The sequence below is a fragment of the Bidens hawaiensis genome, unplaced genomic scaffold, assembly GCF_021521415.1.
Source record: "Bidens hawaiensis isolate Kalapana, Puna unplaced genomic scaffold, B.hawaiensis_p1.1 tig00007455_1, whole genome shotgun sequence".
In the NCBI taxonomy this organism is placed as follows: Eukaryota; Viridiplantae; Streptophyta; class Magnoliopsida; order Asterales; family Asteraceae; genus Bidens; species Bidens hawaiensis.
The window spans coordinates 259,315-331,403 of NW_027491522.1; the positions used below are offsets into that span (position 1 = coordinate 259,315).

The 72,089-nt window shown below is 36.2% G+C and overlaps 3 protein-coding genes and 1 pseudogene across 4 annotated transcripts; 1 reads left to right on the forward strand and 3 right to left on the reverse strand.

Annotated features, from left to right (window-relative positions):
* Positions 1-6,169: 6,169 nt before the first annotated feature.
* Positions 6,170-7,163, reverse strand: LOC143635356 (uncharacterized). The gene is made up of 4 exons (XM_077103211.1): positions 7,008-7,163; positions 6,826-6,935; positions 6,586-6,700; positions 6,170-6,305 (listed from the first exon to the last, which is right to left on the reverse strand). The coding sequence occupies exons 1-4, from the start codon at positions 7,142-7,144 to the stop codon at positions 6,221-6,223; spliced, it is 447 nt and encodes a 148-aa protein (XP_076959326.1). The 5' UTR covers positions 7,145-7,163; the 3' UTR covers positions 6,170-6,220.
* A 38,804-nt stretch (positions 7,164-45,967) lies between these two features.
* On the reverse strand, positions 45,968-55,637 carry LOC143635357 (alkylated DNA repair protein ALKBH8 homolog). The gene is made up of 7 exons (XM_077103212.1): positions 55,326-55,637; positions 54,753-54,854; positions 47,535-47,621; positions 46,842-46,967; positions 46,514-46,765; positions 46,342-46,407; positions 45,968-46,045 (listed from the first exon to the last, which is right to left on the reverse strand). Exons 1-7 carry the CDS (start codon positions 55,635-55,637, stop codon positions 45,974-45,976), a joined length of 1,017 nt encoding a protein of 338 aa, XP_076959327.1. The 3' UTR covers positions 45,968-45,973.
* A 3,603-nt stretch (positions 55,638-59,240) lies between these two features.
* Positions 59,241-59,991, reverse strand: LOC143635373 (uncharacterized). Its single transcript, XM_077103225.1, has 2 exons — positions 59,871-59,991; positions 59,241-59,791 (listed from the first exon to the last, which is right to left on the reverse strand). Exons 1-2 carry the CDS (start codon positions 59,989-59,991, stop codon positions 59,241-59,243), a joined length of 672 nt encoding a protein of 223 aa, XP_076959340.1.
* A 132-nt stretch (positions 59,992-60,123) lies between these two features.
* LOC143635374 (putative zinc finger CCHC domain-containing protein At4g19190) lies at positions 60,124-63,891 on the forward strand (annotated as a pseudogene). Its single transcript, XR_013154046.1, has 6 exons — positions 60,124-60,185; positions 60,258-60,436; positions 60,502-60,755; positions 60,828-61,029; positions 63,097-63,211; positions 63,340-63,891. The product of XR_013154046.1 is annotated as a putative zinc finger CCHC domain-containing protein At4g19190 (transcript).
* Positions 63,892-72,089: the final 8,198 nt, after the last annotated feature.

Below are 72,089 nucleotides of genomic sequence, written 5' to 3' on the forward strand. Positions count from 1 at the left end.
TGCTTCGGTTCGGTTTTTTCGATGCGGTTTTTTCGATTAATTCGGTTTCGATTCGATTAATTCGGTTTTATGTTCACCCCTACCGACAAATCGTGGAGTCAATCAGAAAGTGAGGGAAAACTGTGGAGTACAACGACGAAGGAGAAAGTGGAAAAGGGAAGAAATAGGTGTTTAGTGGTAGTTGTCTTTTCTCTTTATATGTATCTCGACAACATTGATGTAAGGGGATGAGTTTATGTCGAAACGTTTTTCTTAATTAATTTTTCTCAAATGGATTTTGATTAGAGTTGATTTGTCTTGGCATCTCCAGTGGTGTTCTCAGACACGATTTCTTAGTCAGGTTGGTGAATCTATATCTCCGGTTGGTTATCACAGCCCTACGGTTTATTTTCGGTGGTGTATCTGTATCAGAAAACGAACCATTGATCTATCTGTTTATTATCATTTCAATTTTCTATCTGTTATCGGTGATTGTTAGGGATTTAGGTATTGCAAAATACACATAAACACAAAATAATCTGCAAGAGAAATAATAATTGAAGATGAACACGTGAGAATTACATGGTTCGGTCGGCTGACCTACGTCCACGGGCTGCAACCAGGATATCTTGATTATTGCTTTCTGCCTCACTCATGATGAGGAATTACAAGTACAAGGCTATATATATATATAGACACACACACACAAACACAAGATTAGGGTTTTCTAATTGTTCACCAAGAAAACTTATATGGGCTTTAACTAAATAAAAACGGGTTAGGCCTGCCACTAATCTTCAATTTAATTAATCTGCCACTAAAGATGTCTTCTAACCCGGGCCTAATTAAGCCTCCATAAACCCAACAATCTCCCACTTGGAGGCTTGATAATCTTCAAACTGCCTTCCGTTATGATCACTTGTACCTCTTGCAATCTTTCTTGTCTTCCTGGTTGCATTTGCCTTCTCATCAGTTAACTTGAAGGCCCGCTGAAGCGCCCCCGAGCTCCAACACATCAGTCATGGCTACAACTGCCATTGACTCGTTCTCAGTCCCTACCGGATACAACTTACACGAACTGCCGAAACCTGGAATACCTTAAGACAAACAACAGTCTTCATATTTAGCAGGTAATATTTTGGAGAAACTTTAACAACTGAAATACCAGTTCTCTTAACCCACTGTCTGGTAACTCTTGCTAAAGCTTTGGCTGGTCAACTGCAAGTGCTCCCACTGCCACGAAAGCTCCTGACTGGTTTCTCTGAACCTCTTCTAGCACGTTCAACTTGAATCTGAACTGTGGCTCTGGGTTTATCTCCTGCAAAGCATACCTTCTCCGGCCCACTAGACTCTGTGAACCGGATTTTGGTCTTCTTCTGAACTGGGTCGGTCACTCACTCATACGATAAACTGACCATATACAATGAACCCCTCTTTATTCCTCGAGCTATCACAAGATTTCCCTTAACAACTTTCCACTGTCCGTTCCCAAATTTAACCTCATGTCCTGTTCATCTAACTACCTGACAAGAATCAACTTTTTCTATAAGCTTGGAATCACTCTGACATCCTTCAAGGTCCATGAACCGGCTGAAGTAACTAAGTTCATGTCACTCATGCCCGCTACATCAAGAACATCATTGTTTGCCAGTCTAACCTTACCAAAATCACATTCCTTCAAATTTTGCAATGCTTCACTATTGTAGGTAGCATGAAATGAAGCACCAAAATCCATAACACATGAATCAACATTATCTGCAGCACTAAGAACTAGAGCCTCATCCTTTGAGTATTCTCTTACAGTGTTGACTTCTTTGTTTTCATTCTTTCATTCGGACACTGATCCTAAAGTGTCCCGCCTCATTACAGTTCCGATATACCACATCCTTCCGAGTCCTAGAGTGACTCCTTTTCCTATTCCCACTCCCACTACCACTGCTATTTTTCCTTCCTCTGCCAACATACATTAAATCACTCGATGATTCACCTGAATTACTTAGTCTGACGTCTTCGCTTAAAATAAAATCCCGAATCCCATCAAAAGTGAACTCGCTGGTAGAACTGGTAATCACTGTAACAGTCCCGGGCCAACTATCTGGCAATGATGATAACATCAGTAGAGCCTGAACCTCATCCTCGAATTTGATATTAACTAACCCAGGTCTTGACAAAATCGAGTTTAATTTGTTGATGTGTGTAACATTCATTAATTTTACAAACCCGCAAACTCGACCCGTTTAAATTTTCAGATTTTCTTTTAATTTCTTAACTTGATCGTCAACCTTACTTTATGTATTTCATACTTTAATCAAAGTCTAAGGGTTAAAATTTGTCAATTTTCTAAGCATTCTACGAAAACTTGTTTTTTGCGTGATCACATGATCAAATTTAATAAAGTTCTTATTCATCATCTATATTATTATTGTTATTATATTAGTATTACTAAATCATAAATTATTCATTTCAAGTTATTAACATTATTTTCATATGTGCAAATACTTGAATCTATATTCATTTTATTGTTTACATGTGCAATCGTTAATTTGACATGTTGAACCGAGTATGTCTAGATAAATATTTTAACATGTAACATAAATAATTATGGTCATCTTAAATTAATTTTTATCCTGAGTATTTTACTTGGCATCTTTTATTAATAGAAAACATCTTTCTAGCATTCCAAACACAACTTTTTCTTCAAGACTTACCTACTTAAGCTCCTTCTAATCACAACTATAATACCCTTTATTTTCATCTTATTTCCTTAGCTCATTTATCTCTTTTTTTCTCTCTAAAACATTTCTCTAAGTAATGTTTTAATTTATGTTCTTCGATTTCATCATATGTTCTTTGTTCTCTCTTATTTTTCTTTTTGTTTATAATGGTTCTAAAACCATCATATAATCATATCAAGGATCCCACATAATTCGTACGCCATGGTGTGTGGTGTGGAGGAGACAAAGAACTAAAGGTTGGGAGAGGATCTTTAGTGGTCACACCTTCACAAGTTCTTATATTCTTGAAATTTTTGTTTTGTTTAATTTATTTTAATTCATGAACCATAAGGATTTTGATGATACATGAACAAACATATTGTATTTATCATACCACAAGTGATTCATAATTTTTCTTTATCAAAATCCATTACAAAGCGTAAGTTATTTACAATGTTCCAGATTTGATAGGAGAATTGTTCGACAAAGGTTAAGCAATAACTTGGTCATAACAAATTGGAAGATGCAAGGCTAAAGCCTATAATTAACTTTATTGAGTTACGATTCTAAAGACTATTTATTTGTATTTTTGTTCTTTCGTATGACTTCACAATCATTATTTTAAAATCAGCGCGTAGATCTTACCTTTTAGAAGAATGGCTGTATTAGCAAATCTCGGGTCCGAATTTGACCAAACTTTCTAAATTAAAGTTGTTCCTAACACATTGATTTAGTTGACTGGAGTTTTTTTTAATAATTTTTGGGAATTTTTTCATATTTTTTATAATTTATCTATTTCGGGTCAGCAAGCTGCCCAATTCTGTTATCATTTTTCTTTTTCTTTTCAAGTACAAGTTATCATATCATTATAAAATTATAATCCTCAGTTAATTATTCGTCAAACATAAACTAAAACTAGCATTATTACTTTTATTTAGGGTTTACACGTTAGGACATTTACACGCTTAACCAAGATCTTAATCTTTCATCTCACCAAATTCAAGGTGAGTTTACATACCACTTTTTTCATCTTTTATAATTTTTGAGGGGTAGCATGTATATGTTGTTTACATTACTTGTGTTTTTTTGAACCCATTTATTCAAACACAATTCAATTTTTGTCTATGAGTGATGATTGCATGATCTATGACTATGCTCTATGTGCTTAAGTGTTTATTTTATGTTTGGTGGTTGGTATCTCATCTACATCTAGTATGATCATACGTTTAACCAAGTACATTGATTTTGTATCAATAGGAGCAGGTCCACATCTGTTTAATTGTTTACATTTTTATAAGAATTGTAATGCTTATAATCGACATATGAATTGTGAGTTATATATATATATATATAAACTTAAACTTAAACTTATGTATTCTCATCAATATTCATGTTGACAAACTCTATTTTTATACATGCTACAAGTTCAAATATTTGATGTTATCAAGATTGAAGATAGTTAGTTTGCCTTAAGATATTTATTCAATGGCCATTTACATATTTCCCCTTCCTAAACTTTGAAATTACATATTTTCCCAAACATACTTAAAGAACATTGTACATTTTGCATTAAAAACTTGTATTTTGGAGAAATATGTAATTTCCCTTGTTTAGGAAGGGGAAATATACGAAAGTATGATGTATTTGATTCGATTATTGTAATTGTGTATTGTCGCTTTAATTAGTGTCTTTTGAGCTACTATCAGATCAATACGTTACGCCCCTCCATGTTCCGTCGCCTTTGATCAAGTTGTGACATTTGTACTGTAACTGAACTTCCTTCTTTCATCATCGTGTTTACCAGTTCTCAAATCAGGAAAACCTTATTAGTTGTCGAATGCTTCTCGTACATATTAAACAATGCATTCATTATCCCACGCGCCGTGGTTTCCTTCAAGATGTTAAACGCAAGATAATCTAATAACTGCCTTGGCTTTCTTATCCAAAGTTTCCCACTCGTTTGGTTGTATTTTCTCCGGTCTTTCACCCAACACCATGTCCAAATCCTTCTGAACTAGCAAATCCTCAATTTGCTTTTTTCACCAACCAGGATACTTTGATTATTGTTTTTTACCCCACTCGTGATGAGGAATTACAAATACAAGACTAAATACATATACATACAATTCGGCTTTAAGGAATGCGTGGAAAGAGTATAAAAAATGAGCTAGCTGAAGTTAACGAGAGATGAGAAAGCAAGTTGTGAGAGTGGGGCTGTGGAAGAAAAGTCCATAAAGGGGTTCACTGTTATGACTTATGACTTATGAGGCATCTACTGAGATAACACTTTACAACATTTAATGGCACTTATTATTTGGGGTTAATGAACTTGGTTCAGTTGATAACACTTTATTTTAAGTCATTTCTTTTATTAAATTTTCAAACTAGTTCTTCCACTATCCTAAGTTGTAGCATTTAACCGTCTTTTTTTCTTTTGCTTGTAATATCGATGTCTTGTTCTTAGACACAGTTTCTTATCCAGAGTGGTGAATCTGTATCTTCAGTTAAAGATAGTAGCCCAACGGTTTATTTCGGTGGTGTACCTGTATCCCAAATCGATCGTTGAACTATCTGTTTATTCATCATTTCAATTTGCTATCAAGACATGTTACCAGCACCCGACACTTTACCCGCACTAAACACATTAGCAAGCGCTGGACAAGTAACCGCTACCCAGACAGACGCATAACTGACAACGGATGCGTAGTGGCACCAGCTCTTGTATCGACCGTATATCGTAGCGGTATAGAAGAGCATCTATGTCAGCCCAAGAGTAACTTACTGAACGATTCTTTGTTGGTTTCAAATGTCATAAATTGCAACCACATAGATAATCTTCTAGAATGGGACAGAGGTTCACAGAGTCTATTGTGGACCAAGCTGGATTGGTTTTTAAAATTGGTTCAGATCGAGCCAACAAAAGTTAAAACCAGATCGACCTAAGTTGGATCGATTTGAATACCTGTTTAAAGGAGAACAAACCCTGTCGGATCAAATCGATTTGAAAACTGGTTTCAACTTATTATTTAAGTGGATATTCTCCCAAACCGGATTCAGAGTATATATGCTCAAAACTGGTTTCAAATCAGCAGATCAAATCACATCACGCCAGAAGCGGTTTCAAGGTCGGATTAGGATTGGTTTCAAAAGATTATTCGTTAATATGATATTTGGACCAGGGCTTTCTGGGCTGGGACTGGGCTTTTAGTAAGGATTTCTACTAAAATAAGGCCTTTGTAAGCCCGTCTCGTCAGGCTTTTCAGGCCTGGCCCGAGCGAGGACTGGTTTCAGTAATAGTTCCCTTTCTTATTCATCGCGGGTATATTCTAAAATGTTGTTATATGGTCATGGTAAGAGTCCAATCTAGAATAAAATTTCGGGTTCAAATTAGCAAGAATGCATGTGTTTCAAACTATTAATAATAAACCATCCTCTCAAAACACGCACACACACACACACAAGAAAGAAAAAAAGAAAAAAAAAACAGAGAGAAAGATAAGAAAGAAGAACCATGTGGTTGTAGATAATCAAAGATTTCTTCGTTCCAACTGCCACGCAAACCGATCAACAGCAGCCATAGCACGAGACGCTGCACCAATGGACCCCTCATATCTGTAGCAGCTCATTGCACAACAAAAAGAAAAAAAAATCAGCTTAAGAAGATAAAAGTTGTTAGGATCATGTTAGTGGTGAAATTCTTGAACAGTTTACTTATAAATGGGCCAATTTTGGGTGTATTTAATCCCAATCGGGTCACAAATGGTGGCTAAATCAATCGAAAGCATAATTTTGATGCGCACAACGACCGACCTCTTAAATAGTTGTTACGCAAGATATAAATGATTATATGACAGTATAGTTTTTGTAAACATAACTGAAGATGCCATCTTACAAGGCAAGGAAGAGGAAAGGTGGTGTCTTGTAGACTATAGCGCCTTCACCAGCAGGCTTTGATGTGTTGATGCACCTTCCACAAAACCAGCTTTCGTGTATTGATGTAATAACATCTGCTTGGGAATGCCATTTATATTTATTTAGCAGTAAAATAAAGCAATTTGTGGGGGATAAAAAGGATTCATTTTGAAATGATATAGTGAGTGAATGAAATACAAAGGGAATCGATGAAGCTTACATTGATTTGAGTGAATAAAGAAGGTTTCGGTCTGGTAATTGCCTCGTTTAATGAAATAGACAAACTCCCGGACTTCAATGGGGTCGGCTTCCATGCCTTCCTCTTCTGCACTAGAAACATGAAAAGGGATATCTCATAAATAAAAATAAACACTGTGAATGTATACATACATACATACATACATAGTAGACAAGAGACGAGAAGGTCCGGTAGGATCATAGTTGATTAGGAGAGCAGCCTTCAATGGGTGACCAGCAGCCGAACCGACAGTGTTAGATGCCCACTTTTCCCAGTTTCTATTCACAAAACCCCAATCCATTGACGAAACCTGTAAACATAACACATTGACAAGAAATGAATATATATATATATATATGTAAATAAATAAATAAATAAGAAAGAAATAACGATGGACCGTCGGATTCAATAATAATAATTGAATTCCTCTGCTTGCCTTTACGTTTCCGATTTACCGGACTCCTTGTTTACAAGCCCTAAACCCTGCCCTGAATTAATTTTCAGTTTTACCTGATTATTATTTTATTATGGGTGCCAACAAAACTAATCCAAGGTTTATTTTTATTTAAAAGGAAGAATATAAATAAATTACAAATTTTAACAAAACCTATTTTCTTTTCTTGTTATTTCTCTTTAAAATTGATGAAGCCCATTATCATCTATTAGTTTTGACGAGGTCATTTTATCTGTAACATCACGAAATCAGTCAGTTAACGATTGGGCTTAATCAGATATTACGTCAATATAGAAGATGGAGTAGCTTACGATTTAACTTGGAAAAAGTATTTATTTGACAAAGTGTCTGCACATAGATCGATGTTGTCAGAAACGGAATTTGCAGATAACGGGTTTTATCGTCGTACAGTGATCACAAGGGGCTCAAGGGTAAATATTGTTATTATATCACAACTAGGGAAAAACCCTAGGCAATTATTGACCTTTGGGAAATCACGGGCAGTCCGTTGGCGCGCACAATTTGTCAAATCATTGGACACATGTCAAAATGTGTTAGATGAGTCATTGACACGTGTCACATCAGGGTGATGACTTGTCAACATGTGTCACGCGCTGATCCATCCTTATCTGTAACGTGTCAGCTCGTCATTGATTACTTAATCGAGTTAATAAACTCGCAAAGGACCATCCGGAGAATGCCAACGGTTCTCCGCCCAATTCGATTGTAACACCCCGGCCTAAGCGGAAACGCCCGAGTGTGACGTACAGATTGTTCAAATACACGTGACACTATTATTTGACAATATTATCATTAATTTATTTAAAATCTCAAATACACAAGTTCAAAGCAAGGAAATACATTTAATAACAAAAACTCAATCAACTTGTCCATTTATTTTTGTAACCTAAGTCTAATGTCTTCGATGCTTACCAGCCTCTTATAATTATACCTGTAGCTTATGCATAAAAGAATGTCAACTATCTACATAGTTGGTGAGTTCACACAGTTTGATATAAATACATAAAAACCATACAATTCATAAAACTTGTGACAATGCAAACAAGGATTCTTTACACTCGAATCAAGGTCCTAAGTGTAAAGAATAAACGAAGATCCTTTCCAGTTGGGGACAACCAACGTACTCGAATAATAAGGTCCCTTTCTACTCGAAACAAATGGTACTGAGTGCAAAGGGGGGCGTATGATCATACTTATTGAGGTAACCATGAGCAAGTAGTTCTGAGCAAGTAATCAAGTAAACACACAAGTCCATGTAGCGAATTCTAGTTTGTAAACGAAAATGTAAACACTTGATGTTTGTAGGATACATATGATACCCCCCCCCCCCCCCAAAGTAATAAAAGCGTTAAAAGGAGGTGTAAGAAACTCACCTCGAAATCGAAGATAAACTTGTAATAAAATCCGAAAGCATAATAACAAACCGAAGCAATCGAACTTCATGAACTATCATTAAAACAAAACAAAATCTAACTAACAGGATTGTAAAAGTTATATGATTTGGTTAAAGGGATATTTATGTTATTTTAATGTTATTTTATTATGCTAATGCACTTTATAATATAATATAATTATTTTTAAGTCTTAACGGGAATTTAACGTTTTAAATATTATTTTACTAATATTTGATTAATAATTTAAAATTATTACAAGAAATATAGTATTTGCAAATTACGGATTTTAATGATAGTTTAACTCGAAAATTATTATGGTAACGGATTATAAAGGTTAACGAAATCAAATTATAAAGTTAAGGAAAAGGGATTACAATATAATATTATTTAAGTGTTATTCCAACTAATAATTTATTAAAGATACGAGAAATTAATTATAATTACGAAGTACGAACTTTGACGGGAATTTATCTTGAAAACGATTTATTTTAGCGTAAACAAAAATAATATGTTAACGAAAAGATAAATAATAGAATATTATATTAGCGGTTTTCACGAAAACTTGACGGGTATGAAAAGGAGGGTTTTTAGGCGGATGTTGGCAAAATTCAGTTTATAATTAATTTTTTTAACCTAATATAGTTTTATTTAATTTAAAATAATTTTTAATAATTAAGTTTGATTTATATAATAAAGAAAAAGGTTTTAACAAAAAAAAATAACTGAAAACAATGCCATGACCCAGGTTTGAACCCGGGTATCTTGGCTTAAACTCAAGGGACATAACCAAATGGCTAAATAGCTTCATGGTTTAAAGATAGAAACAAAAAAATTAAATATCAATTTCCAGTTTCATCTTCTTCACATAAAACCCTAGATTCTTAATTTTCTTAATCCAATCCATACTTAATGAAATTAGCTTAGGGGTTTTGGATTACGGCTATAAATTATCAAAAACCATGTATCAGTTACCTGGAAATGTTGATGTTTGGTGGTTAACCACGAGTTGGCCAGAGACAGGTTTTAACGAGAAATTTTGATATCAATGTGTGTATATTAGCTTGATTTGACGATGTGAACGACTTTATTTGATGGTTTATAGGCTATATATAGGTTTAATTGGAATATTTAGGCTTAATTGCTCATTATGGTATTAATATTCCGGTTGGCCGTTTAACAGCTTAATATGCATTAAAAGGGTGTTAATACATAATATTAACGACGTTTATGATCTCCATTACGGTCTACAGGTTATTACAAGTCATTAATTGGATTATAACGCGGATTAACACATGTTTTAAGGGCTGTCAGAACCGTTTTCCGTTCGCCGGAGGTAACGCCGGAAAAACGGTTGGAAAGCCGTGGGTGGGATGGGGCTGGTGGGTTGGGTATATTTTATTATTATAATTTAAATAAATTTACACATTCAGTCCCTCATCTTTATAGCTTCTTCTAAGATTAGAATTTAATATATATTTGCAATTTGAATCTCATACTTTGAAATGTTTTAAGACTAGAAAATTAAGTGAAATTTACGAATTAGATCCCAAACTTTGAAGCGTGATAAAAGATGGAATAAATGTTTAATTGATTGGATACTTTTCGTATTATACCCGAATAGTTATCAATTTTGTTTAAATCTTTTAACTTTAAATCCCGGAGTTTCGTTTATTGAATAAAATGAAAAGAAAACGAATGAACGATAAACGTAAATCATCGTGAATATAATAGTAACGATGAATAATGAGCAAGAATACGCGCAAACAATAAATCGGGTTGATTTAACGAATTTAATAAAAATCGACGAATATAAAATACCTTAAACGAAACTTGATATATACATACATATATATATATATTAGGTTCATTTCAGAAATGATTCTTATAGCGAGAAGTGCAAGAAGTGATCTCAACTATTAGATTATTAATCAATTGTTGAAACATTAATGCATTTATTATAATTAATAAAATTTGAAAGACATTAAAATAAATATGAAAAGGTTAGTTTAGGTAGAATAAAATAATTAATTATTTAATTTATCTCATATATCCCTAAATAAAAGCTCAAAGCATTAATATCCAAAAGTTATGATTTGTAATTTACAATTTATTTATTTCATTATATGTTAGTGTAAGATCTAACTTTGTTCTTTTTTCACCAATAAACAACTTTTATTTTATAAGATGTAAGTAAAATAGTATCTTCATCATTGATTACTCTTTTAAAAAAAATAATAAATTGAATATTTGTAAGATGGAAAAAAATGTGTACGAAGAAATTGAAAATGTGTAGGAAAAAAATATAAGATGTGTATGAGAAATTAAATATGTGTAAGAAAAATTTGAAGATGTGTAGGAAGAAATTAAATATGCGTAGGAAAAAAATTGAAGATGTGTAGGACGAAAAAAAAAATGTACGACGAATGTAGATGTGTAGCAAAAAATATGTTGTGTATGAGAAAATTAAATATGTTTAGAAAAAAAATTAAGATGTGTATGAGAAAATTAATGTTGTATAGGAAGAAATTGAATATGCGTTGGAAACAATTGAAGATAATGTAGTTGTGTAGGAAAAAAATATGTTGTATATGAGAAAATGAAATGTGTGTAGGAAAAAAATTAAGATGTGTATGAGAAAATTAATGATGTGTAGGAAGAAATTGAATATGCGTAGGAAACAATTGAAGATGTGTAGGACGAAAAGCATATGTACGAAGAAATTGAAAATGTGTAGGAAAAAAAATTAAGACGCGTATGAAAAAATTAAAGATATGTATGAAAATTTTGATGAGGTGTAGGAAAAAATTATAGTTGTGTAGGGTGAACTCAAGAGATAGGGTAAAAAAAGATAATTTTTTTGTATTATAGATTTATTGATTTTTTAAATCTTTTAGTTATTGTGATTAGATTAATATATTAGTTAGAAATGTAACTCATATGGTTTAATTATATACTAGTAGGTGTGCCTGCGCGTTGCGGCGGGGACACAACACGTATATAGTCGGTATGAACTGGTTTGGGGTGGAGATGCTATAGAAGTTCGTTGACACCGGTACGGTTCATGACTGTATCATAGTTCGCTATAAGTCAATGCAAGAGATCTTAATAGATGTTTAGTAAAAACAAGACAAATGAGACAAAGAGAGTGAGAAGTGTTTAAGGTCAACACAAGACAATTTGCAAGACATTATTCGTTTATATCAATCATATTGCGATATACTATAGAGTAATCTATTAGTTTCCTTATTTATTTATTTATTTTATATTTTTATATAGATTAAAGTTTTCGAGTTAATAAGCATCAGTGTGTCATAAGCGTGACATAGTTAATCAAATAACAATAGTAATAATATTTAAAATAGTTATATTAATAATACTAATAATATTGATTACAATGAAAACAATAATAGAAATATCATATGTTGTAAATAATCAAAATACTATTAATAATAATTTTAACCAATAACAACAACATACACTTAACTAAGTTTTAATTACTAACAAATATTATAAATAAATTCTAATGAAAACAATAACAGAAATCTAAATATTTATAAATACGAACTATTTTAATTAATATTCAAATAATGCATATCTTGATATTTATGTTATTCCGAAACTTTTTACCACTATTGATTATTTAACTTGTTTTAAGCATCAAAAGGTTAGCAATTGCAGCTAATTCCACTATACTAAAGAAGTGAAAGTTGAAAAAAAAAAGTAAACTATGATAGGTTGTTTCTAAGATAAATATATCAATCAATGCTTAGAATTATAAGAAAATATGACGGTCTATTATGGTGCTTTAAAAAACCAACCCATTTCAACCAACTATACTGGTTATAACATGTTTTGACCCTGAGTTAAATTGATACCTTTTTAAGACGGTCGTGTGTTGCAGCGGGGATACAATGGGAATTTGGTTTGTGGCACATCGATCTGAGTTTTATTTAAAATGGCAAGAGATTAGATGACTAAAAAATCCTGGTATAGAGTCTAACTAGCGGCGGGTAAACTTGGTTTTGAATAAAATTCATATAAGAACATAAATATTTAGGGTGCAACGGGGGTCGTTAGGGGCTTGGTTCATTATGGTACGTTATTATTGTATATAAAATTGTGGTAATAAGTAAAAATAATATATTGTGTTATATATTAATTATCGAGCTGAGGTCGCGAGTTAAACGTAGAGTTGTGCAAAAATAAACCAGAAAAATACAAAAATCGAACTTGAAAAAACCGAACCAAATGGTAAATTTGGTTATCTGATCAATTTCTAATCGTATCCATATTGTGAATTCAGTTATGTTTGGTGACTGGTTCCACAAACCTTTGTGCCCAGTTTAATTAAGTAACCAAATTATAATTGATTTAAGTGGAAAATGAACCGAATAAATCTAATCAAATGAAACAAAAAGTGCCGAATAAACCGATATCTTGTTTATAGAAGTCTTTAACTTGCTAACACTTTGTTCCTCATAAAGACATAGTCACCTAGTCTCGGGCATGTGGTGATGACCCTGACAAAAAAATGAAAACTTAAAAAGAATGAACTTACATATACATTCAAAGTGAAAGCAAATAGTATTTATATTACATTTGTTTCTCCATCCATGGCCTCATTACCGCAATTTGCCAACCTTTATTCGCCTATGATGTTTAGGCTAAAGCCCTGCATCATAATCATAACAAATGAATGCATTCAGCTATCAAGTTAGCAATTTACCACCGCTATCCAAATTAAGTTGCTAAAAAAATTAAAACAAAACATTGCAATTAATTGCTGAAATTACGAACCATGAAATCATGTATACAATTGATACAATTTGATAATTTGGAACGTGAATTTGATGAGAAATTGAATACCTGATAATAGCGGTTGTAGAAGAAAGTGATTAGAGGTCAAATGAATGACAATTGGGAGGTGAAATAGGGGTTGCGACCTTAAAGGTGTAGGGATTGAAATGGAAGGTAGCCTTATAAAGTGACACTAGTGGTTCGCATTCATCTTGACACGTCAAAAGAACGGAATTGATTGCTTGGACTGTCTTATTACATTACGTAACCGAAGTGAAATTAATGGTCGTGGAAGTAAAATCGGTAACATGCATTAGGTCTTTGCCGTAGTGTTAATGCACAGTTAATTTCACGGTGTCTTAAAGAGAGAGAATGAGGGAGTTGAAAAGGTGTATATGCATTATAATGTAATATAGATATTAATTAGAGAGAGAATACATTTATATTACTTTAATACCTTTTTCATATACTTTTAATGATGGAAGATTGAAAATTAGATGAGTGACCCAGATTGACTCCTTGCACTTCTCACTATAACTTGATTTCTCACGAGATCCATCCTCTATATATATGGATCAGGATCATGTGAGAACTTTTGGGCATTGAGAACTATGAGAACCATTTTGGATCACAAAAAAAAACTAAAAAATAAAAAAATCATAAAACAAAAAAAAACACAAAACTAAAAAAAGTAAAAAACCAAATTCTTATTTATAATCCCGGTTTCTAAAAAAAAGAAAAAAATAGAAAAAAAATGTAAAAAAATCTCGGTTTAGCTAAATTATACATATATGTATAATATGTGCATATATGTACACATATGTTTTTTTCCTATACATATATGTATAATTTAAGGTAAATGATAATGTACATATGTGTACATTACGTAACTAGAGAATAAATGAAAGTATACATACGTATATAGGTATAATACAAATTAAAAAGAAAAAAAATGGTTTTTTTCAGTGTTTTAAAAACCGGTTTAAACCGGTCGGTTGAACCGGTTAAACCGGATTTCGCACAGCAGACCGGTATTTTGAGCCTGGTATTTTTGGCCGGTTTGCTAGAATATCGCACCGGCGGTTTTTTCTAAAATACCGGTTTTTACCGGCAAACCGGTTTTATGTCCAAGAAATTTTTGATATTTACGGCCCATATTTTATCAAAATTACTTTTAACCTAACAATTAATATTTAAACGTGTAAACTTTAGGACTGTTTTTTTTAAAATTAAGTCCTTTGGTATTATTTTTTTAATATGGATTACTTTTGGATTATCTTTTGTTATAAAATCGTTTACTTTTGGGTTATTTATGTAGTTAAAGTTGTATTTATAGGAAATTATAAGGTAAATGTTCAACCGGTTGAACCTTCCGGTATAACCCGGTTCAACCGGTTGTACCATTTTTTAGCCTAATCCGGTACGAGTAAAAAACCGGTTTTTAAAACATTGGTTTTTTTAATGAAACCGGAATGAAATATAAGAATTTTAGTTTTTTTACTTTTTAAAAATTTTTGTTTTTTTGTTTTATAATTTTTTAAATATTTTTATAGGTTTTTTAAGTGGTCCAAAATGGTTCTCAAAGTTCTGAATTTGCCAATGATTCTCTTAGGATCCTTACCCTATATATATAGTTATAAACAGACCAAAAAATTAAAATGGGTCATGTTTTCAGGTTTGAAAAGTAACGAATGTTACATCGACCCCCAATTGACCGTTGTGAAAATGCCAACGGCCCTTCAAGACAACTTTTCCAAAATTACATTTTAAACCTTGAAAATTAAGTTTGACTTAATTGTTGTTTGGTCCCTAGCATCTAAATTGGGCATTTTTATTACAAAATTTTCGGAATGTTACATTGGTTGTTGCTCTGGTGATGCAAAGCCTAACAAAGAAGGTATGCATGCTTTAATTCTAGATGAATGATTATCTTTCATTACTTTAATTTTAGTGCAGTGTCGCTTGTCCTGTATACTTGGCATTCGAAGCAAACACGAGTAGGGTGTTAACTTGATAAAACCACTATGTTTATTCTATTATCTTTTTTGGTTGAGTGTTTCTGTGTTTTAAGGATGAGAAAGGAATCCAAAATACTAATGATAAATACTAATGATGTATTTGCTTATTATCGTGATTTTATTATTTGTTTGTCTGCGGTAAGATTTAAAAAATAAGATGGCAATTTGGGCCTATTTGGATATAAATGGGTTTATTCGAATTATGTTTGTTTTATAATGGGTTAAATGGGTTACAATTAAGAGATCTAAAAGTTCAAATGGATTGTGAAGAGGTAGGGTCTTAAAACTACCTATTAAGCAACATAGGATTCCACGGGTGGAACAGTCTGGCGCTGAGTACAAAGTACAATAGCCGACATGCATACTACCAAACGGAAAACATTCTCTGACGCCTTGAGAAGAGTGACGCCGAGTATCTTCCTAGGTATGCTATAAAAAGGAAGTATCTTGTTGAAACGACGCTAAACCAATGAGGAATTGACAACACATTGTCAATAGTACTACATAGTACAAATGTCACCATCAGTCAACCACTTTATCCACCAATTTCCTTGGAGCACGTGTAGGGCCTCCGATTGGTGGAATTCCTAACATGGCAGGTGACTCACATCTTCTCTCCTCCCTTCCGGTTATCAACACCAATCAACTTCCAACGGTAAAAGGATCGAAACTTTTACGCGAGAACACTCACTAGTGCTCCACGATAACTTGTATTCATTATTTATTCATTCTCCTGTACCGATTCACACGCTGGAGGGTGGTTACGAGAAGACCCCCTTCTCCTTCTCGTAACGAGCTCACGATGTTCTGTTTTGTTGGTGAAACTTCTCAGATATGCCGGGTTATATTCCACCCTCGTGGGGAAGACTAAGTGTTAACTTAAAGGCTAAGTGATTAGGCCAAGGGTTAAACTAGTGTTTCTTTATTGGCGCCATCCATGCATTTTTGCTATAACTAGCTTTCGTAAAATCATCATTTTCTCGGTTGAAATGAGTTGTAAAACACCTACCTTTGTGGCGGGAAAGATGTCAGTCACCTAGCAAAGGGTGAATCGAGTGCAAGATACCATGATAACTAACGCGAAGGACATCGTTAACACGTCCAACTCTCAGCCCCATTTTACAGTAACTGCTAGCACCGGATTCCGCCCACATTAACAACCAAAAACCCTGTTGCCACCAAGCATCATGGCATAGTGGCAAGCGGAGCAGGAAACACTCATGGCAAGGATGCAAGAGAAGTTTTCATCTGGAGTTCAGCCCAGAACTCTGTTTGGCGGGGCCTTGAGCAGCAACGAGGCGGATGACCAGGATGAGGAGGAAGACGAACATGAGTCTGCCCCTCAAAGGCATCGAGTGATGGAATCCAATTGCCTGAGCTTAATGTGGCGGACGAGCTAGAACCCAACTGGGGAACCAAAGTCGGGTCCAACGCTCGCGCCACACAGCCTCCTCGATAAGAGATGACCAAGACTACGAGGAAAGTCAAGAGAGAGCAAGCACTCATAATACGCCTTAGAAAGTCATTGAGTATTGTCCTAACGCCAACATTGACTTATCCAAACCCTATAGATCAACAGCTTCGGTGGACAAGTCCAATTTCATCAGGAAGATTGTAGAAGTAGGATTGTGACATTCGTGACAAAACCAAGTGTGCCTTAGTATTTATTTATCGAACGAACGATTAACTGGTTATTGTGTAACAAACAAACGAATAATCAAACTGGTCTGGTGATGACCCGGATATCCGGGGGGCATCTATAAGTGATATACGTTTAATATAAGCCAACATATTGATATTATGGCCTTAATACAATAGCAAACCGGTTAAACGAAAACATACTAGTTTAACTACCCGTTATGATGTCAAACGCTTAAGATAGTTACAAAACAGACATTGTATCATCCGTTAAGCTGAAAAAGACTTACAAAACATTTATATGAAATGCTTTAAGTGATCCGTGAAAATATTTTCGATTTTTACAAACAGATAGCATGTTTTCCTAAATTTACAAGAAATTGGCCGAAAACACTCGTTTTCGCGTTGTTTGTCGCACCCGATGTAATTTATCGCCAAAAACTGAACCTGAAATAAACTTAAACTCGGTATTTCATGTTTGGGCATGCAAAACGAGACTAATAGGCCAAAATTAGGCCCAAAGGGGGCCTAAAAAATCCAGCCCGCCAAAGTGGACTAACCCCCCCCCTTTATATATTTTAACATATTAAAGATTCTAAATCATTCTAAAAAGTTCAAATTACTTTTCCTTGAAGCTGATCTTGTTGTTCTACCAAAAACCCAGCCATAAACCCTAGGTAAATTATCATTTTGATCAATTTTAAACTTGATTAAACATGTTTAATTACATATAAACATAATTTGATTACTAAAAATCACTTCTAACCATGCAAGAACCCTAAAAACTGTCCAAAAACATATTTTAATCTTACACATGGTTAGTAACCTATTTGATAAGTTTAGGCCATAAACACGGATTAAGGGGTTTAAATCGCGTTTTTACGGTTCAAAAGTTCGGTTTAAAACCCTAACCGAAACCCTATGTTTTAAGGATGGATTTTTGATAATACATGCTTGGTTTTGTGATATAGGAGCTGTTGTTACTCTAGAAAGAAGGCCAAGAACCCGTAAAGCGAGTAAAGGGTTGAAACAGTCGAAAACCGCTAAAGTATTGCCGAAATACTCGTTTAGGGGCTGTTTAGGATTAGATTATGACGTACTTGTTTTTATCTTGTAAACTTTTCAGGGAAATCAGGGACCATATGAATGATTCCCTGTCCAAATTTGGTAATTTTCGACCATCCGAGAATATTTGGCGAATTTATTACAGTTTAGGGATGTTTATTTGGGAAAAATAATTAAATTGCTTTAAAAATTATGAAATTTTGTGAGAAACTCAGGTATGGCATAATATGATCACAAATAAAATTTTGGCTCATTTGGAGAAATCTAGCTATGTTTTCTGGATTCGCGTTTATTTGAGTTTTTATAGTCGTTTTTGGCTCGAAAAGGTAACTTGGAAATGTTGTTATGTTTTAAGAATTTTACAAGATCTTTTAGGAAGTATTTGGATCACTCAGAATTTTTTTGGATTTTTTGGAAATTTTTTGGTATAAACTGACGATTTACGGGTTAAATATAGCCTACAAAATGAATTTTTATAAATTCATAAATCAGTAAATAATTCTATAAATATTTTTATAAAAATCTACATATTTTACTTGATAAGTGTATAAATTTTCATAAATTAATGATAAACATATAATTAATTGTGCTAATTTGAAAGTTAAACAAATTCATTTCATAACATCAAGAGTGATCAAAAAACATAATTTTGGGTTAATTGAGTAAAACCGAACTTTCTGTGAGAAATCAGGGCAATTTGGATGAATTGTGTGCGTTTTTTTCCAAACCAGACTGAATAAACGGAAATGAGTCCCGTAGCAAATCCAGACATCTAATATGTGATTTTTCTTTATAAATTTAATCATTTTATCAGCCCAACACATTTACCCAAGTTTATATGGTCATACCTGTTTTCCATACGTGTAATCGATCAACTTGGCCCAGCAGGTGAAACGGGTAAGCTGAGCCAAGTTCAGTTTTAAACATAAGGCATTGAAGAACGTCACAATCTAAGCCTATTCGCATGTTCTAGGCGTGACTACTATACCCAGACTAGATACACAGCCCAGTTTAGTATGGAGATTATAATAATATTAAAATATTAATATTATTATAATATTGGCTATTGGGACTAAGTGATAGCAAAGGAGACGAACCCTGAGCTTACATCGCACTAAGTAACTACTAAACAGCGAGTTTCATGACCCCTATTTTCAAATTGATTACAAACTTTTGGGGTGAAAAGCATGTTTATATACGTTTATCTATCTGAAAATGGTTCAAGATATGAATTATCTAAATGTTCATGTATGAAAAGTCCCCACAAATATAATGATTAAATACGAGCTGATGAAAGGTGAATAGTATTGTTGATAGATAAATTATATTGAGATAGTAAGAATGCTAAAACATTATGAAATTACACGTGACTACATATTTACACAAAAACTCTATGTAATGTTAAACATAACAAATTGGGGAATAACGTGGTCTGTAATGGCCATGGGTATAACGTGGTCCGTGATGGCCATGAGAATAACGTGGGCAGTGGAGGCCACGAGGCTATTGTGGGAGGAAGGGGGCCACAATAGTAACAAACTAAAGTTGAGTATGGCCTATGTGCCAAGTTCTGCTGCAACTAAACATATTAAATTGAGTATGGCCGGAATGCCAAGTTCTGCTGCAATTTAATAAACTAAGTTGAGCATGACCTATGAGCCAATTTCTGCTGCAACTAATCAAACTAATGTTAAGTATAGCCTATGAGCCAAGTTCTGCTGCAACTAAACAAACTAAAGTTGATTATGGCCTATGAGTCAAGTTCTGCTGCAACTAAACAAACTAACTTGATTATGGCATGAATGCCAAGAAAATACTGTGATTATACATATTGTTGGTGGAAAGGGGGCCATAGTGATTGATTGTATGTGGAAAATACTACACACACACACACACACATACACATACTACGTAGGTGAGCATAGGAAATACTATATATGTATATATATCTATACATATATCTATATACATACTATGTAGGTGAGCGTAGGAAATACTATATATATATACATATATATACATACATACATACATACATACTATGTAGTGCTTGATTTAGTTACTTGAAACCGTTGTAGGCGGAAGGGAGGCCACAGTGGTTGATTTTACGTGGAAAATGGAGGCACGTAGCACGATCGAACAGTTATGATCTCATCATAATTTTTCATAATTATATCATAAACATACAAACATATAGATGTACAAACATATAAACTTAAATACATATTTACATACGCGCATACATACAAACTTTGATTGTGTGGTATGTGGAAATGATTTCGTTAAAACTTATGAAACTCACCAACTATTCGTAGTTGACCTGTTTTCAACATGCTTTTCAGGTGTCAGATACGTAAAGTAGATTGATTATATGCTACGCGTTTGGATTGCGATCGAGACCGCGTATAGCGATGCGAGTATGAAGTAAAGTAGTTAGCGGGCTAGCTTTGATTGTATCGCCTAGTTGTAAAAGAAGTTAGAACAATGTAATATATTTTAAATTAGTTAGTAATGTTTCTTTATGAACAATGTGTTTGATACCAGTTATGTCTGTTACATTACCGTTTTACGCTTCCGCAAATTACTTAACAGGGTGTGACACGGATTGCCCGTGAATCCAAACATCCCGCCAATGGTAGGAAAGTATGACGGTCTGACTGATCCAGATGATCACTTACAGACCTTCATCGTTGTTGGAATGGTTTGAGGTGGATCATGCCCCCTCTGGTTCCACGTGTTCACATTAACACTAGTGGGAGCTGCTTGTAAATGGTTCGAACGCCTACCGGAGGGGCGAATCACAAGCCGGGATGACTTAGCACACAAGTTCACCTAACACTTCGGTAAATAAAGGCGCCATCTTAGCGACCGAGCGAATATCCTCAATGTAACCCGCCGAGACAATGAAAGTATCGAAGATTTCATTACCCGATTCAATAAAGAGGAGCTCAACATCGAGGGAATTGGCGAAGAACTCGTGCACGCGGCCTTCTGGCAGAACGTGCAGTGTGATGACCTCATCCGCATCCTAACAGGTTGCGATGGCATGCCGAAGAGCTGGGACGCCATCATGATGGCGGCAAAGCGCGCACTGAAAAAGCTTGGGAAGAGGTCTTTTGTGGGACGACGTGCGAAATGATCTCAATTAAGCCAGGAAAGATAAAAGGAAGACTGGGTTAGTTTGGTCAAGAATAAACCCAGGCGCGCTATCCTCTGACTCCCTCCCACTTGTCGGCCAGAGAGGTAATCAGACGACGCAACAACGAAAGCAGAGATGGACGTCGCTTACCAAAAGTCCTTCAGAGATCATGCTCTCTGAGGGTATTGAGTTCAGGAAACCGATAAACATAGATTGACCAGTACTGCGACTATCATGAGGCGCATGGCCATCCTACCGATCAGTGCTCCAACCTCAAGGACGTTATCGAGGAGTATGTGAAGAATGGAAAATTGGATCACCTAGTCAAGACCATTCGCAGTGGCAGAAAAAGGAACACCGGATATGATGGCGGGAGATCAGGAAAGAAAATCAAGGATCTCAATGCCAACATGATCTAGGGCGGTGCCAGGGGGAGGAAGTGGCCAAAAGGAGAGTACGCGGGGTGGAAAGAAGAACAAGTCATCTTCCCATGGGTCAAGTGCAGATCCAACAAAAACGTCCCACTAATCATTACCGCGGCCTTCGACCATTACTAAACCTCCCGCTTCTTCATTGGCGTCGGAGCAATGCCAGACATCATGTATAGGCAATGTTTTGACCTGCTAGACGATGTAGACATGCGCCAGATCAAACTGGTGAACACGCCTATTACGAGGTTCAACCATAGTGTTGAGCATCAGTTGGGTCAACTTACTTTCCCAGTCGCATTCAGTGATGGGAACATACAAAAACTAAGGATGTGGATCTTCTCATAATGGAAGGTTCGCATCCCAGTTTTGATGATATATTAGGGTGAGAGGGGGTCAGAGACTTTAATGCCAATCCGTCCACGGTGCATGGTCTCTTGGGGGTTCCCACCACCACCACCTATGTGGTAATGATACATGCCAACTTCGAGTGTCATGTCACAGACACAAGAGCACCTCTCGCCAAGATGGCAAAAACAAACCCCCAGGCGGAGCCAGAGAAATGGGTGCTCAATAGAAAATATCCCGAGCAGACTATCACTATTGGGCACACTTTTTAGTCCCACCGGTTTGGCATTGAAACGACTCCTCCTTAATAGCATGGATGTGTTTAACTGGACACCCGCCGAAATGACGAGAGTTCCGAGGTCCAAGGCGGAACATAGGCTTGAAGTCAACTCGGCGTTCGCGCTAGTTGTAAAGAAAAATAGGAAAATGGGACCAGATCAGACGAAAGTGTGTGATGTGCTAAAAGTAGTCTAACAATTATTAACTAAATTACGCTAATCTAGACACTAAGTAATACTCTAGACTCTCTAAAACTCGACTAAACTACTAACCGACAAATGAACCGATCGACTCTAGTAAAGCTAAGTAAGTCCGGATATCAAACCCACAAGACTCTTTAAAACTACAGACACGACTATTTGTTTATATTTGTTAAAAGGGAGTTTTTGTTTAAAATACTAAATTAAAACTAATTAAGGAAAACAAGTAAAATAAGCAAAAACACAAGTTTGAGTAAATAAGATGATGATGAGAAAACTACCTAAGCTAGAATCCCATAAATTTCAGTTATAAATTAACCGAGAAAATATTAAGTTATGGACTAGGATCGTAAAATAGACACTTAAGAGAAAACCCGAAGAGGACCCATGGCCCTTCTCAAGAGACACCTATTTGTTTCTAATAAGTTTTAACGCATACCAGTATTAAAAATCAAGTTTCCTTACGGTCACCTAATTATTTATGACTTAGTTCCTTTATACGAAATCCTACCTTACAGCGCGGAATCAAAGGCAGTTTAATATATTTAATTGATTCAATAGACAATAATAAATAATCAAACCTAGACGGACTTCTTACGAAGAACTAAATCTAGCAAGATTAAATAATAAAGATCTATCAATAACCTAGCACTTTACAGATTTTAGGTTAGCAGCACACTTAGGTTTATTTAATTAATAATTATTATTTCTATGATCTTATCGCGAAATCAATCATAAAGTAAACAAGAACACAAAATAATTGACCTAATAACAACCTATCATAATGACAACAATAATCAAGGCAACTATGGAATTATAACAATCAATCAAACAATCCTAAGCATCCATATGCATAAATTTAATATGATTAACCTTTTATTAAATCATAAAAACCATAACGATAAATAAATCCCAAATCAAATCACAACGTCAAAATAGGTTCATCATAAGTCTAGGCAGTCTATAATGTTTAGCCTAGCATAGTAAAATCAAACAAGACAATGATAACGAAATTCATGGTGAAAAACAAAAGAAACGAAAGATTAAAGGCGATAAAACCCGTGGTCATCATTTTTGATCGATTGACACGTCACTGTATGATTCCAAGCCTTCAAACCCTCCGAAATATCATCTCTTATGCTCCCAAATTCGTCCCAGCCGTCTAGGGTATTCTGGTTATGTTTAAGGTTAAGTTTAGAGGCGTTTAAATAGGTTTCCAAGGCCCAAAATAAATAAAAAACGAAAATTCTAGAAAAATAGCCCACAGTGCCGCGCGGCTGGCTTTGCCCTTCCCCGTCGCGCGACGCTCCAGCCAAATGGGAGAGGGGACCGGTCTGGTCCTGTCCGATTCGTTTCCTGATGCGGTCCGGTTCTATTCCGATGCTCTGGTTCTCTGTTTTAGCTAATTATAGCTCAATTTTCGCTCTTTTTAACCACGATAAACCTCCGAACCTACATTATTCAAATATGTTAGTAATATACAAATTCTAATAAAAACCGAACAAAAACTAATAAAATATTATATAAAATATACAAGGGAATTATATATATTTATCATTATATCAAATATCCCCACACATATCTTTTTTCGTCCCTGAAAAAATCTAATTGCAATGGAATCAGAATCAGAGAAATGCGGTCTTAAAAACATAAGGTTATCTTAAAATTTAGAACAACGCAAAAACTGCGATCACCTATATTATTGTCCTCTTAAACCCATGCCTTTGTCTTTACCGGGACAAGTAAGATCCAACTATTATTATTATAATCTAGTGGAACCCACAGTCAGGACCCGTTTTATTTTAGATTTTACCGAGTCAAACCACTCCAACTTGACTTAAAGCTCATAAAAAGCAGATTAAAACATTGTTGAACATTTTTCATGAATAGCTAAGAAGATCAAAGATATTGTTTATCCACCTAAGTTTAAGCATCAAAGTCTAGCAAACAGCCATTAGATACGATTAAGGTTCAATTACTCAACTAACTAGCTAGTGTTCCTGATATGGGTTAAATTATACATATTTTATATTAGTATTTCCTACACTTTAAATTGTGTTTGAGTTGGTTTTTAATAAATATGACTCTCAAATGGTTCATATTATGATTTAATAGGTTCGAGAGACAACGAGCTGTAATGTTGAATTTTTATTAAAGTTATAATCGATGGTGAAACATTAAATTAATTTTGCATAAATCTTATTTATAACATATTTATATAAAGGAAGGGAAAATTATTAATAAATAAAGTAATAAAGAAAAGAAAATAAAAGCATGAAAGTATGAAATTCATTTAATACTAATGTGAATGCCAAACTTTTGTCAGGTTACGAGAAAACCATATTCCATAAGATGTGGACTTTTGCATCTATCATATATTTTAATAAAGTATTATTAACTATTTAAATGGGCTTGTAACACTTATGTTGTTGGGCTGCACAAGGAATGGATGTCGGTTAACATATAAGGAATTAATGGAATTTTTAAGAGGGGTGCCGGTAGGGAATAAAAGGAAGAGAAGCTAGAGGACGCAAGAAAACGAGAGAAAAAAAAATAAAAAGAAAACTACTGTTGTCCTAGGGGATTTTCGACATCAAGAAGGGAGCAGCTGACCGCAAGAGTGAATTAAAGAGAAGGATCAAGCCTTGGTTCGAGCAAAAAGCGTTTGGGTTCAACACCTACTCATCCAAACATCATTATTATTGGTTTGAATATATTATTTTCATTATGAATTTATTATTTGAACCTTATTTATTTGTTTTGTTCTTGAGTATGGTTGTTGGCTAAACCCCTAAACCACCTAGATTTATGATGAACTTTTGTTGACGCTAGATTTTAGTTAGGATTTTGTTTTTGTTATGGTTTATGATTAAGTAAGAGGTTTATTGTTATTTATTCGACGCATATGTATGCTTAGGATTGTTTGGTGAAGTTTTATTGGTTCACAGTTTCCTTGGTGATTTTCTGTCGCATATTAGGATTCTGTTAGGTCATATACTGTGTGTTTTTTACTAGTTTATGGTTAATTTGCAATAAAACCATAGGAACAGTATTAATAAATCAAATAGACCTAAGTGTGTCGCTAATCTAAATAGCTGAGACGTGATAAATTATATGATAAGTCTTGGTTGTTTAAGATTGCTAGATTTAGTTCTTCGTAAGGAGTCCGTCTAGGTTTGATTTTTCAGCTTTGTTTATCTAGTCGAGTGAATACTTTAAACTACCTTTGATTTCCGTGCTGTAAGATAGGATTGCTTATAGAGGTACTTGTCATAAAATAAATTAGCGACCGTAAGCGAGTTTAATTAAGCTGGTGTTTTTAAGAACTTAATAGATATCCATAGGTGTCTTCTTGAGAAGGGTCAGGGGTCCTGTTTGGATTTTCTTTAAGTGACTATTTTAAGATCACGGTTCCATAACTTAGCATTTTACTACTATTTGATAATTGATGCATTAGGGATTCTAGCCTAGGTGGTTTCTTGTCATCATTTTAATTAAGTCTAAGTTAAGTCGTCTTTAGTTTTATTAATTAGTTTTAATATTAGTTTAATCTTAGTTTTTAGTAACCCCCCCCCCCCCTCCCAATAATAATAAATAAATAGCTGTGTCAGTTAGTCGAGTCTAATTAGCTAGTTTATGTAATTAAAAGAGTCTCGTGGGTTCGATATCCGGACTTACTTAGATGTACTAGAGTCGACCGGTTCACTTGCCGGTTAGTAGTTTTAGTCAAGTTAAGAGTCTAGAATTATTACTTAGTGTCTAGATTAGCGTAATTTTAGTTAATAAATTTATAACTACTTTTAGCACATCAGTTCCCCACTACATGGCATACCCCCGCTATCAAACAACACCCCAAAGTCCATCTCCATAGGTGAGTATGCACGAATTCATCTGTAGGGCTTACATATGACGTGTCCCATGTGGTCTGTTTTTTAATGGTAATGAGACGCCAGCACGGGGACCCCATATGACTAACAGCGTGTATGATCAAGTCAGTAGTGAACTTGTATTTTTAAAGTACTTTGTGATCATGTTTAATGACTTATAATTTGGCAGATAAACTGCGGTTTTGCTCTTTTTAGGCTTTTTGAAATATCCATAAATTCACTTAGGAAATATGGATACCCGATGAATAACTGCATAAAGACCCATGGTCTTCGAACCCTGGAGCGTCCCATCAATACAGGATTTAAAGCTATAAAACTATACGCCTGTGAAGTGTTAACCACTAAAACTAGAAGTGCAAATTTTAAGTTCATATCACCAGCTACACAGTATACTCTAATGTTAAACATACCCAAACATCGTATGATAACGTATTCAGATTACTTTAAAATTTTTAATTTTCTACAATCAAACTAAAAATGAGGCTTGAGTATGGCCGACCTTTCATCTTGTATTTTATACAGACTTAACATGTATCCCACTAAAAATCATACTTTATCGTTTAAATCAACTATCAAACTGTCCTTTCATTCTCAAGGCTGAGCCTACCGGCACATCCCAAGTTAAGTGCATTTTTTTTAATTATATCTTATTATTAGTAGTTTGAAAAATTGATTCCCGATAAGTATTCTCATCTCCCATTTATGTGTAAAAAGAAATAAAATCAAAGGACATTTTTTAAAACTTTTTTTCAATTTTTTTTTAAAATATATTTAACTACGACTCAAGTATCCTATCCCCACACTTAAATCTTGCATTGTCCTCAATGCAAGGACAAGAACTAAAACAAATAACTTCGAAATACAAAAAGCTAAAAACCTAAAAATAAAAATAAAAATAAACAAGCTAGATAATGGAAAAGACTTAGCTGGTAATATGCGCATGAAAATATGATGCCAAAGTCTTCTTCCATAAATGCCTTCCATCTCCGAACGTGCTCAGCAAACGGCATCTCCTTCTCTCACACACGAACGGAAGCGGCAAAAAAAACAAACAATATCTAAAAATATCTTATCAATTTGATAGATGTTAAGCACTTAAGTATTTTACCAGACCAACCAACCTACCCAATATATAAAACATGAATAAATAGCAGCAAATAATAAAAAGTATACAGTTCGGCTGCTCCATCCCCACACTTGAATTTTTCTAGCTCAAAACCTGCAAAACTTAAAAACAAAAACAAAGGAGAACTACAAAAAACTACGTTAGTGACTCGACACGACTCAAAAATAAAGATAGGACAAATATACAAACTCTACACTTGAGTTTTCACTCAAGACACTCTCCTATGTGAAGTACTCTACTGTCCGAGTGGAGCTTTCTCCACCTCGGTATAACTCCATGGTCCTCCAAGAAACTGCATCACGATACGACCACTCACCAATCTTATTTCGGTTATCTCCAACTTCTCCAAACTCTTGCTTTCCACCGCCGCTCTCCCTATAAAACTCCATCAACTCTCAAGAACTCGCGACCTCTCTCTCATCTTCCATACAAACACTGACAGGACGGGGGTGATCAAGACGTGAATCCAAGCCTAGAACAAAAGACTCAATCGAATAAACGGGATGACATTGATCAATGAGACTGATGTGCTAAAAGTTGTTATTAATTTATTAACTAAATAAACGTTAATCTAGACACTAAGTAATAAATTCTAGACTCTTAAACTTAACAAAACTACTAACCGGCAAGTGAACCGATCGAATCTAGTACAGCTAATTAAGTCCGGATATCGAACCCACGAGACTCTTTAAATTACGTAAACCAACTAAATTATACTCAACTACAGACACGACTATTTATTTATTATTTTCCTAAGGGGGGTTTTACTAATAAACTAATTTTAAAATAATTTTAACTAATTAAGAAAACTAAAGACGACTAAACTTATAACTTAGACTTAATTCAGAAGATGATGAACCACCTAGGCTAGAATCCCCCTAAGTTTCAGTTATCAATTAACCGGGAGACTATTTAGTTATGGAACTAGGATCATAAAATAGATGCTTAAGAGAAAACCCGAACAGGACCCCTGACCCTTCTCAAGAGACACCTATGGATTTCTAATAAGTTTTAACGCACACCAGTATTAAAAAGCAAGTTTCCTTACGGTCACCTAATTAATTACAAACTAGTTCCTTTATACGAAATCCTACCTTACAGCGCGGAAATCAAAGGTAGTCTAATATATTTAATTGACTCGATAGACAAAGTTAATCAATCAAACCTAGACGGACTCCTTATGAAGAACTAAATCTAGCAATCCTGATCAACAAAGACCTATCAATAACCTAGCTATTTAGGTTAGCAACACACTTAGGTTTATTTGATTAACTAATATTATTCCTATGATCTTATCGCGAAATCAATCATAAAATAGTCAAAAACACAAAGTAAATGACCTAATAGAAACATATCATAACGACAAACAATAATCAAGGCAACTATGGAATAATAAAACTTAATTAAACAACCCTAAGCACACATATGCATCAATTTAATATAATTAATCCTTTTAACTAGTTCATAAAAACCATAGCGATAAATAAATCCCAAGTCAAAATCAAACGTCAACAAAGGTTCATCATAAGCCTAGGCAGTCTATAAATTTTAGCCTAACATCATAAAAGCAAACAAAACGATAATAAAGGAAATCATGGCGAGAATAAAAAAGAACAGAAGATTAAAGGCGATAAAACCCGTGGTCTTCGTTCTTGGATGATAAGCATTTCGCCGGCTGATTCCTAGCCTTCAAACCCACCAAATATTGCAATCCTAAGCTCCAAGAAAACCCAAATTCGACTCTGGTTCGCAGGGTATGCTCAGGATTAAGTTTAGGGGTGTTTAAATAGGTTTCCTGGGCCTAAAACTGATAAAAAACGAAGAAAATACGCGAAACGGGATGTCCGGCGCGCCGCACGACGGGATTTGGCCTCCTGGTCGCGCGGCGCTCTGGATGAGGGGGGCTGACCGGTCCAGTTCGTTTCCTGATGCGGTCCGGTTTAATTCTGATGCGGTCTGGTTCAATTCTGATGCTCCGGTTCATCGGTTTGGCTTGTTTTAGCTCTTTTTTTGCCCTTTTTATCCATGAACAAGTCCCGGAAACTAAAATATTCAAATAAGTTAGTAATATACAAATTCTAATAAAAACCGAACGGAAACTAATAAAATATTATATTAAATATACAAGGGATTTATACAGACACGACTGTTTATATATATTTGTTAAAAGGGGGTTTTTGTTTACAAATACTAACTTAAAACTAATTAAGTAAAACAATTAAAATCAGCGAAAACACAAGTTTGAGTAAATAAGATGATGATGAGAAAACTACCTAGGCTAGGATCCCCTAAATTTCAGTTATGAATTAACTGGGAAAATATTAAGTTATGGAATGGGATCGTAACATAGACACTTAAGAGAAAACCCGAACAGGACCCCTGACCCTTCTCAAGAGACACCTATGAGTTTCTAATAAGTTTTAACACACACCAGTATTAAAAATCAAGTTTCATTACGATCACCTAATTATTTATGACTTAGTTCCTTTATACGAAATCCTAACTTATAGCGCGGAAATCAAAGGCAGTTTAATATATTTAATTGATTCAATAGACAATAATCAAGCCTAGAAGGACTCCTTACTAAGAACTAAATGTAGCAAGATTAAATAATAAAGATCTATCAATAACCTAGTACTTTACAGATTTTAGGTTAGCAGCACACTTAGGTTTATTTAATTAATAATTATTGTTCTTATGATCTTATCGCGAAATCAATCATAAAGTAATCAAGAACACAAAGTAATTGACCTAATAGCAACCTATCATAATGACAAACAATAATCAAGGCAACTATGGAATAATAACAATCAATCAAACAGTCCTAAGCATCCATATGCATCAATTTAATATGATTTAAACCTTTTACTAAACCATAAAAACCATAACGATAAATAAATCCCAAATCAAATCGCAACGTCAAAATAGGTTCATCATAAGTCTAAGCAGTCTATAATGTTTAGCTTAGCATAGTAAAATCAAACAAAACAATGCTAACAGAATTCATGGTGAAAAACAAAAGAAACGAAAGATTAAAGGCGATAAAACCCGTGGTCTTCCTTCTTAATCGATTGGCACGTCACTGTATGATTCGAAGCCTTCAAACCCTCCGAAATATCACCTATTGAGATCCTAAATTTGTCCCAGGCGTCTAGGGTATTCAAGTTATGTTTAAGGTTGAGTTTAGAGGTGTTTAAATAGGTTTCCAAGGCCCAAAATAAATAAAAATCGAAAATTCTGGAAAAAATAGCTCACCACGCCGCGTGGTGGGCCTGGTCCCTCCCCGTCGCGCGGTGCTCCTTTAAAATGGGAGAGGGGACCGGTCTGGTCCGGTCCGGTTCATTTTCTGATGCGGTCCGGTTCAATTCGGATGCGGTCCGTTTCAATTCTGATGCTCCGATTCTCTATTTTAGCTCATTTTTCGCTCTTTTTAACCATGATAAACCTCCGAAACCTACATTATTCAAATATGTTAGTAATATACAAATTGTAATAAAAACTGAACAAAAACTAATAAAATATTATATAAAATATATAAGGGAATTATATATATATTTAGCATTATATCAGCGTGCAATGAGAAAGTCCGAGAACTACTGGATGTGGGAATTGCTCGCACCATCCAGTACCAAACATGGCTCCACCTTAAAAGAATTTAAGAATCTATTATTGTTGATTCTTTATTGTTTATAATAATCGATTATCAATGTTCACGTTTAATTATTCATTACTGATTTATTATTGACATTAATCTTGATTCTTTCATATATCGAGTAGGGTTTCTATTTCTTAATTTGTTAAAGGTAATTCGTTTTAAGCTTATCCTATTGATTATTTATTTTAATTATGATTCGTGTTATATATTGCATCGTTATCACAAACTGTCATACAAAATGGAGAGATTTTCGACTCGTGACGCCATGTCAGCAGATGACTATTTTCATTTTAGGGGTGTAGAGTTTGTAGCTCAAAAATCGTCCCCCCTACTTATTTTATTATTATTATTATTATTGTTGTTGTTGTTGTTGTTGTTGTTATTATTTCCAACACACAAGCAGGCGACAAATTTATATCGTCCCCCCTACAATCTCCCGAATATCGCCTGGGGGCAATGTTGTCGTCCGAAATCCCTCAAAGTTGTCGCCCACTACACATAGACTAGGGGATTATACATTAAGTCCCGGATCGATAATCAAACACGAAGTAAACGAATAACTTTCATTTATATTAATCAGAAAATCTCACTCAAAAAACTGATTGCAAACTCTTAAACCCTAACTCGGTTTGACTCTTGATGAACCCTAACTCGGTTGCATCTAGATGAACCCTAACTCGGTTACATCTCGTGTGTGTCTCTAGATGAACCCTAACTCGGTTACATCTTAAACATCACTACCTACAATGTCTAACCTATCTTTGTTTATATAAACTAACCTAACTTGCTAGCCAAGACGTTACCAATTATAATTACAACACAATTAGGAAACATAACCAACTATTACCGACTTATCAATATTGGCCCCTTAAGTTCACCGACTTGTGACTTGGAGTCCGAAATTACTTCCAACAATCACCCCCTAATTTCTGACTCGAAATAGGTGGTTCTTTGTCTCCAAACTTCTCTTCTTTTATCTGTTTGATTTGACCAAAGATCTTAACCTTCTCGGCTTTCACAACCATCTTGGTCTTCATCATCTTGGTCTTCATCATACTGGTCTTGTCCTCCCGGGAACTTCTCTTAATCCATGACTGTGTTCTTTCGGCTCTTCCGAACTCGACTGCCTTGATGCTCTCTTCCATAACTTGTTTCACACAAGTTTTGATCGATTTCTCACCGGTCAGCTTCTCACCTTAAATTCCTTCACACGGATGACCCGTTTTCTCACTTTAATCTGCCACATATCAGTTCTTCTCGAACCCGCTTTCACAACAAAGTTGCTTGCTTCACCCAACCGACTTCTCACTTCGTTCTTGACTGCTTCACATGATCGATTTCAGTTTCTTATCAATCTATCACATATTGACAATTTTCTTCTTCACCAGTATCTCACAGTAACACTCCGAATCGCTCGGGTAACTCCACACCTATCGTAGGTAATCGAACTTTCAATCGACAGACTCGCTCCAATCGATTCCTTTCCATGGTTAAATCACACAACCCAAATGATTTGAGCCTTCGCAACCCAACTCGAACAAACCAATCAATTCCGAATAACTTTTCAGAACCGAACCCACTTGCTCACCAAATAAATCCATCAAACCTTGGTTAAAACCTAACTCGTTCAATCCATGTAAAAAACAAACTTTGAATCGAATTCGTTGTCTAACCTATATATGAACCCAATAACAAATAACTATGGTCAAACCGTCTTGTTTGATAAATTAAAAAAACCTTAGCACTCTGTGTTCATGCCAAACTGTCTTATTGACCTCTGTGACCAAACAACCAATAGAATAAGTCCTTTTCCTTTTGCCAAACTTCTTCCTATCAAAATAGAACTCCTTTAAGGAACACAAACAATTTACGTTGATCACGAGTCACGACTCTTCGCAAAACAGGATAACAAGCACGAACACCTTGTTTAATCGCAAAACAAGAAACAAGAACCCCGGTGGCATGGTGACAACGGCCCTTATTCTTGGTTGGTTATGATCAGCGGCTTCTGATTATAGTTTGAGTTCCAACCCTCGACTCGATTATTCTATCATGAATTGACCGGACCCTCCGTATCAGTAACGACTTTGATTGATGTCTTGCCTTGAGTCTTAAGTCTCCTTATAGATTTCTTGAACTTGGCTCTGATACCAATTCAAGTCCTATTTCGATAACCAAACACGAATTAACGAATAACTCTCGTTTATATTAATTAGAAAATCTCACTCAAAAAACTGATTACCAACTCTCAAACCCCAACTCAGTTTGACTCTTGATGAACCCTAACTCGGAAACAGTTAAGTACAAGGATAATGGTTCACCATCAACTGGCTTCATCAGGTGTGGTGCTGAGGATAAGTATTCCTTCAAGGATACCAATGCCCTTTCTTGCTTTTCTCCTCATTCGAATTTTTGATTCTTCCTCAGGATATCATAGAATTCTTTACACTTCTGTGAAGATCTTGAGATGAATCTGTTGAGAGCTGCTATTCTTCCGGTCAATCTTTGGACATCTTTAACATTTCTTGGTGATTTGATGTCCAGGATGGCCTAGATCTGTTCAAGGCTTGCCTCTATTCCTCTCTTGGTGACCATGTATCCAAGAAACTTTCCTGCTTTGACACCAAAATGACACTTGGCTGGATTCAGCTTCATGTTATACTCATCCATGATGTCAAATGCTGTGGCCAAGTCTTTGAGATGATCCTCAGTCCTTCTTGACTTTACCACCATGTCATTTAGGTAGACTTCCATCGTGTCCCCCAGTTGGTCTTTGAACATCATGTTGACCAGCCTCTGGTATGTTGCACATGCATTTTTTATTCCAAAAGGCATTGTAATATAACAGCATATACTTGTGGGAGTCATGAAGGCTGTGTCTTCTTGATCTGAAGGCTCCATTTGAATTTGTTGAAATCCTGAGGATGCATCCATGAAGGTTAGTAGTTCATGGCCAGAAGTTGCATCCACCATTGAGTCAATATGTGGGAGTGGAAATGGGTCTTTTGGACAGGCCTTGTTTAGGTCTGTGAAGTCCACACACACTCTCCACTTTCCATTCTTCTTCTGGACCACAACTAGATTGGCTAACCATCTAGGATAGTGGACCTCCCTTATCATCTTGGTTTTGAGTAGCTACTACACTTCTTCTTGTATGATAATGTTTCTCTCAGGAGCAAATTTCCTTCGCTTTTGATGTACCGGCCTGAAAGATTTATCTATGCCAAGTTTATGAGTAATTATTGATTTAGAGATACCTGTCATATCTTCATGTTTCCAGGCGAAGGTAGAAGCTCTTTTCTTTAGGAAAGATATTAATTTCGTCTCAATATCTTCAGGAATACTTGATCCTAACAATACTTTGATCTCGGTATCCTGAGGATCCAAAGATACTTCTTTCACATCCTGCTCTCTGGCTTTCAGGACCTCCCCTGGTTGTTTCTGTAATTGATGCTTGATTAGGCTTTGCAGCCGGCTTCATTGATGATGCATAGCAATCTTTGGCGTCTTGTTGGTCACTTTCTATCTTGATAACTCCCCAAGGACTTGGAAGTTTTACACACTGATGGTATGTTAGGGTACTGCCTTCATGTCACGAATCCATGGCCTGCCTAAGATCACATTACAACAAGACAATGAGTCAATAACACAAAATTTTTGTAGAGAGTTTACTCCCTCAATGTATACTGGAATTTTGATATCTCCTAGGGTATTCTTGGTCTCCCCACTAAATCCCACGAGAACCGAGGATCGCGGGATAATCTTAGTATCAGGAATATCCATCTTCTTCAAGGAATCAAGTTGGATGATGTTCACGGAGCTGCCTCCATCAACTAGTTTCTTGCATAAAAAACAGTTAGCTATACATAAAGTAATTACCAAACCGTCATGATTGGGATCCACAAGATCACATCTATCCCCTTCATCGAAGGATATGATTCTTTGAGTTGTTAACGTGGAGGTGCGGAGAGGTCTTTCTCCGTTGTCCATCTTCATTACTTTCGAACGCTTCTTAACTACAGAATATGAGGTTCCACAGATGTCAGATCCTCCCGAGATAAAGGATACAACCTTAGCTCCGGGTGGTGGAGAAGGTGCCCTTTCAGGTATCTTGACAGGATCCTGATTCTTGTTCTTGTTTCTTCCCAACAGTTCCTTCAGGTATCCTTTGCTGAGAAGGTATCCTATTTCCTTTCGAAGTGCTATTCAATCTTCAATGCGATGGCCAAAGTCTTCATGGAATGCACACCATTTGGACTTGTCTTTGCTGGATCCAGGTTTTTCGCTTTTCTTAGACCATCTGGCCTTGTCACCTAAATCCTGCATGGCACAAATCACACCACCAATATCAATGTTAAAACAATATTCAGAGATTTTAGGATACTCTTCATCATCTTCGTCTTCTACCACGGCGTTTATCGTAGAATTATCCTGCTTGGAATAAGGATTTAGCCTTGAGAACTTCTTAGGGGAGTCTGATTTCCTGTTGGTAGACTCATACTTCGGGATAACCAAGCTTTCATGAGCCTTCTTGTCATCCTCTAGCCGAATGTATCTTAATGCCCTGTTTCTGACTTCATCAAGATTCCTGCATGGAGTCATGACAAGGTCGTCATAGAAAGGAGAATCCTTCCTTAGTCCCATCTTGAAGGCTTCGACAGCAGCTGCCATGTCAAGGTTGGGGATTTCCAAAGCTTCCCTGCTAAACTGGTTATGTTATCCCTTAAGGATTCATTGTTATGCTGAACAATTCTATATAAATCACCTGTCATTTTCTCAAAATATCTACTACAAGAAAATTGATTATTGAACAAGTTAATCAGATGAGCAAATGAAGTAATAGTGTTGGAAGAATACTCAATAACCATTTGAGGGTCGGTCCCGTTAATATTGAACCGAATCCCTTGCATAGGCAAGCTTCTTTGATGTCAATGGGGATGGGGTTGATCTCCATCATTTCTCTATACTGAGCTACGTGTTCCTCAGGATCCGTAGTGCCGTCGTACAGCTTCATGCTGGGAGTTTGGAACTTCTTGGGGATTTCCACGTCACATAAAGGCCAAGTGAATCTGGATAACCTGTGGCTACCTGCTGGGACTTCAGCTATGGGACGTATTATCCCTGGAATATTGGAAATCATATCCTTCCTTTTCTACAATTCCCTGGCTATCTCGGGAGATATTCCCTTATCATGCACAAATCCATGGTAAGTGTATAAATTCGAATTAAATAAATTGTTACCAAGATCGTGGCTAGGTCTCTGGTATCCTAAGCCTTGACGACTACCATTTCCATTGAGGGTATCCTCCGGATAAGGTGATTCTTGCATAGGGATATCGTCCTTGATATGCACTTCAGAGAACAACATGGGAGATCCTGATGAGAATATGCCGGCTAGAATAGTTGAATGAGGCTGTATGTTGATGGATTCTGGCCTCGTTGGTCTGGGTAACTCCGAGGATATCGAAGGATAAGCTCCTCCGTATCCTGATTGTTGCTGAGACGGAGTCCTTGTTGATTGTGTCCCCAAGGATCCGGGATTCTGAAGGATGGATGATCCTGGAGAACCAAAATCAAGAATCCTGGGCATGATTGGAGTAGCCTCCTGCCCTGGCCTCTTTTTGATCCCTTCAATCTCCTTAAATAGCCTTGAGTTGGTTTTTTCTTGATGCTCCATGTGTGTTTCGACCTGTTTCATCACAGCAAAAAATGTCATTGTTAGAAATAACCGGGTCTACCAATGTAGAGGATCCCGCGAATGGTGAAAGTTCTCCTATGGGCTCAATGTTCTTCTTCGGCACTGGTGGAGGTCCTGGGTTAACATTTGAAGCAGCGATGACCACCAGAGCAAAGACTGAACTGGTTTTTGGTTGTGAGGCCATTGTAAAGAGAATGAAAGTGATTGAAAATGAAATAAACGGATTTCAAGGATTGAAGCACCGTAGCCCCACGTTGGGCGCCAAATTGTTTTGGTCAAAAATTGACAAACGTGATTTTACAACCAAATTAGTAAAATGGGACCAGGTGCTTGTAAAATTGACTTGAACACAGAGATTTTTTGTGAGGAAAAAACTCGTTATCCTGAGGATAACAAGAAAAAAACCCCGGGCGGTGAAAACTATCACCACCGGTTTATTATTAACAAAACGTGATTACAAGTGTGGAGCTAAAACTCGATCATGTTTACAGAGAATGCAAGTAATAGTAAGTCTCGTGTGTCTAGAGTGTGTGCCTTGATCGGAGTTTATTGCTCTATTTATAACAAAAAGAGTCTAACAAACTTTTCTATAATTTAGGAAACTATGGACTAAGTCCAATTAGCCGTTAATCCCCTTAATGAGCACGTTTCCTTTCCTGCCACGTTCTATTAGCTGAAAGTGCGAGTCTTTGGGAAATCAAGGCAACGTTCTTTGACCTGGTAAACAAGGAAAGGCTGCGAACAAAATTGTTAGTTATATAACATACTTAGGTTACCTGTTACCTTGGAGGATATCGCATCCTGGAGTTGTCCTGAACATAATGTTTGCTTAGGATACCCAAAATCTGAGCCCTAATAGTAATTTTATTTGTCACAATAAATATTGTTGTATTTTGTTATAAAACTGCATGTGTTATTCAAAGATATTGAACACAAAATATAATACAACCAAAATACAACATAAAGTGTAAAGCACTTTAATAATAATTCTAAGGATAAACCAACGGCATCTAGACATCAAATCTTAAAGTGTTATTATCTTCAACGCTTTCATCATCTGACAGGAATCGTCTCAATGATATCAATTTAGGTTATGTATTGAGATACTCTCTCAAATAAAACTCCATGCACATATATCCTCATATCCTCATTCTAATATTGAAACTATACTCTTGAAAAAATATGTTCAAAACAACCTCAAGTTGTTACAATTACTACATTAAAGTCACGAAAGTTGAATAGTCAATTTTGTTCACACAACACGAAGTTGTTTTCACTATAGAGTATCATCGAGAACATTATCTTAGTTTAACATGAACTACTTTTAGCATGGGTAGCAAACCATTTTGAATTGTCTAAAATATGCAAAACTTTGTAAAAAAATCATTCTAAAACATTTCTTTAGTTTTGTAATATATTATATTAATAATATCAATAAGTTTTAGATTTAATACCCATGTACTAAAACCGTTTCTAGCATGTAAGTAAAAAAAAAATATTATAACGCGCACGCTATAACTTGAACGTTTACATAAAATGTTTTCCAATGATAGAGTCTATAAAAGAAACCATTTCTAATTGTTTCTAACGCACATGGTAGATAATTAAATGTTTACATAAAACATTTCCGGTTAGCATGGTTGATAAAATAAAAATCTTCTAAGAAATATGTTAGAACTTAAACAATTCTAACGCGCACGTTAGAGGAAAAACTATACATACATGAAACATTACACGTTGAGACAAAACCTTTTAAATTGTTGGTTTTTCTAATGTATAGCCCAAAAGTCGCTCCATTAACACCGAGTTAACGCTTGAATTATTGGTAACTTAATGGGAAGAATATGAACAGACACACATGAAAGCTTTTGTGCACTATTTCACCAAAATACACATGGGGGTCTCGCTATACTTTTTTCTAGCACAGATGTTAGAAATTGTCGTTCACACAAAACGTTTCAAACACATACATTGATATATATATATATATATAATAAAATGTATCTAGCACGCATGTTAGATATATAAACATATGTTGTATACCAATGCACCCGGTCTAACCCACAAGTTAGAAAAATAACCAAATACAAAATTGGTTTTAAACGAATGTTTTTTATGCATCGTTCCTAACACGATTTTTAGAAAACAAGCGATTACAAAAATCATTTTAACATGAACGGTTTACTAAGAACCATTTCTAACACTGTTGTTAGAATACTAACGATTACAAAAATCGTTTCTAAATTAACTAAACGATCAAATCATACATTTCGTTACGTAACACGATATTTTTTAGATATAAGATTGAACTCCAATCTTTTAAAATATCCAAAACGATATCATACTACACATGATATTATTTTCCAAAATTATTTTTAAAAGTTTCATGAAAAAAAAAATTCAAATACCTTTTAAATCAATTCTTTCGTGAACCCAAAATCCTTATTAATAAGGTTTTAAGATTGTAGCAACAATCTCACGAAATCTGTTTTAAGATTGTAGGACAAGGGTCACATTTTATTTAAAAAATAAAATAAAATAAAAACCGCTGACGATACTCTCGTTAGTAATGGGAAATATTTTAGTACGATACCATTACAAAATTGAATCAAGTGAATAAAAAATTCAATTTTTCATATTCTAAAATTGATTCAAACCAGTTTCTCTAGTGGGTACTTTAATGGGTCTTCAAATAAAATATTTGTCTTGAGTTATCATTACATTATCACATTTGGTCTTCAACTAAGCTCATATGTTGTATTCTTGAACAATCTTTTATATAGTCTTCAACGAGATTTTCATCTTCTTGTATGACGAGTGCTTGAGCCATGCCTTCTTGTACGGTCCATTGCTACAAGGACAAAAAAAAACTAATGTTGACGGTTGTGGCTGAGGATTCGTGTTCTAAACGGGTCCCTTAAAACAGATTTCGGGCCTCTACTAAAGAGCCCTTCTGTCCCCCAGGGTACAACAGCCGAAGCAGTACGTACTGCCGAGGAAGGCCACGCGCCCAATGTTACACCGGATAGTTTAGTGTGTTAGAACTTGGAAATGTGAATATGAAGTTTAGAGAGTGCTCCTATCCAATAATTCTTATAAAGAAATATACTAATATTTCTTTTGATGATCATCCTTTTTATTTAAAACTTCTCTTTCCTCTTTTTATTTATTTATTTATTTATTTATTTTGTTTATCTCTTAACCAAGGCACAAAGCCTCAATTTATATATAAACACTAGAACTCATGAAGAGTCTAACAATAAATCCCACTTATGTATATTAATTGTAACTTAATTCTCATTATGGACATAATTAAGAATAATTTCACAAGATGTACATGAAGAGTCTTGCATTGATCTCACATTCATTACAATATTTTCCAACAAAATCTTTTTTTATATGTTTATAATGATTTTAGTCATATAAGTTTGTTACCGCGTATATAACGTTCTTAATAGTTTGTTTGAAAGGGCATATTTAAAATTGCTAAAAATTGCGTGTGTATACAAACGCCTTTTGATAACTTGGTGTTAAATTGTTGTAGATGATTGTTTCGGGTAATTTAGGATCGCAGGTCTAGAGAATCGATTATTACAAACAGTTTGAGTTGCTCGATTGTTGTTGTTTACGGTTATGCGAATTATAACTTTGGTTAAAAGTAAATTGGCAGCTCAAAGGTTGTATTAGAAATCAAACATTGCATGTTCATACAATCTCTATAAGGTACGTTTTCGGCTTAACATATACCTTTTTGTGTAGAGAGTTCGATAAATGTTACCTAAACTTGATCAGAGTATAATTTTCTTATTTTTTAAAATTTAACATTGCGTGCTTCTAAATAGATATAAAATGTCATTATGACTTTAATTATGAGATTGTTTAATGACTGATTATGACTAGTGCTTATTTAAGGAATGAAACTTGGGAGGTGGGAGTGCATAGTGTGCCCTAATGTACACAAATTGATTAGAAAACAAAAAAGCGAGCGGGGTCGTCAATTATACTATCAAAAAGGGTTTTTTTATATATTTTTTTTATTTTTATTTTTTTTATTTTCATGTTTTGTTGATTTATCACATATTAGTTATAAACATGGCCGTCTCTAGGGTAAGCTAAATGAGGCCATGGCTTTAGGCTTCCACTTTTATAGGGCCTCAATTTTAAATAGGAGCTATGTATTTTGAAATTTGAAGTAAAGTTCTTTTAAAATTAGTAACACATTGATGTGCCATAAGCTAAAGAGAAGTGCTTCATATCCATTATCACTGCATATCATCAAAATTCTACAATTCTTGTATACTCTCTAGCCTTATACGCATAAAGAAAATTAGAGAAAAATGCCTCAAAATTTTAGTTAGTTTTAGGCCTTTAAGGACGTTGAGCCGACCCTGCATGTAAGAATAAAGGCTATTATTAGTTGGTATACATGAATATAAGGCAGATTGCCAAATGATATGTTCTTTAGGTTTTTAAATATTGACAAATAACATTCTATTTTAAGTTTTTAAAGTTTAATTGTTAATCGATGTTAATTATTTATTTTAGATTAAGCGTGTAGTTAGATAAAGATGGAAAAACTATGAATGCAACTTTAAATATTGTGTACAAAGTTTTTTTTTTCAAATATGTAATTGTGAATACAAAACTTCTTTGTATAGATGGTATAGCTATTTATTTATATAATAATAATAATAATAATAATAATAATAATAATAATAATAATAATTTCTTTGTGTATTACTGTGTTGTAATTGTGAATACAAAACTTCTTTGTGTATTACTGTGTTGTAACATATGGACCAACTGTTGTACTTTGTTGTTACAAGTTTAAGCTACATTATTTCTCTGCCACCAACCCATGTTTGTTGATACGTGTTGCCTCTCTATCATACCGCACCATCACACTCCACTTCTGTATTTTTATCATTTGATTATGGCTTCTATGCATCTCCATCTTCATGATATGAATACCAATCTAACAATTAATCACCATCGAAGACTGATGGTGATTGTTTATGGTGGTGCCAGATCTGCCTGTGTTATTGTCGGGTTCCAATTAGGAACCCATGACGGTGGCGATGGTGATTGTTTATGGCGGTGATGGAGTTTTATGTTGTTGTTGGGTACCATAGGGTTTTGTCTTGATGAAATGTTATGGTGCTCGATGAGCATTGATTGCGAATCGTCTGGCCGTAGCAGCTCCTTGGTAATTTCTTCTGCTTTTATTCTTATCGATTTGATTATTTTGTTTTTAATGTTTGCTGTACGCGTATTGTTTGTACTAGGTTTGGTTCCATTGTGCTGAAAACCAGCTTTGAGATTTTCTCATTTTTTGTTGCGTGCGATTGATAATGCTATCTACCCTGTATAGGTGTGCTTCATAATTTGATGCACATCTTAAGAAATAGATTGGTTGATGCACCTAGATTAGTTGTTTGTGGGCGTTTACGTGTTTGGTGTTAAAAGGTTTCGTAGCCTATTTATGAGGGGACATATGGGGTGTGTGTTTTCTATGCATAAGTCTTTTGTAGGTTACATTAATTTAGGGTGTAAGAAATAAATCGAGAGAAAACACAGCTTCTCACTTCTTTTAATACAGATAATTGAACATTTAGCTTATTGGTCTTATTTGTATGATTGTGTCAGCCGTTAGGCATTGTAGATCCAAAGGTGCTACTAGAATTATTTTCAGTGTACTAAGAATTGCAAGTAAAACAAGCCCAAAACATCAATAAAAGACAGGTTCACTTTCAACATAGTAAGAACATGTTGGATAAAGCTTGAAAAAACATGCATTTGAGCATTTGCTGGTCAATCAACATTTTTTCAGGAAGACATACAAAACAAGATAGAAGTTGTAGATGCTTTGGCACTAAAACTTTTCAAAACATAAGATTACCCTGTTTCAGCAATGGAGACAACATCAACTTACTTATAAGGAGGTATCCTGCGTGCCTATTTCACACATTTGAAACTTTGGTTTATTTTTTTTATATAGAAGTAGGGTTTTTAGTTGAATCTTCTTTTAACAGTTTGTTGATTGCAGGAAGGCGTCAAAAGGTCTTGGTTCAACTAGCTATAGTAAGTGCTATGTTTCAGTCAAGCTTTTGGCTTTTACTTTTGTGTTCCAATTTTCTATCTTAATGTTGTCTCAGCCTTATCTTTATATGCTTTATGTTTGTTTATTTCTCTGTTTGTTACTTGCAAAAAGTTGTGGCACAAAGATCACTGAAGGTGGATAATAGTTAGCAATTTAAAGGTTTTGCTCCAGCTCTTCTATAATTTTGGCTGAAACGGGTCAAAAGAGTAAATTCTTAACTTTCACCTGGTTAATGAATAGCTCTTTACTTTGGCTGAATTGGGTCATTAGGTTCAAATGAGTTAGTTTTATGGCAACTTTGGGTCGGTATGGTTGATAAAGGCGATGATAATATCATATCTAAGCCAATCTATAACTCTATTTCTTAACAACCGTTTGTTGTTATTTCATATTTCTTCGATTTGATTTCCGCTTTAGCATATCAGACTTATGGTATTAAAAGGGGCTTAGGTGCTTTATAGTTTAAAATATAAATTTGATGCGAGTTTTTGTTATGCTGTCAGCGGCTTTTCGGTAGTTTGACTTTGAGTCGGTTTGGATGATAAAGGATATGATGATGACTAATCTGAGCCTGTTAAAAGGGTCAAATAGATCAAATGAGTAAGTTCTTTTTTTTTTGGCTGAAATGGGCGAAACAAGTAACAAACGGGTAAAACATGTCATATGAGTCAAATGAGAAACTTCCATATTTTTGGCTGAAACGAAACAGGTAAAACATGTCACATGAGTCAAATGAGAAACTTCTATATTTATTTTTGGCTAAAACGATTCACTAAAGTGGGTCAAAATGTAACTTTTTTAATTTTGACAAGAAGTTATACCAGCAACTAAATATAATGGTTTTGAATTGACTATGTATAAAATTTTAGACAAGCAAACATACATATCAAATTGATAGAAAACACTACACGGCTTACATAGATACTTAACAGACTGTGTCTTAATCTGCAAGGTCAACAAAAGAAAATCAAGCCTAGCAGTGTATAAAACATGTATCACAAACTCTTTTTGGCAAATGCAGCGGCTAACTGATGGCAGGGGCAAGGCATAAGGCTTTTGTATGTGATGTAAACAAGTTTGAGTAGAAGGTTGTACAAGTCTGTTAATGACCAAGTTGTAAGTTTTGTGTTAAAAAGCCTTTTGGTTACCATGGTTGATGTATAGAGGTCCAAACTGGTTTAGGTTAAAGACCAATTTGGTAAAAAGCACATAATTTTTCATGGGTCAAAGTTTGCTAGGTTTTTGGGTCAAAATTTACGAGCCTACAACCCTACCCATAGAGGTGCACAAAAAACCCGAACCCGGAACCGGACCCGAAAAAAATACCGAGAACCGGTTTTTTAATACCCGGGTTTTTGATACCCGACCCGTACCCGACCCTACCCGTTGGGTACGGATAGGGTATGCATTTCAGTACCAAAACCCGTACCCGAAACCGAACCCAATTTATACCCGGTAATACCCGAAAACCGGAACCGGTTCCATACCCGGAACCGGGTTTCTCCAATACCCGAAACCGGGTTTTTAAAATACCCGTTTATGTCTGAAATTACCCGAAAATACATAAAAAATACCCGAAAATACCTGAAAAACACCTAAAAATACCCGTAAATACCCCTGAAAAGTGCAACCTCTTATAAAATCCAATCTATACCCGAAAAATACCTGGAAAAAAGCCCAAAAAACCCGAAAAAAAACCTAAAAATAAGGTTTATTCAATGCCCGGAAATAGGGTATAACCCGATTTTAGAATACCCGGTTCTATACCCGACCCGCACCCCGATGCATAGGGTATGGTTTTTAGAGATAATACCCGGACCCGAACCCGACCCAGCTATTGCCAATACCCGATTTTCTAATACCCGATCATTCCCGAACCCAGTTCCATACCCAAACCCGGGTATTTGAAAAACCCGATTTGTGCACCAATACCTACCTACCTCTACCCCTGCAATCTCGGGGTCAAAAAAACCAGTTAGTATATATGTGATGCAATTTTTCCACAAACCCTATGTACTCATGGTTATTTATTTATTTATTTATTATTATTATTATCATTAATACTTGAGCACCCCATGTATTACACAGGTAAAACTAGTAATATATATATATATATATAAGGGTTCAAATAAGAATAAAGAGTTTCCTAGGAATGATAAGAACCAATAGATTTTTGACATTTGGTATTAAAACCTATGGTAAAAGAATAATTCTAGGAAACTATGTCGGTTATAATGGCGAAAAGAGTAATTATAGGAAACTATGTCGGTTTTTGGTAATTTTAAATCTCAACCATTGATTAACATGATCCAATGGCTATGATTTATTCCTACTCTTCCTAGGAAACTACTTATTTTTAGGATAACCCTCCCAATATACATATACATATACATACATACATACATATATATATATATGAAAACATGAATAGTTCAATTCGGTTAATCTCAGTTAACCAAGGGTAAAAAATAACCGACAACTGCTTTTCAGTTAACTTGGCTCGGTTATTGCTCACCCCTATCATAAAAGATTCAACATCACACAAAAAAAAACACAATCCAGTAAACTATATACGGCACGACTCAAAGGGGAAACACAACTCATTTTCATATTGCGCTCATGCAACCTACACATCATCGTCTAGGGCTCTAGGCACACTTTTTAAACACTATACAAGACGAATATTCTTCTTTATGTTGTACTATTGATGATTAGTTTGCAAAGTAAGTCATGAATGTTTTTGGGTCATTCAAAAGGGCGTATGTATCTATTGTGTTTTTCAAAACTATTATTCTACAAAAATTCGCTCGCTTACAACCAACCCTAGTCAATGGATCGAAGATGTCACGCAAGTACATAAACAAAGATCGTTGTGTGAATGAATCAATCATCACGTTTTACCTTTTGAGAATCACAAAATTGAGGGTAATCACATTGGCATGGTCCTTTTCTGACCTACACAAACATGAGGAAAATAATCACCATTTTTTGTTGAGCATTCTACCATAATAACATCAATGATTAAAAGGTTGTGTATTGTTCAATTGACCCATAAAACACTTTCTTTTTTTAACAATTTCTTTTATTTTTATAAATAATTAATTTCATGACCTTATTATTACAATAATACTCTAGATTTGTAAAAGCCTTACCATTTTGTTATTTAACATCCTTCTTAATGATAAAAGCTTAAACACTAATGCATTAACATAGCATGATATGAGTAAAGCGATACGACATAGTTCACGTACCTTACGAAACGTGAACGATACTCGTCTTGGACCCCTTCTAATCATAGTATCCTTAACCATATCAACCTACAAACAAATTAATAAGTAGCCACCCCCCCCCCCCCCCCCTTCATCATGGAAACATATACGCAAATAATAAAAATAAAAAAAGCTAGCATAAATTTAATACTACCTTATGGTGGGGTATATAATGCTGCCAAGCGTATCTTCCTTCCCCAGAAAGCAAGAGCATCGATCGAGGGGGGAGATAAATAGCCTTTCTTAAAAGATTCGAACTATTTGTATCGCTGTCAGTATCACCAGCATATGCTCTAAACTCCATAATGCAAGACCCTGATAAGGAGAGGCTGTAAATGGAGCCCTCAAATGCTGAATGGGTATCTATATGTGGGGATAAACCTACACCTGCGGGGTATTCGTTAACCTGCCTCAAAATAATAGAATGAATATATCTTAAATGCTTTAAAAATAATAATAAAATGCGACTTGATTAAAGTTACCGTGAGTTGGTCTAATGATATGGCTGTCGCTTCATTAAGGTTCCTAAACAAAGGGATCCTTTCAGTTACACACGTAACAAATGATGGAAGTTCACCCAACTGTTGGTGTGTGTTAACATTTCTTATCTGCACCAGCAAATATGATTGACGCGATTTGACTAATGCTCGTTACAAAATCAAATTATGATACAATGCAACAATTTCAAGCATAAATCAATGGACGGATATAATAAGAACAGAGAATCTGAGATAGTTAAATTAAGATAGTATGCCTGATTCAAAATAGTGTAATCTTCGTTTACAAAGGTAACAAGACCTAATTTGACAAATAAACACTGACAATTTAGGAATGAGCACGGTACCGAAAATCCCAATGCCGATTTTCCCAAAATCTTGGTACCGGTACCGAAATGGTCGGTTTGGTACCGGTACCGAAGGCAAAAATTCAGGAAATACTGGTACTCAAAAAGTTGGTACTGACGGTACCGGTACCTGTTTGCTCATCCCTAACCATAACCTCTATGGTACTTAAAAACAAAGAAGGTAAAACCCTCCCATGATTAGCTCCTCCAATCTGGTAACTGACTAAGGCATACATAACTGCTCTAATTGAGTCAGATGGGTTGACCAAAGTCGAACAGATCTGTGGATACGTGTCAGAATATCTCAGGCATGCAACTATTAAGAACTTACATCATATCGGAATTCATAGCCGTAATGTTGAACCCTTCTCTTTGCAAGACTATGCCAAGGCCTTGCATCAACCGCAGCAAGCAGTTGCTAAATTGTTAAAAACAAGTGTCATAAATAAGGGAAAAAAAAAAACAATATGATCTTTATTTTGTAAACACAATAAGCCAAAAGAGTTGACAACATAGGGTAGATGTGACTAGATGGTGGGTTGGGTAACAAGTCAAAATGGTTAACGTTTTAGTGTGGATCAAAAGTTGTTGGGTAGTGTGAGAACTAGCAAACACTTGTATCTTTTCTTTGCTGGAATTATTTAAATGGTTAACATATGATTTAAAATACCAAAGTATTACAATGATAATGTCTTTAGGAGGTTTAGCACATTTTCAATAAACATAGGGTGACTTTTAGCTAAAATTTTAAAATCCCCATTTGACCAATTAGAGAAAAAGGTACCGTAGAACCATTTTTAATATCTATATTTAAGCGATATGCGATTACCAGACAACAATAATTTCAAATGCCGATGTATAAACCAACATTCAAAAAGAAAAATTTGACATCAGAGATTTTCATATTCTTATCAAACCAAAAGATTTGCGTTCTCCAAGTTTAACAGAAGCATGTCCTAGTGGGGTCGTGCTTAGAGCATGGCGGCGGTCCTAGTGGATAAGCACAATGAAAAATTTGACATCCTAGATTTTCATATTCTTGTCAAACCAAAAGATTTGCGTTCTCCAAGTTTAACAGAAGCATGTCCTTGTGGGGTAGTCTTTGAGCATTGCAGCGGTCCTAGTGGATAAGCACAATGAAAAATTTGACATCCTAAATTTTCATATTCTTATCAAACCAAAAGATTTGCGTTCTCCAAGTTTAACAGAAGCCTATCCTTGTGGGGTCATGCTTTGAGCATGGCAGCGGTCCTAGTGGATAAGAACAATGAAAAATTTGACATCCTAAATTTTCATATTCTTATCAAACCAAAAGATTTGCGTTCTTCAAGTTTAACAGAAGCATGTCCTTGTGGGGTCGTGCTTTGAGCATGGCAGCGGTCCTAGTGGATAAGCACAATGAAAAATTTGACATCCTAGATTTTCATATTCTTATCAAACCAAAAGATTTGCGTTCTCCAAGTTAAACAGAAGCATGTCCTTGTGGGGTCGTGCTTTGAGCATGGCAGCGGTCCTAGTGGATAAGCACAATGAAAATTTGACATCCTAGATTTTCATATTCTTATCAAACCAAAAGATTTGCGTTCTCCAAGTTTAACATAAGCATGTCCTTATGGGGTCGTGCTTTGAGAATGGTAGCGGTCCTAGTGGATAAGCACAATGAAAAATTTGACATCCTAGATTTTCATATTCTTATCAAACAAAAAGATTTGCGTTCTCCAAGTTTAACAGAAGCATGTCCTTGTGGGGTCATGCTTTGAGCATGGCAGCGGTCCTAGTGGATAAGGACAATGAAAAATGACATACTAAATTTCATATTCTTATCAAACCAAAAGATTTGCGTTCTCCAAGTTTAACAGAAGCATGTCCTTGTGGGGTCGTGCTTTGAGCATGGCAGCGGTCCTAGTGGATAAGCACAATGAAAAATTTGACATCCTAGATTTTCATAATCTTATCAAACTAAAAGATTTGCGTTCACCAAGTTTAACAGAAGCATGTCCTTGTGGGGTCGTCCTTTGAGCTTTGCAGCGGTCCTGGTGGATAAGCACAATGAAAAATTTGACATCCTAGATTTTCATATTCTTATCAAACCAAAAGATTTGCGTTCTCCAAGTTTAATAGAAGCATGTCCTTGTGGGGTCGTGCTTTGAGCATGGCAGCGGTCCTAGTGGATAAGCACAATGAAAAATTTGGCATCCTAGATTTTCATATTCTTATCAAACCAAAAGATTTGCGTTCTCCAAGTTTAACAGAAGCATGTCCTTGTGGGGTCGTGCTTTGAGCATGGCAGCGGTCTTAGTGGATAAGCACAATGAAAATTTTGACATCCTAGATTTTAATATTCTTATCAAACCGAAAGATTTGCGTTCTCCAAGTTTAACAAAAGCATGTCCTTGTGGGGTCGTGCTTTGAGCAAAGCAGCGGTCCTAGTGGATAAGCACAATGAAAAATTTGACATCCTAGATTTTCATATTCTTATCAAACCAAAAGATTTGCGTTCACCAAGTTTAACAAAAGCAGGTACTTGTGGGGTCGTGCTTTGAGCATGGCAGCGGTCCTAGTGGATAAGCACAATGAAAATTTTGACATCCTAGATTTCCATATTCTTATCAAACCAAAAGATTTGCGTTCTCCAAGTTTAACAGAAAAATGTCCTTGTGGGGTCGTGCTTTGAGCATGGCAGCGGTCCTAGTGGATAAGCACAACGAAAAATTTGACATCCTAGATTTTCATATTCTTATCAAACCAAAAGATTTGCGTTCTCCAAATTTAACAGAAAAATGTCCTTGTGGGGTCGTTCTTTGAGCATGGCAGCGGTCCTAGTGTATAAGCACAATGAAAAATTTGACATCCTAGATTTTCATATTCTTATCAAACCAAAAGATTTGCGTTCTCCAAGTTTAACAGAACCATGTCCTTGTGGGGTCGTGCTTTGAGCATGGCAGCGGTCCTAGTGGATAAGCACAATGAAAAATTTGACATCCTAGATTTTCATATTCTTATCAAACCAAAAGATTTGCGTTCTCCAAGTTTAACAAAAGCATGTCCTTGTGGGGTCGTGCTTTGAGCATGGCAGCGGTCCTAGTGGATAAGAACAATGAAAAATTTGACATCCTAGATTTTCATATTCTTATCAAACCAAAAGATTTGCGTTCTCCAAGTTTAACAGAAGCATGTCCTTTGTTGGGTTATGAAGGCCTTTGGGCCGGTTTTATTAGGAGGCCCAGTTTTGGTTCCTAATTATGTTTAACCCTAATACTGTTTATTATATATATCCCATCATGTAATTGTAATCTTTGTTCTGAGCTAATAAGAAAACCTAGTTGCAGCCCGTGGACGTAGGTCCCCTCGCGGGGACCGAACCACGTTAAATTCTTGTGTCGTTTATATTTTCGTTTATGCGTGTTTATCGTTGTGCATGTGTGTGCTGTTTCGCTTCCGCGCGCCGCTTTGTTCCTAACAAGTGGCATCAGAGCTTTGGCTTGTTGGACACACGGTTCGTTGCACTGGTAACGATTTCGCAGAAGGTTTTGGTTCGAATCTGTTTTTTGGTGATTAGGGTTGGGTAGGTCCGTCACCGTGAATAACTCTTGGAGATCGCAGGGTTAATTTCTGGTTCGTGTTCATCAGTGATCGACAGTCAAGATTGGTGGCTGTCAGGCTGAGTTAGGGTTTGACTATTTATTATCAACCGTAAATTAGGGAACCGGGTTTTGTGAAGACCATTTAGGTTCGGGTTCAGATTTGTTTGCAAGAGATTAGTCTAAGGTAACTTTATATAGCTTATTTACAGTTAGTTGATTTATCGGTTATTGCAAGAGCAAATCGGTTTATTTGGCAGTGTTCTGTTGAACAATCGTCAAGTTTAGGCCCGTGCCCTTGTTGTGTCTGTTCACTGTTTTCGATTTGTTCTCGTTTGTTATTGTTATAACTGAAGACGAGGTGGTTATGATCGGAATGTTGTCGGTTATGGATTTTGGTTGATTGGTTTGTCATGTGAACTTGGATATAGTACTGGTGATGGATAAACTTGGAGAAAATGGAACCAGCGGGTGTGCTGGTGACGGCATAAGTGAAAAAAAAAATGAGGTTAGTGGCAAGTCATGTAAACTATTGCTCGTTTGGATGATCTTTCGGTTAGGGTTTGAGTTAACTGATCGTGTGTACGGTCATAGAACCCTTGGTACCGCTTGATTTCATGAAAGTTCTACTGTTGTTATAGCTGTTTGCCTGTTAGCTGGTTCGAAACTGTGATTATTACTTCTTGTTCGTTTGGAATTGTGAAGTTATATCTTGTTTGGTGGTGATCAGTGGTACACCATTTGAGAGGTTCATAATCTCGTGTTGGGTAAAATTATTTGCCGGGATAGTACGAGTGGGGTTCATCTCATGGAGTGTTGGTGTGGCATGGGTTGGGATAACAGAGACAGTGGGAGCTGGGCATAGTCGACTTGATAGGTTGCGTAGAGGTGAGACATTTTAAGAGTCGATGTCGAAAGGTTTGGAATTCTGCTTTTGAGAATGTATCTGGGGTTGATGCATTGGGACTCAGTGAAGGCGGTGACGACTCTTGGGTTCAAGATTATGGTATGCTTTATTTGTTACTCACTTCAATGAAGCATTGTTGAATCTTTTAATTAAAGACTTTTGGAAGATACGAGTTTTTTTTGTATCGTCGGAAGAAGTGAACCAACTTCCGAGTTATAAGGTCTTGGCTCGCTGAATCGGGTAGAGCTAAGGGGTTTCAGTTTGCAGACATGAAGCCTGGAGCCACAGTGATGTTAGTTTGAGCGTATTCGGAGGAGGTCTGAACATGTTCGGGGTTTTGGTAACAGTGGGAGCACGCAGGTGTGTTCTAGGTTTGTTTCCAAAGGGACGTTGGGTTCGGAGGACCAGGAATCCGAATGTGAAAATCTCTCCTGGTATAGTCTGCTGATTTGGAGAGTGTTTATCCTCTGGAAGTCTTTGAAGCCGGTTGTGTGAGTAAGTGAGGGTCGGTTAAGATTGAGGATGAGTCATTGGCGAGTTTTGTCATGGCTGGGTCTGGGATGACCGGATTGGAGTTCTCGGGAGCTTCAATAGGCCTTTCAGGTAACTGATGAGAAGGGCGGATGCAACCAGGGTGTGGATTGGTAGAAATCTTAGTTTGTTCCTAGAGAACTGGAGGCTTGGAGAACTTCTTTTGTTGAAGTTTTAGCTTGTTCTTGGAACTGGAGGCTTGGTAGATTTCTATTACTGAAGATTACTAGAGTTACTGGATGAATGAGATTGTTATATTTACTTGGATGGCAGGCTGGAATTTATCGCAAGGCCTTCAAGTGGGAGATTGTTGGGTTATGAAGGCCTTTGGGCCGGTTTTATTAGGAGGCCCAGTTTTGGTTCCTAATTATGTTTAACCCTAATACTGTTTATTATATATATCCCATCATGTAATTGTAATCTTTGTTCTGAGCTAATAAGAAAACCTAGTTGCAGCCCGTGGACGTAGGTCCCCTCGCGGGGACCGAACCACGTTAAATTCTTGTGTCGTTTATATTTTCGTTTATGCGTGTTTATCGTTGTGCATGTGTGTGCTGTTTCGCTTCCGCGCGCCGCTTTGTTCCTAACATCCTTGTGGGGTCGTGCTTTGAGCATTGCAGCGGTCCTAGTGGATAAGCACAATGAAAAATGACATACTAGATTTTCATATTCTTATCAAACCAAAAGATTTGCGTTCTCCAAGTTTAACAGAAGCATGTCCTTGTGGGGTCGTGCTTTGAGCATGGCAGCGGTCCTAGTGGATTAGCACAATGAAAAATTTGACATCCTAGATTTTCATATTCTTATCAAACCAAAAGATTTGCGTTCTCCAAGTTTAACATAAGCATATCCTTATGGGGTCGTGCTTTGAGAATGCTAGCGGTCCTAATGGATAAGCACAATGAAAAATTTGACATCCTAGATTTTCATATTCTTATCAAACTAAAAGATTTGCGTTCTCCAAGTTTAACAGAAGCATGTCCTTGTGGGGTCGTGCTTTGAGCATGGCAGCGGTCCTAGTGGATAAGTACAATGAAAAATTTGACATACAATATTTTCATATTCTTATCAAACCAAAAGATTTGCGTTCTCCAAGTTTAACAGAAGCATGTCCTTGTGGGGTCGTGCTTTGAGCATGGCAGCGGTCCTGGTGGAAAAGCACAATGATGACATCCTAGATTTTCATATTCTTATCAAACCAAAAGATTTGCGTTCTCCAAGTTTAACATAAGCATGTCCTTGTGGGGTCGTGCTTTGAGAATGGTAGCGGTCCTAGTGGATAAGCACAATGAAAAATTTGACATCCTAGATTTTCATATTCTTATCAAACTAAAAGATTTGCGTTCTCCAAGTTTAACAGAAGCATGTCCTTGTGGGGTCGTGCTTTAAGCATGGTTGCGGTCCTAGTGGATAAGCACAATGAAAAATTTGACATCCTAGATTTTCATATTCTTATCAAACTAAAAGATTTGCGTTCTCCAAGTTTAACAGAAGCATGTCCTTGTGGGGTCGTGCTTTGAGCATGGCAGCAGTCCTAGTGGATAAGCACAATGAAAAATTTGACATCCTAGATTTTCATATTCTTATCAAACCAAAAGATTTGCGTTCTCCAAGTTTAACAGAAGCATGTCCTTGTGGGGTCGTGCTTTGAGCATGGCAGCGGTCCTAGTGGATAAGCACAATGAAAATTTGACATCCTAGATTTTCATATTCTTATCAAACCAAAAGATTTGTGTTCTCCAAGTTTAACATAAGCATGTCCTTATGGGGTCGTGCTTTGAGAATGGTAGCGGTCCTAGTGGATAAGCACAATGAAAAATTTGACATCCTAGATTTTCATATTCTTATCAAACAAAAAGATTTGCGTTCTCCAAGTTTAACAGAAGCATGTCCTTGTGGGGTCATGCTTTGAGCATGGCAGCGGTCCTAGTGGATAAGGACAATGAAAAATGACATACTAGATTTTCATATTCTTATCAAACCAAAAGATTTGCGTTCTCCAAGTTTAACAGAAGCATGTCCTTGTGGGGTCGTGCTTTGAGCATGGCAGCGGTCCTGGTGGAAAAGCACAATATATCCCTCTTCTACATTAATATGTTTGGAGACGTCATCAACAGTACTGCACCAAACCCAGTTGATGCCGTCGCCAATGCCACCGTGGAATCGGTGGTGGTGGCATTGGTGGCAGCATTGGCATTGACGGCAGCAGCATTGGGTAGGTTTTGTGTAGTACTGTTAATGACGTCCCAAACATATTTGTGTAGAAAAGGAAAATATTGTACTTATCCATCAAGACCGTCGTCACCATGTTCAAAGCATGACCCAACAAGGGCATGTTTCTGTTGAACTGGAAATCTTTTAGTTTAATAAGAATATAAAAGTCGAGGATGTCAAATCTTTCTTTTTGAATGTTGGTTTATATAGAGGCATCTAGAAAATCCAAAGCGTCCATTGATTGTTGTTTGGTAGTCACAGTCATTGAACCGCATATTGCTTAAATATAGAAATAGAAAGCAAAGAGATCCCTTACCTCCTCTTGTTGAGGTGAAACAAAGTCATGGATCAAATAGATTCCTGGAATATTCAACTCTGATGCTTCTAAATACACCTGAACTGAATCACTACCTTTAGCCTATCATTGAAAGAGACTGTGTTTAGAATATAAAATAGAGTGACCTGAATTTTCACAACATTATAATCAGCATGTAAGAGTTGGCATTCTAGAAAAGTATCCGAACAAGAAAATAATGTGCAGTTTTAACCTACTTACCTATGAATGGGTCTAACGGGTCAAATTGTTCTGAAATGTACTAAACTCATAAATGCCTTTGTTAAATATACTATAGTTTTCAAAGTATATTTAACAAGTTAAATGTTTCTCAAAATAGCTGTGCGGTTAATGCAGAAAAACATCAGACATCGATCAAGGGCCAATATTTGAGATATCGGTAATTTTAACATCATTCAGAATTTATATATATATAGCAATTTGACACTAACAATTCAGTATACTCTCCTGCCATTAACAAAGCAACCTCTTGCAACTTACAAAACACTAACAATCGGAGGCCAATTCCTAAACCTCAAACATAAAGTATAATACCAGGCACGGTGGGCGTTCAACCGAATAACGAACGTGCAACGACCGGCCTCCAAGATCACGAAGACATGGGCTCTGGGTCAATGCCTTGAGTGCTGAGTGTGCAGAAGCGTGATCATGGTACGAAACAATAACACGGCAACCGGTCTCATCGGCAGGATAGACTCCTTTAACTATCCCAAATGAGGTGAATGCAGAGGCAATACGATCTAAAGTAAGTCCAACAGCCGGTCCACAGTTAGCTACGTAAAGGTTGCAGCTTAATTCCTCACGATCATGACCCCCCTTTGGGCGGCTAAATTTGGGCAAACCCATTTGTATTTTGTAGTCTGTAACCAAATTAGGTCATGTTTGGGGGGCTTTTTTTTTTAGAAACAATTGAGAAGGACGTTTGATGATATAATAAAGATACCTTCAAAAATCACTAGACTTGAAAAGAAGAAAAGAAAATAGAAAAGGAGTCTTCGCCCCAATCCCAGTCTTGCAATACTTGAATTGGAACCCTAGCAGATGCAAATAACTAGTTGGTTCCCCTTTTATTTTCCTTTATTTTAGCCAAAAATTATTATGTGAGTATTTATATTTTTAAAATAAAGTATGAAGTCGAGCAATTTAAGTATTGAGATTGAGGAGACTCATGGCTTCACACCGTACAATTATTACATAGTGTACATTAGTGGAATTTTTTGTTTAAAAATTTACTTACGAGTGTATATATGTAAAAACAAAGTTATTTGAACATTTGTATTGTACACCAATTGTAAAGACAAGTTATTTGAATATTTATTTTATATAATAAAGAACAAAAACCAGGCCATCAAGAGTTGATCCTAAGACCTATGGATTAACACCCAATAGCTTTTTCACCACACCAATTGAATTCTTTGTTTTAAAACTTACTTGTGTGTGTATATATGTAAAAACAAAGAGATAATAAATAGTGGTGTACAAAAGATGAAGCAAGGCTTATAACTCATAACGCACAAAGGCTCTTAAAATTGTTATTATATAAATAAGTGTTCAAAAACTAATCATTAAATTGTAAACAGAAAAAATGGTACAACCAACCGGTATCATATAATTTCATATAAATACAACTTTAACTAAAAAGCAAACCTAAAAAGTACATGATTTCATAATAAAATATCATCCAAAAGTTAATCCATATTCAAAAAACAATACATAAGCACTTAATTTTTAAACAAAAATTTCTTAAAATAAAGGCGCACGATAGATTTATCACTACCACGCACAGTTTTTAGACAAAACTCTCACTTATATATACTGATCTACCTTTCTCATCTTTTTGGCATGTTACATAATCCCATGCTTTATTTGATTTTGCTCAAAAACTTGATTGAACAGGTGGCTCAATGTGATCATCAGCCATTCTACAAAAAAATGAACTTTTTTTAGAAGATATCACCATGTGTAATCAATTACCAACCATATCTTACTACTCTAATAAAAGGGTACTTTATTTTGTCACTTGTCAAGCTCTCATCACTCCTCACATTTTTTAACCCATATTTAAATAAAATGGTATTTATTTCGGATCATCCCGCCCAAATAATGTTTTTTCGGATCCATAACCGGTGAATGGTACGCACTAGGAGCTCTAACCGGTGAATGGCATGCACTAGTGGCTCTTGTATGGTCTCTAAGTGAGGATCTAGGGGATAGCTATCGCAAGCCTGATAAGTGGGTACCTCTCGGGGAACTACAGCATCCTCCGAGCTCTCACCTAATCCTTCCTCCTCTTCCTCCGGGTCTTCCTCCTCTAATGGTAACACCGGCTCCTCATCGGGTACACAATCACTAAATCTCGACATGCCTCTGCACAAGGGTAGTCATAAGAATAATATTTATCGATAATATTAATTATAATAAGATATAATATTACTTATAATAGTGCTTAACATCAGTAATAGCAAGGTACGTATGTGTATTCGTACACATTATCACAGATAAGCACGTATGCATATTATATATATGTATATATAATTAACATTACATTTTATACACGTATGTTGTCATTTTTACCTATCAATGTGTTCTGCAACTTCTCCTCGAATTCCTTCGTACAAGCAAGTCTGTTATTATGATCCGGACCATAATAACTCACTTATCCTTCGGGTTTATCCCGGTACTCATCACTATCTATTATTAATTATTATTTATTCCCAGAGATAACCTAATTTTAGGCATCCCAAGGGATAACCTAATTCTTTATAACCAATGGCTCTAATACCAACTTCTGTCACACCCCGACTAGCAATTGCGGAAGCGTAAAACGGGAATGTAACAGACACCTCTGGTATTAACCACGTTGCTTATAAAGAAACATTAACAAACTAATTTACATCATATTACATTATTTTAACTCCAGTTACAAACTAGGCGATACATATCATAAACCAATTCTTTAGACCACTTTATTCTTCTCTAACATACTTGCACTTATCTACATAGCATCGTTCACAACCCGATAATTATGCTAAAAATGGTCAACTACGAATAGTTAGTGTGTTTCACAAGTTTAAACAAACCATTGTGTTCATAATAATCATAATACGATGCATGTGATGCCATTATTCTAAGCCACAAATGAAACCTTAAGAGTGCGTGATAACTAGGTATCAGGTTAAGTGAATGAATATGGAAAGTAAATTTTGTTTTGTTAAAGGATGGGTTGGATCCTAATGATCCGTGTGAACTAAAAAGTGGCTTTTGAAAAAGGACGGACAATTTTATAAGTGATGGTCCAAATAGAGGTCACGCGGCACAAATAAACTTTTGTTTATTATATCAGGTATTAGGGAATTATGTCATACTTACCAAAATTGTGTTTTAGGAATGTTATACATCGCTGATGAGCTCTAGCTCAATTGACACCGGATGAGAAGTAGGGGTGAGAAAATTAATCATTATAACGGTTAACATAACCATGGCCAGCATAATCGGTGGGCAGTTTAATGAATTTTTGGAAACCGTCAAATACAGGTCGGTTTTAGTTAAAGAGAATTTTAAATCCAACATAATCGAACCACCTCATCTACAAAAATTTCAACTTTATGAAGTACAACTATAAGACGTGGTTGATAATTTAAAAAAAAATAAAAGGAAGATACAAACTTATAATTCTCTTACTTTTTATCCATATGCTTTATTTTTAATAAAAAAATTAATGCTATTTATCGTTTTTTAGAATGCCATTGGAAAATAAAACAAGAACTCTCTCATTGAAGATGAAGATTGTGTCGGATTATACTATTTTGATGTTTTATTATCAAATTAACTTGAATTTAATTATTGGATTATTTCATGCCGTTTTACTTTAATATTATTAGATTATATATTTTGTTGGATTATGTCATGCTCTCTTTTTAGTAATACTTGGTACCAAAAGTTTAGGCGCGGTAACATTGCTTTAGTCACGGTTAAGCTATGTGTTGTCGTTGAATTCAGAGGATGAATTCATCCAATAATATTATGCCATGTAGTGCTGACTAGATGTTTACTGAACACTCGCTGAAGCCACCTGAGCCTGTTGCAGTTCAAGCAAACGGTAGGTTCAACGAATTTTTTTATTTTTTGTTTAATTTATTTTTCTTCTGTATTTAGAAACTGAGTAATATTACATTAAAATAAAAATATTAAAAACAACAAATAACACTAGTCAAGTACAAGATCATCGGGACGTCTGGCCCATCAAATGCTCGACCAACTTATGACGAAGGTTTCCATGGACCACGCGGTTTTTGAGACATATAAGGTTTTGAAGTTTTTCATCATCGATGATTATCGATTCGTCGTTGTTAGTTTTGACAAATAGCCATACATATGTCCTCAAGAACAATGGTTATGAAGAATTATACAAATATAGACGACATCCATTATTTTCTCCCTTGACAGCATCTATAGTGGCCTCGAAATCAAATTAACTTTTTTCTTTAGAACTCCAAACGCCCTTCTAATATCTTTTCGTGCTGATTCTTGCTTTTTCGTAAAGTACTTCCCTTTGTCTTCAATGGGAGATGAATAAGCCTGAACAAGCGTTGGCCATTCGTTGTAAATGCCATCAGCCAGGTAGTAGCCATGTTTGAATTGTTCCCCATTTGCATAAAACGATTGAGCCGGTTCAACCCTATCAATAATGTCATAGAATATTGGTGACTGTTTGATAACATTTATGTCGTTATATAACCCTGCAACACCACAAAACACATACCAGAACCAAAGATCTTGGGAGGCCAACACCTCAAGCATAATAGTGGGGTCAGGGTGATCACCCTGGTGGAACTGACCTCTCCGGGTTGTATGACACATATCCCGTTCAACATGCCTACAATCTATGCTACCAAGCATTCCAGGGAAACCGTGTTTTTCACGGTGCACCTTGTATATGCATCGGATATCATGCAAAGTTGGTTTCCGCAAATATCTCCGTGAGTAAATCAATATGATCCCTATATAAATATAAAATATATAAACCCTCGAACAATATAAAAACATAACCAAACAAAACATACATGTATATATGTTTACCTTGATAGAAAAAATAAAGTGAGTCTCGTGCAATTTTTTCAAACATTCCTAGGTATTCATCCATTGCGTCTGACGAAATTGCATACGCTAGTTGACGAATAGCAGCCGTACATTTTTGCATAGTCGTGAAACCGGGTCTACCTCTTGCATCTAGTCTTTGTTGGAAAAAAATATTCCGATCTGACAAATCATTTGATAAACGCGTAAATAACTGTCGTAAACAACGCCTAAAATGATGTTTGCCATGTAGAGGATGGATGCTAAAATAGTGAGGGACCAAAATTTCATTAACGCCTGCTCGATCACGAACAAGAGGTGATTGTGTTTTATTTGTATGCGAAAGTGTGGTTTTCACACCTCCTATCCCTGTCCTAATTGATCGAGTAGTAAAGATTTGGGGTTGAAATCAGAATTCTGTATCAACCAAAAGCCATGGCATCCTCTCTCTTACCCTAACCAACGCCGCAAGTGGATTGCCGAACAGACGCACGCCCAACCGAGAGTATGCTCAGGAACAAGAGTTTCTCCGCCAGGCGGCCCTCGTTTCCAAGAAAGACAAGGAAAAAGTAAGCGAGCTGTTACTATTCTAACCGTTTCTTCATTTTTATATCTCACTTTTTCTTTTTTCTAGATGAAAGCTGTTAGCTTCATGTACGTCCGCCCCCCTGGTTATAATGCTGAAAGCGCCAAAGCTGCTGAAACCTCACAAGACGAGCCTGCGTAATTAACTCATTGCTATTCTTTATGATGTGGAACAACTTATACTTATGCTTCTATTTGCAGGTTGCCTCCAAATGAGCCAACGAAGAAGCCAAGGCCGAAAGATGTTTTTGGCCGTAACCTACCAACCGAAGAACAATTTGAAGCCCTTAAAAATGCCCCAAAGTTATAATCATGTTCTTTAAACAGTTTTCGTTTTTTTTCCTTTCGTAAATTTAACTTATAACATTGTTTCAGGCTAGAGACTGGTGTTGCTGGAAGGGCAAAGCCATTTGGAATTGAAATAAGGAATGTAAAATGTGTGAGGTGTGGGACGTTTGGCCACCAAAGTGGTGATAGAGAATGTCCATTGAAGGATGCAATAATGCCAAATGAAGAGAGTCGGTTGAAAAGAGATGACCCCTTAACAGCTATTATAGCTCAGACAGAATCATCTGAGGTAACTGAGTACAAACTTGTTAGAAGTTTAGATTGTTGCATGTGAATTGAGATGAGGTGAATGCTAGTTTGGTGCTATCCTGTTTGCTTGTGAATTGGTTGATTGCGGTTATGGTTTATTTCTAATGGATCAAATCAGAAAATTTATTTGCACGGGGAAATGAGTCAAATGGGTTGAGCATGTTGAAAGTTGTGCACAGTGTAGTTTTATCTTACATGACAGACTAATCGTTCATAAAATTGTTAATTATTGGACATTTGGACAAGTGTTTCGAGTCAACTCAACTTGACATGTGAAAAAGGTCTTCTCTTTTTAAGGTTTTTTAATCAATCAAATTTCAAATACCTATTCAAATTACACCTCACCGTTGGTATCAGGTAGTTTAAAATATCGACTTCAATAATTTTGTTTTATTAGTGTAGTTATATAAAGGTTAGGGATTCTTTAAAATAAAGTTAATCACAGTCGCCCCGTTTTGGTTTAACGAGACAGCTACTTCTTTATGTTCATGTATGCATTCCAGGATAGACTTCAATTTCTTAAAAGTTTTCGCATCTGAACTATATTGTGTGGGCTAGGGTTTGAGGACCCTAACCCACAAGCAACAAAGCTCATGAAGTCATGATGCATGTTAAGACTTTGCCAAAAGGAATGGCGGGTGCTTCACAGGAAGACCAAGATGATGATTAAGATCAAGCGGGCAATAACTACTCTCTGACGAAAGATATGATGATAAGCGTTTATTTCTATTGGCATTGAGGGAGATTTTGTTTTGCAATGGATGTGGTTTGAAGTTGGTTTGCATGGTTTGGAAGATATGATCATGGTTTCAAATCACATCTACTACACAGCATAGATCTCCCTCGAGCCTAAAAGGGGGAAAAAAGCACTTATGATCATATCTTTTTGCAAACGGTCCTCATGACACCATCGATCCACTTAGTCTTTAGGCCTTTAGGGCATAATATTCCCTTCGCGGGTTTTACTTTGCAAGGTTCAAATCACTCACTTTTTGGGATCAAACATTTGTACGACCACATCTTGCTTCTTGTCAAACATTGTTCTCTCATTCTCGGTAGGAAGTTTTGAGTCGTCACATCTAAAACAGGCATTACCAGCCATTCCTGGTGGTTGGCTACATCAGATAGAGTATTAGATTTCTGAATGAAGAACATCTCTCTAGTGCCACAATATCTCAGATGATCTCAACCACTAAGTAGATATAGTCCACCTGATCTTAATCATCATATTGGTCTTCCTGTGAAGGTCTAGCTGATTCGTTCTAGCGAATCCTTAAGTTTGGCACAGATCATGAACTTTGTGGGTTAGAGTTCTTGAACGCTAAACCCCACAAGATAGCTCGGACGCGCTCTCGGCCAACAAGTTGCTTGTCAACCAATTTGGAGTTTATGTTGCACAATCAATTTGAGCTGAAAACTTTTAAGAAAATGATGTTTATAAAAGAATGCTTACACTGTATATATGTTAGGAACATGAAGGGTAGTTGTCTAGTTCAACCAAATTAGTGTGACAGTGATTAAAAAAATTAAGGAATGCCTAACCTATAAATAACTATGCTACTAAAGCAAAATTCTTGAAGTCAATATTTTAAACTACCTGATATCTAAGGGGAGGTGTAATTTGAATAACATTGTATGTATTTGATTGATGAATGAACCTTACAAAGATGACAAGGACATATAAGTAGGAAAATACTAAGGAATGAGAGCAAGAGAAGGCATGATTTGAGGGTTGTGATCATGCAGGTCAACAGTCAATACTGATGGTGTTATAACAAGAGGTCCCCCACTTTATTCAATATGGCTGAAAGTACAAATTAACTTGTGTTCTTATATGTACTTGTAAGTTGTAAAGTTCATACGAAAGGGGGAGGGGGGGTATAGATTTGTCGCCCGGCTTGGGGAGGGGGGTGATTTTTGGGCTACAACACCATTACACCCCTAAAATAAAAATCACCCCCGTCCCCCCCATTTTGTAGCCCTCCACTACACATAGCTTGAGGTGAATTAATGCTGCTTATTATATATATGTAATTTAAATTTGCAGCCTCTTAAGTGGGAGTTAAAACAAAAGCCTGGAATGAGCCAACCTCGGGGCGGATTCAAACCAGATGATCCAAATCAGCAGATTGTTGCAGAGGACATATTTGATGAATATGGAGGCAAGTTTACATAAGAAATATGATTTCACACGCATAATGTCACCAGATAATTATATTATAAAGAAGATTAAAATAAACCTAAAATAACAATAAATCAATGTGATCCTACTGTTGTCTGCAATGTATAGGGTTTCTTGGTGAGGAAGTCATCCCGAATCTGTTAGCCAACTTCTCTACGAAAAAGGAAAAGAAGTCCGGTAGCAAGAGAAAGCACAAAGGACACTCGCCAGATCGCCAAGACAATTTGTCGAATGATGCAGAAAAGCGGTCAAAGAAGAGTAAAAGTCAACATAAGAAGAAAAAGAAACGAAAACAGTCTGAATCAAGTTCATCAGATGCTTCAGAAGTTGACATGCGTAAAAGGGGCAGTGGTAGCAGACATAGGCGGCGTGAGAGTTTAGACTCTGATCACCAACAAAGATATGAACCTCGTCAGCATCACCGCCACCATCGTCACCGTAGACGTTCATATTCTCGAGACTGAGATTGTTGTTAGCTTCAGTACACCACATTGTACACTGATTTAAGAACCGGTTGTTTTAAAACTAAAACTGAGCTGATATTACCAGTTTCTGTTTAAACCGTAAGAAACAAAATGACTGTAATTTCTTTAATGGGGTGATCCGTTTTCAAAATTTCCTCGAGTATGATGTTATGCATATCGGACATGACTACATGAAACATACAGACTTTACATGAGTCATGCATGTAAAGATTTTTGTTCTCAATTTATTTTCCTTTGTTCTTGGTAGTGTTTTTTTTTTAATTACCAGTCATACCCGATACCTTACTATACGAAACACATATATGACATTGTTTTACAATCGACCGGGGTTACAAAAAGCCATTTACTTCAATTGGTTAAATATATCAACCCAAACAAGAGACGCCTATTAAACCGATGCTATTTAGGGCCGCCATTTTTAAATCAAACTTCACCCGAGAAAACCCGTACCCGAACTAACTCAACCTAAGAAATGACTAAACTGAGCCCGAACCCAAATCGAAGTAATTCGGGTTAGTTTTTGGGTTTGTTTTCTGGGTTTCGGATCAACCCGCATAAACTTCTATTTTTAAAACAAAATATATTTTTAGTTATAAAGGCTAATCCTTAACCACTATAGTTATCAGAATCTAGTCCAAATTTACAGTTCTCATTCCACATATTATGAATTGACTGTTTATTGTTTATTTGTGTGTAACGAATTATTAGTTGAACACCCTAATCACGAAAAATTGAAGACGATTTTGATAGGTTTTTTTTAGTAAACGTACCCCCTCCTTCAAGTTTCACAATAATACGATTTATTCTATCATTGCCATTTTTTTGTACATATATTATTAAACGTTTTTTAAATTATTTTAAAACAATCAGAAGCGTGTTTTTCTTTTTTAAACCGTTCCTTTTTTCTTTTAATTTTTTATAGGTGTTTTTAAAAATAACTATAGAGATAGCTTACATTAAAAAAAGTTGTATTAGCTAATAAAAACTGACTAAATAATATTATAATTGATCAGCAAGTTTGGTTTTGCTCTTAGGTGCCTTAATCTCACGTGCACAAATCTAACGAAAAAAATTCAAATTGTTTAAAAAGTTTTGGTGGGGTTGTGGGGGTTAGGGATGGTACCGATTTGGTACCATCGGTGCCGAATCGGTACCAGTATTCATTGAATTTTTATCTTCAATACCGGTACCGTTCCGGTACCGATACCAAGAATTTGTGATTTTCGGGATCAATATTTTCGGTACCGGTGGGTACCGGTACGATACAGAGCTCATCCCTAGTGGGGTGGGGGGGGTGAGACATATGATAAGAGAAAATATAAAAAATATAAAATACTTTTTTTTATAATTACATTATACCATTTTTCTTTAAATATAATTTATAAAAAATGAAGAAACTGGAGAAATATAATTAAAATAATTTTAGATTTTTCAAAGAAAGTACTTTTAAGTTTTCTTATAATTAAATTTTTTATTTAGTTTTGAAAACATTTTTATTTTTTAAAATAAAAGTAAAAACTTTATATTTTTGGTTTGATATTAGGGGGAAGGGGGGGGGGGGCATTTACATATTTCCCCGCCCTAAGATCTTTAATTACATATTTTCCAACCTTAATTCAATTAAAAATATCCCCTTCCTAAAACATATATATTACATATATAGGGAAAAGTTAAAATACAAAGGGAGACAAAAATAAGAAGTGTGAGAAGAATTTGTGGCCATACAAAAAACCTCTAAAAAAATTCCAAAATATTAATAAAAAAATCATAACTCAAAATATAAATGAAATGCGTAAAAGTTTAAAAATAAAAAAATATTTCCCTCGTCATTATCGTTCAAAAAAAAAAAACCCTCCGAAAAGACACAATGCAGAGACAAAAGACATGATGACGAAAATGAACAAAAGACACAATTATAACTAAAAAAAGACACAATAAATCGCTAACACAATGCCAAACAAAATATAATACAATGTTGAGTAATATAACACAATATCAAGGAAAAAAAACACAATCAATGACGAAAATAAACACAAAACACAATGATAAACAAAAAGACACAATGGTCTTTTTCACCCAACATTGTGTCTTTTTCGAGTTTTTTTTTTTAGAATGAGGAAGACGGTGGAAACATTTTTGTGTTTTTTTTTATTAAATTTTGAGTTATGATTTTTAATTTTTAAGGGTTTTTTTCGTGTGGTTATAAATTCTTCTCATTTTTGTCTTCCTTTGTAGAATAACTTGACCCTACATATATAACCATTTTATTAAATTTAACTTATAAATGGACTTGTCACACCCCAACTTAGGGCCTAATTGTAACACCGGTTAGTTTGTATCTGTTTGGTAAATATATCAGAGTTGAGGGTTTGTTTTAGCAGGAGTCTTTAAAATAATATTTTTTCATAAAAATGTTGGGTTAAATACCCATTTCTTACTATAAATATAGCTTGATAAAATATGAGCATGAGTCGTTTAAATAAAATATTATTATATTGAAAAATCGGGATTTTAAATACCCGTTTGATATTTCAAATACCTGTCTGTTGAAAATATGATTCTTTATAATATTCTGAATAAAATATCTTAACCATCAAATAACGTCTAATTATTATATCTCTAATTTTGTAATCTGTCTTGCTTGTCTGTTCTAACCTTTATTGTTCCCTGAAATGTGGGGAAAAAAATACGCCAGCACACATCCGTGAATGACGCTGACTCTATTGTAAAATATGTTTAATACCATTGTGTAATCAATAATAATACCTTTGTGACAACTCATTAGGAACCCAACTAAACTGGGGTACAATTACTCTAAGTACATGTACAATTAAAACATATACACAATATCATTTATCTGAACAGCGCAGCAGACTTCCAAAGGCGTATAGACGATATGCATTGTAACAACTTGGTTTTTTCACGTACTAATTTATACTTGTTACCTGACCCGTTTTATGTTTGGGAAATTTTAACACTGTAAAGTATCGCGCCTATCGAGTAATTATTATACAATTTATATTTGTTTATTATATTTATTTAATATATATTTAACTTTGGAAAATGTACATTTTTAACCCAAATATAAACTTTAATCCTCTATTGTTCCCACCTTCAATCCCCAAGGACTAAACTGCAATTTCTGCATAATATATTCATAACTCTTTGGTCCCTGAGCCGGTAACCTGTGGTTCAAGACCCGTATACCCGTAACCATGACCCGTTTAGCTTGCTTGAGCCACAATTGTCGTTCTAAACTAGGAATTGAATCGTGTTTGGGATTACCCTTACTATACTCGGCCTAACCGACTTTGTTAATTAGGAAACGAGATCATATATAACACGGATTGATTTATTAGCTAAACCGTCTTAACCTAAATCGATTATATAACGTAAGATTGATCATAATTCAATTCCTCGCGTCTGCACACCGCTAGAACCAGCGCCAACTGAAGCCCCTTAGTTAATTGAATTATAGACGTCTTTGTATACCTTGTTCATCATGATCTTGGCCGGCGCTGTTGACTCAAATTGGGCAGTGTTTGAACATAGAATTAGGTAAGTTCAACGATCGGAAATATGTTGCATCCCAAAGCTCTTCCAACACATGAATCTGAAAGTACCTTTTCCTTGCGGCTTCGGTAAGATCGACATTCACCGTCTTCAATGCCCAATAAGCACGATGCTCCAACTCAACCGGAAGACGACAAGACTTACCATAAACAAGCATAAACGGTGTAGTACCCAACAGAGTCTTGTACGCGGTACGGAATGCCCACAACGCATCATCTAACTTCTCCGACCAATCCTTCCGACTAGTCCCAACCGTCTTCTCCAAAATCCTCTTCACCCCTCGATTAGCATTCTCGACTTGACCATTCGTTTGAGGGTGATAAGCAGTAGAGGTATGACGAGTAACCCCATAACGAGCCAACCGCTTTCTCCATGACGGTATTGCAAAAATGAGTTCCCCGATCACTAATAATAGCTCTCGGAATACCAAAATGAGTAAATAACTTCTTAAGAAACCTCACAACAACTCGTGCATCATTCGTGGCCAATGCTTGGGCTTCCACCCACTTCGACACATAATCAATTGCCATCAAGATATACTTATTACCGTTCGATGTGGGAAACGGTCCCATGAAGTCGATGCCATAAACATCAAAGATTTCAAGAATTTGTATTGGGTTTTGAGGCATCTCATTCTTGGACGAAATATTACCTGTTCTTTGGCATGCATCACAAACTCTTCAGCATCTTTAACAATTGTCGGCCAATAGAACCCACTATCAAGCACCTTCTGCGCGGTAGCATGCACACCATGATGACCTCCAGTCAACCCCTCGTGAACATGCTTGAGAATATCCCATCCTTCCTCCTTCGTCACACACCTCCTCAAAATCCGATCACCACCAATCTTAAACAAGAACGGGTCATCCCACACATACCGATTCACATCCCGGAAGAACTTCCTCTTTTGTTGAATAGTCATACCCTCCAAAATAAAACCATTATCCAAATAATTAGCAAAATTAGAGAACCATGGCATACCTTGCTTCTCAGCCGCAACAAAGTCGATCGACTCGTGAGGGAATGTATCACCAATCTCCTCCTCACGCAACTCTTCTCTCCTCGGGTCCTCTAAACAGGATAGATGATCGGCCGCTACGTTTTCCGCACCCCTTTTATCTTTAATCTCGATGTCAAAAACTCGAAAAGTAGAAGAATCCATCGTATAAGACGAGGCTTCGCATCTTTCTTCTAAAAGAGAAAACGCAAGGCTTCATGATCGGTAAAAACGGTGGTCTTCGAAAGCACGAGGTACGAGCGGAACTTATCAAATGCAAACACCACAGCTAGAAGTTCCTTCTAGGTGGGAGCGGAACTTATCAAAGAATGGGAGCACTTACGAGCTTCTCTTTCAAAAACGTGAACGCCTTCACACATTCATCATAAAAAACAAACGGCTCATCTTTCTCGAGGAGTCGGGTCATCGGACGGGTAATTTTGGAGAAATCTTTGATAAATCGCCGATAAAATCCCGCATGACCCAAGAAACTGCTAATCACCTTAACATTCGTTAGTGGAGGAAGTCTACTTATAGTATCAATCTTCGCACGATCCACCTCAATACCATCTCTCGAGATCTTATGACCCAACACGATTCCTTCTGTCACCATAAAATGACACTTCTCCCAATTCAACATTAACTTCGTTTCGATACATCTCTTCAACATCTTCTCAAGATTAGCCAAACAATGATCAAAAGAATTACCGTAAACCGAAAAATCGTCCATAAACACCTCCATGGACGTCTCTATCATATCTTGAAATATGGCCACCATACAACGCTGAAATGTAGCCGGAGCGTTACATAGTCCAAACGGCATGCGATGATATGCAAACGTGCCATACGGACATGTAAAAGTTGTCTTCTCTTGGTGTTCCGGTGCAATGGGAATTTGAAAATAACCTGAAAACCCGTCAAGAAAACAGTAGAATTGCTGACCTGCCAAACGCTCCAACATCTGATCAATAAACGGCAACGGGAAGTGGTCCTTCCGAGTGGCATCATTTAACCTCCGATAATCAATACACACACGCCAACCGGTAACCGTACGCGAAGGGATAAGCTCATTCTTCTCATTCATCACAACGGTCATACCTCCCTTCTTCGGAACAACTTGGGTCGGGCTCACCCATGGAGAGTCGGAAATCGGGTAAATCATCTCGGCATCCATCAACTTCAATACTTCCTTTTTCACCACCTCTTGCATATTCGGATTGAGACGTCTTTGTGGTTTCACCACTGGTTTTTACTCATCCTCCATTAGAATCCGGTGCGTGCAATAAGCAGGGTTAATACCTTGAATATCGGACAATCTCCATGCAATCGCCCCCTTATACAACTTCAACATGTCTATTAACTTCGTCTTTTGTTCTTCCGTCAGCTTGGATGACACAATCACCGGCAAGTTCGAGCCCTCGTCAAGATACGCATACTCCAAGTGTGACGGGAGTACTTTCAATTCCAATGGAGCGGGTTTCTCTACCGAATCCGCCTCACTCTCACAACTAATCTCATTCACCTCTATCATCTCAGGCAAACCCGAAATCTCAGCCAACTCATCACAAACCGAATCGTTCTCACACAACTCATCCTCAACCAAATCATCACAATCTACCAAACCATTACTTTCCACGAGATCCGTACCACAAATGTAATCAAAGCATTTATCCATACCTGCAATAAAAGAGTTAATAAAATAAACCGAATGGCATGGACCACTGAAATCATCTTGATCACTCGGGTGCTTCATCGACCTCGCGACATCATAAGTAACATTTTCATACCAACCCGAAGCGTGGTCTTCCCATCATACACATCGATCAGTGCCTATGCAGTACGTAAGAACGGACGACCAAGAATAATGGGAACCTTCTCGTCGGCCTCCATGTCAAGCACCACAAAATCGACCGGGAACACAAAATTATCCACCTTCACTAACAAATTCTCGATAATACCTCGCGGATACTTCACAGAACGATCGGCCAACGATAAAGACATGCGAGTCGGTGTAAGCTCGCCTAACTCCAATTTCTCATACAAATAATACGACATCAAATTAATACTCACACCCAAATCCGCCAACGCATGGCTCATCGCATCACTACCAAACAAAACTGGAATTGTAAACACACCCGGATCTGACAACTTCTCGGGTATGCGGTTCAACACTACCGCTGAACAATCTCCCATTTGGGGAATCGATGACACCTCCCCCAACCTATCCTTCCTCTTCAACAGGTCCTTCAAGAAGTTCGCGTACTTCGACATGTGTTGGAGGGCTTCAATGAACGGAAGATTAATCTTCAACTGTCGGAACATATCAAGAAAGTGCCCATGCTCCCGCGTATATTTCTGGTGTTTTGCGCGAGCGGGATACGGGATACGAGAGTGGTCAATCAAAGGTGATGGCCGGACTTCAACCGGCTTCTTCTCTACTTGCGGTGCAACTGGTGCGGTGTTCTGCACTTTTCCCGTTACTTCCATCTCAATTTCTTCATCCATCACCTCCTCATCTTCCACTTCAACCTCATTCCTTCGCACCTCGGAACCCAAAACCCTTTCACTACGAGTAGTAATTGCCTTTATTTGAGCGGCCGGATTCTGTTGAGTAGAACCTGAAAACTGTCCCGGGGGTCTCTCATTCAATTATCGGGCAATATCACCAATGGTTCGTTGCATGTAGAGCATAGCTGATTGTTGATTCTTGAAAAGCAGATCATGCTCGGCAAGGGTCTTTTGAGTGGCTTGATCTCTAGTAACCATATGCTGCATTATCTCGTCCAACTTCTTACTCAGATATGGCACATTATTCGAACTTTGACCATTGGAACTTCATTGTTGTACTGTCCCTTATTTCGGTTATAGGAAGCTTGGAAACCAGGTGGCCCACCAGCCGGACGCCAATTCGAGTTACCTTGCCCCTGATTCTGGTATCGATTCTTGTAGCTGCTCCAGTTTTGATTGTTGTTGTTGCAAGCATTAGGGAACATGTTCTGACCAGCCACAAAATCCACATCTTGATTATTCATCAACGGACATGCCAGCGTACCATGACCACCTCTACACATCTCACACTTATCCACCTTAGTCTTTAGCTCTTTTATCTCTCGGGTGAGATTCTCCAAAGCAGCAGCCATACCAGTGTCCAAATTAACCTGGTGCACACCTCGAGCAGATGAGGGTGTACTGGTTATGGGATTGGAATTCCCGCCTCGTGGCTTCTTCGCGTACTCAGACTGCGCGAAACTTTCAAATAGCTCGTTACACTCGGTCACATTCTTCTTGTCCATCAAATTACCCCCAGCAGCTGTGTTAAACCTCGCTTGAGCCTCATAAGTAAACCCATTGTAAAACTTCTCAATAAGGGCCCAAGGGGTGGGCCCATGTTGTGAACAACGGGAAAGCAGATTCTGAAAACGTTCCCAAGTTTGGTAGTACGCCTCATTCGGCTCTTTGTGAAAGGAGTGGATCTGATCACGGAGGCGAGAAGCCTTAGCATGTGGAAAGTACTTCTTGATGAATGCATTGCGAAGCGTCTCCCAAGTCGTGAATGCTCCAGCAGGTTGCGAATCAAGCCAAGTGGCGGCACGACCTAAAAGTATAAACGAGAACAGGTGAAGGAAGATTGCATCCTGGTTAGCACCTTACAAATTGAACATTTTGAACACACGGGTCAGACGGTTGATGTGTGCCGGTGCATCGTCATCTTCACGACCATGGAATTGGTGGTGATTGGTGATGTTATTCATGACATAGGATGGGATCTGCCACGAGTTACGGTTATTAATGTTGGGGGCGAT

Coding starts and splice junctions, on each gene's coding strand:
- LOC143635357 (XM_077103212.1), bottom strand. CDS start 55,637: ATGGGTTTGCCCAAATTTAGCCGCCCAAAGGGGGGTCATGATCGTGAG. Junction 46,766..46,841: donor TATCATTAGACCAACTCACG/GTAACTTTAATC, acceptor ATTTTGAGGCAG/GTTAACGAATACCCCGCAGG. Junction 46,046..46,341: donor TATCGTTCACGTTTCGTAAG/GTACGTGAACTA, acceptor ATGTTTGTGTAG/GTCAGAAAAGGACCATGCCA.
- LOC143635356 (XM_077103211.1), bottom strand. CDS start 7,144: ATGGATTGGGGTTTTGTGAATAGAAACTGGGAAAAGTGGGCATCTAAC. Junction 6,936..7,007: donor TCTCGTCTCTTGTCTACTAT/GTATGTATGTAT, acceptor TCATGTTTCTAG/TGCAGAAGAGGAAGGCATGG. Junction 6,701..6,825: donor CTTTATTCACTCAAATCAAT/GTAAGCTTCATC, acceptor ATTCCCAAGCAG/ATGTTATTACATCAATACAC.
- LOC143635373 (XM_077103225.1), bottom strand. CDS start 59,991: ATGCAAAAATGTACGGCTGCTATTCGTCAACTAGCGTATGCAATTTCG. Junction 59,792..59,870: donor ACTTTATTTTTTCTATCAAG/GTAAACATATAT, acceptor ATATTTATATAG/GGATCATATTGATTTACTCA.